The sequence below is a fragment of the Mobula hypostoma genome, chromosome 5 (genome assembly GCF_963921235.1).
Source record: "Mobula hypostoma chromosome 5, sMobHyp1.1, whole genome shotgun sequence".
Taxonomy (NCBI): domain Eukaryota; kingdom Metazoa; phylum Chordata; class Chondrichthyes; order Myliobatiformes; family Myliobatidae; genus Mobula; species Mobula hypostoma.
Window position 1 is genome coordinate 6,988,082 of NC_086101.1, and position 72,089 is coordinate 7,060,170.

Genomic DNA, 72,089 nt, shown 5'->3' on the forward strand with positions numbered 1-72,089 from the left:
ACCAGTGAGTGGTGAATCTGTGGAATGCTCTGTCACAGACTGCTGTAGAGGCCGAGAATGAAGGTATATTTAGAGCAGAAGATGATAGATTCCTGATTGGTCAGAGCATCAAGGGATATGGTAATAGGCAGGTGTATGGGGTTGAATGGGATCCTGCATCAGCCATGATAAAATGGTGGAGAGGACTAGATGGGCTGAGTGGCCTAATTCTGCTCGTATGTCTTATGGTCTTACGGTCTTAAATAAGAAGCAGGATAGACCAAGGAGAATTGGTTGATGTTGTGTACTTGGATTTTCGGAAGGCCTTCGACGAGATGCCACACTTGACGTTGCTGAACAGGCTACAAGCCCCTGGTATTACAGGAAAGGCATGAGTGTGGATAAAGCAGTGGCTGATTGGAAGGAGGCAAAGAGTGAGATCAAAGGGAGCATTTTCTGGGTGGCTACTGGTGATCATTGGTGCTCTACAGAGGTCTGTGTTGTGACAGATTCTTTTTATGTTACGCGTCAATGATTTGGATGATGGAATTGATGGCTCTGCTGCAAAGTTTACAGATGAAATGAAGATAGGTGGAGGGGGAGGTAATTTTTAGGAAGTAGGGAAGGACTCAGGCAGATTAGGAGAGTGGGTAAAGGAATGGCAGATGGAATACAGTGTTGGGAAGTGTATGATCATGCACTTTGGAAGAAGAAATGAAAGGGCTAACTATTTTCTAAATGGAGGGAAAATACAAAAAACTGAGTTGCAAAGTGACTTGAGAGTCCTTGTGCGGGCTCCTTAAAGGTTAGTTTGCAGAATGAATCTGCAGATTTACACTTACTGAGAAAGATTTTTTAAAGAAATCTTAAACTTTGTCAGGAGTACATCAAAACATTGAAGCATACAGTGAAATGTGTCAATTACACCAATGATCAACAGTCCGAGGATTGTGCTGTGGGGAGCCCTTATGCTGCCATGCGTCTGGCACCAATATCGTGTACCCACAACTTACCAACATGTCTTTTCAATATGGAAGAAACTGGACCACCTGGAGGAAACCCTCATGGTCACGGGAAGAACATGCAAACTCCTCACAGACAGTGGTGTGGAATGAACCCCGGTCACTGGCGCAGTAAAGCGTTACTCTGTCTGCCATACTACTGCACTGCCCGGCAGTAGACAATGTTTGAACACTGGCTGGAAGCACCGACAGGGCAGGACAACCCCAGACCCCAGGGACGCCGCGCGACACTGCCTTCGCTGTTTCCTCTCCTGGCGAGCCTGCAGCTTGAGGCCTCGACATCACTACAACGGAGGCCACACAGCTCCCTGCCACCTGTCTCACCAATAAGCAAGGGAAATGGACTTGCAGTGTCGTGCACTGCCAACGTCCAACAGGGTCTTGTGATCTGAAGTAAAACATCGCAGGCAATCACTTGCTGTCAGAGTACATCCTGCCTTCCTGCACTGACTCCAAAGCCTTTCTGTAGCAGACAATAACACACCAAGTCCAGCTCCTCCACCAATGAGCAGCTCACTGATGGGGTTGACGTGCAGTACCTGAAGTTCCTAATGTCCAGCTTGGCTTGCGATCATAAAAAATACATTAAAAAAGACAAGCTACCTTTGGTTGTCCCCGGAGAGGCCGCCGCACCTGGACACACCGCCATCTCACTGGAATGAAGAATAAAGGGTCGCAGCTACTGAAAGAGTGCGGTGCAAGTTAAAGATAAAATGCCGAGAATCGATCTTCTTACACAAGAGGTCCGTTCAAGAATCTGAGGACAGTGGGCTGGAAGCTGTCTTTGACCCTGGTGGGACGGGCTTTCGTATCTTCTGCCCGATGCTTCTGCAGGTCAAATCATTACAATAGTGCATTGAGGCAGGACAAGGGAAAACGATAACAGAATGCAGAATAAACATAAGAACATAAGAAATAGGATCGGGAGTAGGCCATCTGGCCCATCGAGTGCTCCGCCATTTAATAAGATCATGGCTGATCTGACCTGGGACTCATCTCCACCTTCCTGCCTTCTCCCCACAACCCACAATTCCCCCACTGTGCAAAAATCTATCCACCCTTGTCTGACATATATTTACTGAGGTAGCCTCCACTGCTTCATTGGACAGAGAACTCCACAGATTCACCACTCCTAGGTGTAGCGCTCAGCTCTATCGGCTGGTGTTTATCCAGGGGAAACCCCGTCCGCCCGCCAAACCGTGTCTCACGGTTTGCGTCGGTGCTGTGTAATGCCACCTAGTACAACCTCACACATCAATTATCAGACAGCACACAATGTACACCTTACAGTTTACACTTTATAAATCTGACTGGGACTGTTAGATAATAGAGATACAACATAAAAGAGAAAGAAAAAGGCGCCAGGCTTATCAAAGTTCAACTTCTTCGTGCACACAAGTTGGAGCTCAAATAGCGGGGTCTTCTCTTCACCCTGCGATCCTCTCCGACTCGCCGCCCGGGACCAACCACGGTGGTCGACCAGAGCGCTTCCAGCACGTCCTTCTGCTCCCCGGTCTCCTCCTGAAACCTCCCAAACACCCCAGCCTTGTGAGACACAATATCACCCACAAAAAGAATAACATGGACACCCATCTGTTCATTCTCCTCCTCCACCCCCATCAATAATATAAACAAGCTGCTAGAAAGGAACCACTGTCTCAGCTGTTAACATTACAGAGAAGCCATTTTGACTAGCCTACGCAGTCACATAAAAGGAGAAATCCCTTCCATAGGGAAAAACGTTTCCTCCTCATCTCCGTCCTAAATCTGCTCCCCTGAACCTGGAGGCGATGTCAAGTGCGGAGCAGGCAGACAATGAGGTGGAAGACCTTGATTAGGTAAACTGTGAAGTCAAGAGTTCATCAGGAGAACCATCCAACAGTCTTATAACAACAGGATTGAAGTCAAGTTAAACACAGAAAATGTTGCAGGAACTTATCAGGTCAGGCAGCATCTATGGAGGGGAATAAACAGCTGACGATTCAGGCCATGCACGTTCATCAGGACTGGAAAGGGGCAGAATCAATAAGACTTGAAACTGTCCATGAGCCTGAAGGTGTGTACTTTCAGGCTTATGTATCTTCTGCCCAAGGGAAGGGGTGGAGAAAGTGAATGTCCAGGGTGTTTTGGGTCTTCGATTATGTTCGCTTCATTACCGAGGCAGCGAGACGCCTTTCTGTGATGTGCTGAGCTGTGTCCACAACTCTCTGCAGTTTCCGGCATTCTTGGGCACAGCCGTGGCCATGCCAAGCCTTGATTCATCCAGATAGAACATGATCCCACAGATAGAGAGGACAATCTTAAGGGGCTAAATGGTTTCCTCAAATACTCTCATTTTATTTCCTGGTCTGTGTAGTTTAATGTTTGACACTTCACTGTCTGATGACGTGGAAAATAATTAGAATTTTTGCTGGTCGTCCCTCACCGAAAGAGATTTGAACTCACTTGAACTTTTACTTTTTGCGATCAGCTGGGGATGGGATTTGAATATTGTGGTCCTCTGGGCCCTATTGGCTTGGTTGACACTTAATATCAGCTTAACTTCTTCTCCCTTTGTCCTTTCCCGTTCACTTGAACCAAAAACAGCATGAAAGTGGGAAGTGTGGTCAGAGGGTATCACATTGACTCAAACGACACATTTCAATCTCTGTTTTGATGTGACAAATAAAAGCTGCTCGTATCTTCTCTGGAAACGTGGAATAAAGACAGAGAATATTTTCTAAACGGGAGGGAATTCCGAAATCAGAGGTGCAAAGGGACCTAGGAGACCGAATGCAGAATATCCTAAAGGTTAACTTGAAGGTTGAGACGGTAGTAAGGAAGGCAAATGCAATGTTGACATTCATTTCAAAGGTGTTGGAATATAAGAGCAAAGATGTACTGAAATGATGAGCCTTTATAAATCATCGGTCAGGCCACATTTGGTGTATTGGGAGCAATTTTAGGTGCCACAAACAAAAAACATTTAATCAATGTGCATAAGAAGACAAACTGTGTGACTACAAGAAGAAACAATTACTGTTAATAGATAAATATGTAATAAATAACACTGAGAACGAGTTGTCGATTTCTTGAAAGTGAGTCCCTAGGTTGTGGAATCAGTCAATTTTCAGGTGCGTGAAGTGGAAAATGAGAGGAGAGTGAAGGTTGAGTAATTACTAGAATTTGTAATTATCTACTGTAATTGCCCTGTGCATCGTCTACATAGCGGATCATCCGCAGTTGTCAGCGTCTCGTTCTCTCACTTTAGGAACCCATCATCAGCAGTTTCCTACTGACAGGCTTGACTTACTAAGGGTGCTTCGCCATTCCCGACTTCCTCTCATGCAAACCCAACACCCTCTCCTCAACCCCCAGACACAGTCAGACTCGGAGGGGGCTTCCCTTCAAGGTCGCCTCCTAGACCCGCCGCTGTCGAGCCGAATCCAACGTGATAATGTGCAGAACGGTCCCTCATCGCCCCCTTGTGGTGACTGACAGTAGCTCGGAGAGTCAAACAAACCAGATTTCAGTCCCCAGATACGGTGAAGCAAGCTTGAGAAAAATTTTGTAACCGAATGAAATCAGTAGAAGGCACTTGTGGTGCAGGGAATACGGCCAAGAAAGTGCCCAAGGGCCTCTTCCTCCTCAGGAGACCAGAGAAGTCTGGCATATCCCTTCAATTTCAAGTTCAAGTTTCATATCAGCTGATTCTACATATATAAACAAAAAAATAACATTCTTCCAGACCACGCTGCATCCACAAAACATATATCATACACAGCACATTAACCAAAATATTATATTACAATGAAGTTTATAAAATCTAATTCAAAATGCATGCAATAAACCACAGCACAGGCGAACAGCAAATGGCTTTTTGTCCCAGTGACGAGACCTTGGTGGTGGCAGGGTATTAATTAGTCTCACAGCCTGAGGGAAGTGGCTGTCACCCAGTCTGGCCGTCCTAGTCCTGATGCTCCTGTGCCTATTACTGACGGTTGTAGGTCAAAGTGTTTTAAAAACTTGCAGAAGGAACCTAAGAAGGACAGTCAGAAGGAAAAGATGAATTATGAGAGGAAGCCATCGACGAACATCAAAGAAGATACTAAAAGCTTTTTTAAAGTGTGTAAAGGGTAAAAGAAAGTCGAGAGTAGATATAGTACCAATACAAAATGACACTGGATATATTGTAATGAGAAATGCAGAGATGGCAGAGGAACTGAATGCATTTTGTTACGTACCCCGTAACTGGGTTGCCAAACCAGCAGAAATGGATCACTCAGTTGGAGTCTGGAGTACTAGAACTAAGAAAGTTTTATTAAAGAAACAAGCAACACAGTAATCGAAAGGATAATAAATGCAACAGTTCAACAATGATAACCACACATGTGCACAGAATTAAGATAACAGCATCAATCAAGCTCTATCGTTGTCTAGGGGTAAATGACCAAGTTTAAAAGTGACTCAAAGTTCAGTGCAGTTTAGTAGTTCAGTTCGCAGTAATCGTTGCCCTGGCCATGGACAACGTGGGGGGGGGGGGGGGGAAGAGAGAGATAGAACGGGAACAACTGATCATTCAGAACGGTTTCACTCACAGACCGGCGAGTTGGCTCACAAGCAGCTTTTGGGCGGGTCCTTGGTGATATCACCTGAGGTCACCGACTGTGACCCCTCCTCCAGATGCGGTCGATCCTCTGCAGTGAACCCGGCACCCAGGCAAGGGCGGACACACACCGGGTTCCCGCTGATCGTACCTTTCCACCCTGGTCGTTGTCTGCTTCTTCTCACCCACTCGTGAGAGGCGCACCGCTTCCAGGGTCTCGTTACCTCGGGTGGCGTGTGTCCTGCCTTAGCGAACCTGTCCCTTTTTATCCCCCTGCTGGGGCATCGCCTGTCCATCACTTCAAACAGTTCAAGGTTCAAAGGGGGAGCCGCTCCAGACAACTCTCTCTCCCACGTCCCTTCATTACACATCTCCAGACGCTGCTCCATTGTTCCTTATCTCTCCTTCCCCTGAGGGCAGGTGGCAGACCAACTGCTGATGCCACTGATGCTAGCCCAGGCCAGCAAACATCTTAATTTTATGTGTATTCTCGTCACAATATATTGCAACAGTCTTCACAGTGGAAGACATCTGCAGTATACCGAACGTTCAAGAGTGGCAAGGAAGTGAAGTTTGTGCAGTGAAAATTAATACTGAGAAGTTGCTCAGAAAGCTAAATGGTCTGTGGGTGAATAAATCTGGACCTGATGGAATGCACCTTCGGATTATGAAGGAAGTAGCTGGAGAGATTGCAGAGGCATTAACAATGATCTTTCAAGAATCGATAGATTCTGCCGTTGTACCCGATGACTGCAAAATTGGAAATGTTACGCCGCTATTAAAGAAGGATGGGAGGCAGCAGAAAGGAAACTAGACCTGTTAGCCTGACATCAGTGGTTGGGAAGTTGTTGGAATCGATTGTTAGGGATGAGATTATAGAGTACCTGGAGGCACATGGCGAAGTAGGCCAAAACCAGCAACATTTCCTGAAAGGAAAATCCTGCCTGACAAACCTACTGCAATTCTTTGAAGAAATTTCGGGCAGACTACTATTTAGATGTGGAGAGAATTCAAAATACCTTCTCCCATCGACCTGCAGCAGGACCATAGCCCTCCATACGCCTGCCATCCATGTACCTATCCAAACTTCTCTTAAACCTTGAAATCGAGCTTGCATGCACCACTTGCGCTGGCAGCTCGTTCCACACTCTCACAACCTGAGTGAAGAAGTGACCCCTTATGTTCCCCTTAAACTTTTCACCTTTCACCCTTACCAGTGACCTTGTTGTAATCCCACCCAACCACAGTGGAAAAAAAAACCTGCTTGCATTTACCCTATCTATACCACTCAGGCTTTTGTATACCTCTATCAAATTAACCCTCAATCTTCTACATTCCATAGAATAAAGTCTTTCAACCGATCCTTATTACCCGGCGTCTCCAGTCCCAGCGATATCCTTGTCAATTTTTTCTGTACTCTTTCAACCTTATTTACATCTTTCCTGTAGGAAAAACTGCACACAATACTCCAAATTAGACCTTGTTAAACAACTGATACAACTTCAACATAACATCCCATCTCTTGTAATCTATATTTTGGTTTATGAAGGCCAATGCGCCTAAAGCTCTCCTTATGACCCGATCAACCTGAGACACCACTTTCAATGAATGTTGGACCGTATTCCCAGATCTCTTTGTTCTACTGCACTCCTCACTCAGGTAGGTCCTACCAAAGTGCAACATCTTCCAATTGTTCACATTAAATTCCATCTGCCATCTTCCAGTCCAATTTCAGCTGGACCAGATCCCACAGCAAGCTCTGATAGTCTCCCTTGCTGTCCACTACACCCCCAATCTTGGTATCATCTGCAAATTTTCTAATCCTCAGCGATGAGCCCATTTACACGGAGCTCAGCCACAAGAAAGCAGCGACCATCATGAAGAACTCCAACCATCCACACCATGCTCTCTTCTCTCCACTCCCATCGAGCAGGACGTATAGAACCCTTAGGTCCCACACCGCCAGGTTCATGGACAGCTGTTACCCTACAACCATCAGGCTCTTGAACCGGTGTGCATAACTCACTCACCACAACTCTGAACCGATCCCACAACCCACAGACTCACCTTCAACAACTCTTTACAAGTAATGTTTTCAGTATATTTTTCTTTATTTGAACAATTTGTCTTCTTTTGCACATTGATTTGTTGTCAGTCTTTGTTTATGTACAATTTTCACAAATTCTATTGTTTTCTTTATTGCCCTGTAAATGCCGGCATGAAAAAGAATTTCGAGGTAGTACGTGGTAACAAAGAGGTACTTTGACAATGAATTTTACTGAACTTTGAGTACTGGTTTTGAGGGCAACAGAGAGCCATCCCCAATATCCTGGCCAATATTAATCACACAAACAACACCAAACAAAAGAGCTATTTTGGTTGTTTTCAGCTTGTTATGTATGAACACACAAGATTCTGCAGATACTGGAAATCCAGAGTAAAACTCACAAAATGACGGAGGAACTCAGCAGGTCAGGCAGCATCTATGGAGTCAAAGAAAGAGCCAGCTTCTCAGGTCGACACCATCCATCAGGATGCGATGATCTGAAATACTGACGAAGGATCTCGGCCCAAAATATCGATTCTTTATTCCTCTCCATAAATACAACACAGTACAGGCACTTCGGCTAATGATGCAGTGCTGACATTTTAACCTGCTCTACGATAAACATATCCCTTCCCTTCCACATAGCTCTCCACTTTACTTTCATCCACGTGCTTGTCTGAGTATCTCAAATTCCCCGAATGTATCTTCCTCTACCACCACCCTTTCAGAGCGTTTCGCGTGCCCACCAACCTCTGTGTAATAATCTACCTCTGACAACCCCCCAGACCTTCCACCATTCTCCTTAAAATTATGCCCCCTCGTATAAGCCATTGCTGCCCTGCTCAGGGAGAACAACTGCCTTCCCTCCCCGCCTCTGGACTGGGCAAGACTTCAGATTCTTGGCAATATCATCTTCCCAGAGTTTCCCCCGCTAAACTGATCGTCAAGCCACCCGACCCAGGAGTGAAGGATGAGAGACAACATGGGCCAGGCAAGGGAACCGATCATCCCTGGAGTACAACAGTAAAACACTTTGAAAAGAAACCTGTTTAGCAGCTGACTTGAAACGGGCTGTGAAAGAGTGAAGAGCAAATTTAAGTCAACAGGTTTTGAAGGAAGTCAAGTTTCAGAATGAGAAGGCAATGGGATAGAATTACAGTCGTGTGTTACCAGACTTAACCCACACAAGAAGCTGTAATGATCAGCAACCAGAATGCCAAGTTATTAGGTGAGACAGAGGACAGGAGAAAAATAGATTAGCGCTATGTGTGAGGGGGTGGGGGAGACTGGTGAGTCATATCTCTTCTGAAAGAGAGGACAGGTGAACAAGGAAGCAAAACTGAGAGCAAAAGCTGTGAACGGAAACTCTGGCAGGGGGAATTACAAACAATGGGAACGTCTCCGCAGCTGAGCAATAGAGACTGGACTCCAATTCTACTCACTGCATTTTAGGAAGACAGGATTTCCCAGTGTGGGTCAAGAATTAGAATCAGAATCAGGTTTATTGTCACTGACATATATTGTGAAATTTATTGTTCTGTGGCAGCAAGAGAGCGAAGTAAATAATTTTACTGTACATTACAATAAGAAAATAAATACGTGGTGCAGAATAGTGAGACTGTTGATGGTCCATTCAGAAATCTGATGGCACAAAGAATAAAGTGTTCTGAAAACATCAAGTGTGTCTTCAGGCTCCTGCACCTTTCCCTGACGGCATCAGCGGACTTGTCCTGGATGGCGAGGATTTTAATGATGCACTCCACACTCCTGAGGCAGCCTCATTTGACGATATCCATAATGACGGGGAGGCTAGTGCCCATGATGGAGCTGGCTGAGTTTTCAAACCTTTGTAATGGTTTCCGATCCTGTGCAATGGTACCTCCGCACAGTCAGTATGGACCCAGCCTGAATGCTCCCTACAGTACATCTGTGGAAGCTTACTTGAGTGAGGGATTCTGATTGTGCAAAAAGATTGGGGAGGATGTAAGAGGGGTGTCCTCGAAGTGAAGTAAGATCAAGTGAAGTCATGCAGAAATTATTGTGGTGTGTACAAGGCACCGAGACAGTCTGGAGACACGACAGGCTGAAGACGCTGAAATCCAGAGCAACACACGGAATGCTGGAGGAAAGGCAGCCGGCCAGGCAGTGTCTGTGGAGGGAAACAGACATAGAAACATAGAAAATAGGTGCAGGAGTAGGCCATTCGGCCCTTCGAGCCTGCACCGCCATTTATTATGATCATGGCTGATCATCCAACTCAGAACCCCGCCCCAGCCTTCCCTCCATACCCCCTGACCCCTGTAGCCACAAGGGCCATATCTAACTCCCTCTTAAACATAGCCAATGAACTGGCCTCAACTGTTTCCTGTGACAGAGAATTCCAGAGATTCACCACTCTCTGTGTGAAGAAGTTTTTCCTAATCTCGGTCCTAAAAGGCTTCCCCTCTATCCTCAAACTGTGACCCCTCGTTCTGGACTTCCCCAACATCGGGAACAATCTTCCTGCATCTAGCCTGTCCAATCCCTTTAGGATCTTATACGTTTCAATCAGATCCCCCCTCAATCTTCTAAATTCCAACGAGTACAAGCCCAGTTCATCCAGTCTTTCTTCATTGAAAGTCCTGGCATCCCAGGAATCAATCTGGTGAACCTTCTTTGTACTCCCTCTATGGCAAAGATGTCTTTCCTCAGATTAGGGGACCAAAACTGCACACAGTACTCCAGGTGTGGTCTCACCAAGGCCTTGTACAACTGCAGTAGTACCTCCCTGCTCCTGTATTCGAATCCTCTCGCTATAAATGCCAGCATACCATTCGCCTTTTTCACCGCCTGCTGTACCTGCATGCCCACTTTCAATGACTGGTGTATAATGACACCCAGGTCTCGTTGCACCTCCCCTTTTCCTAATCGGCCACCATTCAGATAATAATCTGTTTTCCTATTTTTGCCACCAAAGTGGATAACTTCACATTTATCCACATTAAATTGCATCTGCCATGAGTTTGCCCACTCACCCAACCTATCCAAGTCACCCTGCATCCTCTTAGCATCCTCCTCACTGCTAACACTGCCACCCAGCTTCGTGTCATCTGCAAACTTGGAGATGCTGCATTTAATTCCCTCATCTAAATCATTAATATGTATTGAAAACAACTGGGGTCTCAGCTCTGAGCCTTGCGGTACCCCACTAGTCACCACCTGCCATTCTGAAAAGGTCCCGTTTATTCCCACTCTTTGCTTCCTGTCTGCTAACCAATTCTCCACCCACACCAATACCTTACCCCCAATACCGTGTGCTTTAAGTTTGCACACTAATCTCCTGTGTGGGACCTTGTCAAAAGCCTTTTGAAAATCCAAATATACCACATCCACTGGTTCTCCCCTATCCACTCTACTAGTTACATCCTCAAAAAATTCTATGAGATTCGTCAGACATGATTTTCCTTTCACAAATCCATGCTGACTTTGTCCGATCATTTCTCCGCTTTCAAAATGTGCTGTTATCACATCCTTGATAACTGACTCCAGCAGTTTCCCCACCACCGATGTTAGGCTAACCGGTCTATAATTCCCCAGTTTCTCTCTCCCTCCTTTTTAAAAAGTGGGGTTACATTAGCCACCCTCCAATCCTCAGGAACTAGTCCAGAATCTAACGAGTTTTGAAAAATTATCACTAATGCATCCACTATTTCTTGGGCTACTTCCTTAAGCACTCTAGGATGCAGACCATCTGGCCCTGGGGATTTATCTGCCTTCAATCCCTTCAATTTACCTAACACCACTTCCCTACTAACATGTATTTCACTCAGTTCCTCTATCTCACTGGACCCTCTGTCCCCTACTATTTCTGGAAGATTATTTATGTCCTCCTTAGTGAAGACAGAACCAAAGTAATTATTCAATTGGTCTACCATGTCCTTGCTCCCCATAATCAATTCACCTGTTTCTGTCTGCAGGGGACCTACATTTGTCTTTACCAGTCTTTTCCTTTTTACATATCTATAAAAGCTTTTACAGTCCGTTTTTATTTTCCCCGCCAGTTATGTTCCCAGACAGTCCAGTTCTGCTCAGAGGAAGGATGTCGAGGGGAAATGATGACTGTCCATCCCCCTCCATAAATGCTGCCTGACCCCTAACCCCGGTGAGGAATGAGACACCCCACCATCTCCAGCAGCTCATGTGTTGCAATGAAAAAACCTTCAGGAGCATCACAGGCTCAGACAATGGCAGAAAACTGAAATTCTACATCAAGTATACAAAGCAGTGAAGAAAATTGGGGTTGCTAGCCCAATTTCCAACCCACCACCTTTTGCAGCTGGGTTGGGGACCGACCATAGTGGGGTAAAGTGAGATCTTGCTGTTTAAAAAATGGATCAGGGGCTGGCTGCAATTTGAGAGCACTTGGTCGACTGTTCTCGTGTTCCCATAGAAGCTACCCGACAAATGATGGCCAAATTGGTTAGTCCTGGGCTCAGAGGTCCACGACTGTGCAACAGTGCCCCAACGTCAATGTCCTGTGATCAGTGAGCCCTGAGTTGTATACCCAGAAGTCGGCGAAATCTGGAGTTGAAACCAGAGCTCAAAGTCCAAGGATTGGTAAGTCTGGTTGTGGAGGTCCAAAGGTCGAAGGCCGAAACTGTGGGGTCTGGAGATTGAAGCTCGATATCTGCGATTCTGTGAGTCCGTACAAAGGACTGTAGTCCGAAGTGTGGAGGCAGCTTTAAGTTCTAGTCTTCCAGGGCATCGGCAAAAGGGCAAACTCATGGCGGCTCAGCTTGATGGACATGGTTAATTATTCCTGTTTCAGCCGCTATATCGGACAATCACAACTGCATCCAAGGTCTGTACAGTTAATAAAGGATTTTTAATACGACTGTACAATTTATCGCTGTGTAAAACAGACGAAAATAACGCTGGCTGCGGCCACAATATCCTCTCTGGGAGGACTCCTCATTGGAAGCATGGCTGTTGCTCGGGACTACAAGTCCATTAAAAAAAACGAGGCTTTCGAATTCCAGTACCAACTGTATAGTTGACAAACGTACAGTTTCCGGTAAATAAAATTGACAATCTCAGAGCTAGGGTGCTGTATCAAAGGGACATTACGACCATCTGCGTCCTCTGCTTCACAGAGTCCTGGTTAGCCCAATCCGGTCTGTACTGGACGCAGCAATTCAGATTAACGGGTTCACTGTACATAGTCAAGATAGGGCTGTCAAGTCTCGCTAAACAGAGGTGGATGTGTTTGCTTTATGATCAACTCCTCATGGTGTACTATTGTGTGGGTAACGTCCCAATCCTACTCAGCAGAGCTGGAATATCTGGCAATCAAGTGCCGGTCAGTTTACCTGTCGCAGCAGATCTCAGCGGTCATATTGGTCACGTTGTACGTTCCACCTCAGGACAATGTCAAACAGGCTCCAGATGTTCTGAACGATGTGATCAACACGCACGAAACAGCAGAACCTCAAGCCTTCTCCAATATCTTGGGGGAGTTTGAGTAGGCCAGCTTGGAAAAGTCACTAAATAATTATCATCAACAAACTACTTGTAGTACCAGAGGAAACAACACTCTGGACCACTGCTACACGAAGATCAAGAGAGCTTACCGTGCTATTCCACACCCAACTTCGGAAAGTCTGATCACCTGGCTGTACCTCTACTCCCTGAGTACAGGCTGAAACTGAAGACTACAGCACCAGTAGTGAGGACCAGGAAGGTACAGACAAGGGAAGCACGGGAGAGCTTACACGACTGCTTTGAATCGGTGGACTGGACTGCATTCGGGGATTCATCTTCGAATCTGGATGAGTATGCCGCAGTTAGAAACATAGAAAGATAGAAAATAGGTGCAGGAGTAGGCCATTCGGCCCTTCGATCTGCACCGCCATTCTGTATGTTCATGGCTGATCATCCAACTCAGAACCCTGTACCTGCCTTCTCCACATACCCACGATCCCTTTAGCCACAAGGGCCATATCTAACTCCCTCTTAAATATCGCCAATGAACTGGCCTCAACTGTTTCCTGTGGCAGAGAATTCCACAGATTCACCACTCTCTGTGTGAAGAGCTTTTTCCTAATCTCGGTCCTAAAAGGTTTCCCCTTTATCCTCAAACTATGACCCCGCGTTCTGGACTTCCCCAACATCGGGAACAATCTTCCTGCATCTAGCCTGTTCAATCCCTTTAGGATTTTATACGTTTCAATCAGATCCCCCCTCAATCTTCTAAATTCCAATCAGTATAAGCCTAGTTCATCCAGTCTTTCAGCATATGAAAGTCCCGCCATCCCAGGAATCAATCTGGTGAACCTTCTTTGTATTCCCTCTATGGCAAGAATGTCTTTCCTCAGATTAGGGGACCAAAACTGCACACAATACTCCAGGTGTGGTCTCACCAAGGCCTTGTACAACTGCAGTAGTACCTCCCTGCTCCTGTACTCGAATCCTCTTGCTATGAATGGCAGCATACCATTCGCCTTTTTCACCGCCTGCTGTACCTGCATGCCCACTTTCAATGACTGGTGTACAATGACACCCAGGTCTCGTTGCACCTCCCCTTTTCCTAATCGGCCACCATTCAGATAATAATCTATTTTCCTATTTTTTCCACCAAAGTGGATAACCTCACATTTAAGGAGGGCATAAATAACCTTCCAGAAATAGTAGGGGACAGAGGGTCCAGTGAGATGGAGGAAATGAGCGAAATACATGTTAGTAGGGAAGTGATGTTAGGTAAATTGAAGGGATTGAAGGCAGATAAATCCCCAGGACCAGATGGTCTGCATCCTAGAGTGCTTAAGGAAGTAGCCCAAGAAATAGTGGATGCATTGGTGATAATTTTTCAAAACTCTTTAGATTCTGGACGAGTTCCTGAGGATTGGAGGGTGGCTAATGTAACCCCACTTTTTAAAAAAGGAGGGAGAGAGATACCGGGGAATTATAGACCGGTTAGCCTAACGTCGGTGGTGGGGAAACTGCTGGAGTTAGTTATCAAGGATGTGATAATAGCACATTTGGAAAGCAGTGAAATCATCGGACAAAGTCAGCATGGATTTGTGAAAGGAAAATCATGTCTGACGAATCTCATAGAATTTTTTGAGGATGTAACTAGTAGAGTGGATAGGGGAGAACCAGTGGCTGTGGTACATTTGGATTTTCAAAAGGCTTTTGACAAGGTCCCACACAGGAGATTAGTGTGCAAACTTAAAGCACACGGTATTGGGGGTAAGGTATTGGTGTGGGTGGAGAATTGGTTAGCAGACAGGAAGCAAAGAGTGGAAATAAACGTGACCTTTTCAGAATGGCAGGCGGTGACTAGTGGGGTACTGCAAGGCTCAGTGCTGGGACCCCAGTTGTTTACAATATATATTAATGACTTGGATGAGGGAATTAAATGCAGCATCTCCAAGTTTGCAGATGACACGAAGCTGGGTGGCAGTGTTAGCTGTGAGGAGGATGCAAAGAGGATGCAGGGTGACTTGGATAGGTTGGGTGAGTGGGCAAATTCATGGCAGATGCAATTTAATGTGGATAAATGTGAAGTTATCCACTTTGGTGGCAAAAATAGGAAAACAGATTATTATATGAATGGTGGCCGATTAGGAAAAGGGGAGGTGCAACGAGACCTGGGTGTCATTATACACCAGTCATTGAAAGTGGGCATGCAGGTACAGCAGGCGGTGAAAAAGGCGAATGGTATGCTGGCATTTATAGCGAGAGGATTCGAGTACAGGAGCAGGGAGGTACTACTGCAGTTGTACAAGGCCTTGGTGAGACCACACCTGGAGTATTGTGTGCAGTTTTGGTCCCCTAATCTGAGGAAAGACATCCTTGCCATAGAAGGAGTACAAAGAAGGTTCACCAGATTGATTCCTGGGATGGCAGGTCTTTCATATGAAGAAAGACTGGATGAACTGGGCTTGTACTCGTTGGAATTTAGAAGATTGAGGGGGGATCTGATTGAAACGTATAAAATCCTAAAGGGATTGGACAGGCTAGATGCAGGAAGATTGTTCCAGATGTTGGGGGAAGTCCAGAACGAGGGGCCACAGTTTGAGGATAGAGGGGAAGCCTATTAGGACCGAGATTAGGAAAAACTTCTTCACACAGAGAGTGGTGAATCTGTGGAATTCTCTGCCACAGGAAACAGTTGAGGCCAGTTCATTGGCTATATTTAAGAGCGAGTTAGATATGGCCCTTGTGGCTACGGGGTTCAGAGGGAATGGAGGGAAGGCTGGGGTGGGGTTCTGAGTTGAATGATCAGCCATGATCATAATAAATGGCGGTGCAGGCTCGAAGGGCCGAATGGCCTACTCCTGCACCTATTTTCTATGTTTCTATATCTCCTCCACACTGAGGATCAACACTGATGCAGCTCAGGGATGTGTGCTTAGCCCACTGCTCTACTGTTCTATACCAATGACAGAGTGACAAGAGATAGCTCAAACAGCATTTATAAATTTGCTGATGATACAACCATTGTTTGTAGAATCTCAGATGGAGTCGAGAAGGCGTACAGGAACAAGATATACCATCTAGTGGAGTGGTGTCGCAACAACCTTGCACTCAACGTCACTCAGTCAGATGAAAGAGCTGATTGTGGACTTCAGTAGGGGTAAGACGAAGTAACACGTAGCAATCCTCATGGAGGCATCAGAATTGGAGACAGGGAGCAATTTCAAGTTCCTGGGTGTCAAGATCTCTGAGGACCTAGCTGGTGCCAAGATATCGATGCAGCTAAAAGGAAGGCAAGACAGTGGCTATACTTCATTAGGGGTTTGAAGAGATTTCGTATGTCAACAAATACACTCAAATACTTCTATAGATGTACCATGGAGAGCATTCTGACAGGCTGCATCACTCTCTGGTATGGGGTGGGGGGGGGGTGCTACTGCACAGGACCAAAAGAAGCTGCAGAGGGTCGTAAATATAGTCGGCTTCATCTTGGGTACTAGCCTACAGAGTACCTAGGCCATCTTCAAGGAGCGGTGTCTCAGAAAGGCAGCCTCCATTATCAAGGACGGCCAGCACCCAGGGCATGCCTTTTTCTCACTGTTACCATCAGGCAGGAGGCACAGACTCAGCGATTCAGAAACAGCTTCGTCCCCTCTGCTATCCGATTCCTAAATGGACATTGACCCCGTGAACAGTACCTCACGTTTTTAATATAATTGTTTTTGCACGATTGTTCATCTATTCAATATACATATACTGCAATTGTTTTACTTATTCACTTACTTATTAGTTCTTGTTCTTCTATATTATGTATTGCATTGAACTGCTGCTGCTAAGCTGATACAAGCTGATTTGATTCTGATTGTGTTTCTGCTCTTCCTGCACCGTGAAACTTTAACAAGAAAATATGCAGATGCTGTAAATAGTTAATCTCTCCCTCTCCCACTGTAGAGTACGGTAGATTAGATTCAACTTTATTGTCATTGTGCCGAGTACAGATACAAAGCCAATGAAATGCATTTAGCATCTGTCTAGAAATGCAAAGAATAATATTATTTACAACATAACTGTGAATAAAAAGTAAGTGCTACAGTACACAGATATAAAAGTACTGAGACAGTACAATACAGATGCAATACTGCTTAGCGCTGTGATGAGAAGTTCAGCAGGGCCACAGCCTCAGGGAAGAAGCTCTTCCTGTGCCTGCTGGTGCGGGAGCGGAGGCTCCTGTAGCGCCTACCGGATGGGAGGAGAGTAAAAAGTCTATGGTCAGGGTGAGATGCATCCCTGATAATGCTTTTCGCCCTGCCCATGCAGCGTTTATGGTAGATGTTCTCAATGGTGGGCAATTGGGTGCCGATAATCCGCTGGGCAGTTTTCACCAAATGCTGGAGTGCTTTGCGGTCCGATACGGGACTATTGCCATACCAACTGAGATACATTTGGTGAGCATGCTCTCAATGGTACAGCGGTAAAAGTCCTTCAGTATCCTGGGACAATGGTGAGGTTTCTTCATGCTCCGCAGGAAATAAAGGCGCTGTTGTGCCTTTTTGATCAGGATGCAGCAGTTCAGGGACTAGGTGAGATCAGAAAGGTGGACACCAAGGAATTTGAAGCTTGATACACGCTCCACTACAGTTCCGTTGATGTAGATGGGGACGTGAGTATGACCCCTGGCATGCCTGAAGTCCACAATGATCTCCTTGGCCTCCTGGGTGTTAAGGGCCAGACTGATGTTGGCACACCATGCAGCCAGGTGCTGGATCTCATCCTTGTAGGCCATCTCGTCATAGAAAACATAGAAAATAGGTGCAGGAGTAGGCCATTCGGCCCTTCCAGCCTGCACCACCATTTATTATGATCATGGCTGATCATCCAACTCAGAACCCTGCACCACCCTTCCCTCCATACCCTATGATCCCCCTAGGCACAAGGGCCATATCTAACTCCCTCTTAAATATAGCCAATGAACTGGCCTCAACTGTTTCCTGTGGCAGAGAATTCCACAGATTCACCACTCTCTGTGTGAAGAAGTTTTTCCAAATCTCAGTCCTAAAAGGCTTCGCCTTTATCCTCAAACCGTGACCCCTCGTTCTGGACTTCCCCAACATCGGGAACAATCTTCCTGCATCTAGCCTGTCCAATCCCTTTAGGATTTTATACGTTTCAATCAGATGCCCCCTCAATCTTCTAAATTCCAACGAGTACAATCCTAGTTCGTCCAGTCTTTCTTCATATGAAAGTCCTGCCATCCGAGGAATCAATCTGGTGAACCTTCTTTGCACTCCTTCTATGGCAAGGATGTCTTTCCTCAGATTAGGGGACCAAAACTGCACACAATACTCCATGTGTGGTCTCACCAAGGCCTTGTACAACTGCAGTAGTACCTCCCTGCTCCTGTACTCGAATCCTCTTGCTATAAATGCCAGCATACCATTCGCCTTTTTCACTGCCTGCTGTACCTGCATGCTCACTTTCAATGACTGGTGTATAATGACACCCAGGTCTCATTGCACCTCCCCTTTTCCTAATCGGCCACCATTCAGATAATAATCTGTTTTCCTATTTTTGCCACCAAAGTGGATAACTTCACATTTATCCACATTAAATTGCATCTGCCATGATTTTTCCCACTCACCCAACCTATCCAACTCACCCTGTGAGCATCCTCCTCACAGCTAACACTGCCGCCCAGCTTCGTGTCATCCACAAACTTGGAGATGCTGCATTTAATTCCCTCATCCAAGTCATTAATATATATTGTAAACAACTGGGGTCCCAGCACTGAGCCTTGCGGTACCCCACTAGTCACTGACTGCCATTCTGAAAAGGTCCCGTTTATTCCCACTCTTTGCTTCCTGTCTGCTAACCAATTGTCTATCCACATCAATACCTTACCCCCAATACCGTGTGCTTTAAGTTTGCACACTAATCTCCTGTGTCGGACCTTGTCAAAAGCCTTTTGAAAATCCAAATATACCACATCCACTGGTTCTCCTCTATCCACTCTACTAGTTACATCCTCAAAAAATTCTATGAGATTCGTCAGACATGATGTTCCTTTCCAGAACGAGGGGTCACAGTTTGAGGATAGAGGGGAAGCCTTTTAGGACCGAGATTAGGAAAAACTTCTTCATACAGAGAGTGGTGAATCTGTGGAATTCTCTGCCACAGGAAACAGTTGAGGCCAGTTCATTGGCTATATTTAAGAGGGAGTTAGATATGGCCCTTGTGGCTACGGGGGTCAGGGGGTATGGAGGGAAGGCTGGGGCAGGGTTCTGAGTTGGATGATCAGCCATGATCATAATAAATGGCGGTGCAGGCTCGAAGGGCCGAATGGCCTACACCTGCACCTATTTTCTATGTTTCTATGTTTCACAAATCCATGCTGACTTTGTCCGATGATTTCACCGCTTTCCAAATGTGCTGTTATCACATCTTTGATAACTGACTCGAGCAGTTTCCCCACCACCGACGTTAGGCTAACCAGTCTATAATTCCCCGGTTTCTCTCTCCCTCCTTTTTTAAAAAGTGGGGTTACATTAGCCACCCTCCAATCCTCAGGAACTAGTCCAGAATCTAACGAGTTTTGAAAAATTATCACTAATGCATCCACTATTTCTTGGGCTACTTCCTTAAGCACTCTGGGATGCAGACCATCTGGCCCTGGGGATTTATCTGCCTTAAATCCCTTCAATTTAACTAACACCACTCCTCTACTAACATGTATTTTGCTCAGTTCCTCCATCTCACTGGACCCTCTGTCCCCTACTATTTCTGGAAGATTATTTATGTCCTCCTTCGTGAAGACAGAACCAAAGTAGTTACTCAATTGGTCTGCCATGTCCTTGCTCCCCATAATCAATTCACCTGTTTCTGTCTGTAGGGGACCTACATTTGTCTTTACCAGTCTTTTCCTTTTTACATATCTATAAAAGCTTTTACAGTCAGTTTTTATGTTCCCTGCCAGTTTTCTCTCATAATCTTTTTTCTCCTTCCTAATTAAGCCCTTTGTCCTCCTCTGCTGAACTCTGAATTTCTCCCAGTCCTCAGGTGAGCCACTTTTTCTGGCTAATTTGTATGCTTCTTCTTTGGAATTGATACTATCCCTAATTTCTCTTGTCAGCCAAGGGTGCACTATCTTCCTTGATTTATTCTTTTGCCAAACTGGGATGATCCCCTCTGATCAGACCAACCACCGTGGTGTTGTCTGCGAACTTGATAATGGAGTTAGAACCATGTACAGGAGTGCAGTCATAGATGAAAAGGGAGTATAGAAGAGGGCTCAGCACACAGCCTTGAGGTACTCCGGTGTTCAGGGTGAGAGTGGAGGAGAAGAGGTTGTCTAACTAAACTTATCGGAGTCTGTTAGTCAGAAAAGTCAATGAAGAACATTCTGACGTAAGAGTTGGGGCTGTCCAGGTGGGTCAGGGCAGAGTGAAGTGCCATGGAGGTGGAGTCCTCTGTTGACCTGTTGGTGCGATAGGCAAATAGATGGGCTCCAGGGTAGAGGGCAGACAGGATTTCAGATGTGATAGAACTGTACTGCACCTTCCTGCTTCAAATTATCCTCCATTGTCCCTGTACCAAACAAGACCAAGGTAACATGCCTGAACAACTGACATCCTGTTGCACTCACCTCAATAATAAGCAATTGCTTTGAGAGTTTGGTCAAGGATTACATCAGCAGCATCCACACTAGACCCCCTACAATTTGCCTACTGACACATCCGCTCAACAGGCGATGCACTTAATAGCCACTGCTCTACATACCGTCCTTACATTTCTGGAGAAGTGGGATGCTTATGTGAGAATACTATTCTTGGACTACAGCATTCAACACCATAATTCCCTCCAGGCTCAACAGGAAGCTCGAGACCTCGGGCCTTGACCCTGCCTTGTGCAGCTGGATCCTGGACTTCCTGTCAGATTGTCAGCAGGTGTTAAGAGTGGGCTTCCTCACCTCCACCCCTCTGACTCTCAATACACGAGCTCCTCAGGGCTGTGTCGCCACCCACAGCTCTAATCTGCTAATTAAATTTGCTGACGACACTACATTGAGGTGGCCTACAGGGAAAAAGTCATCTCTCTGACATAGTGGTGTCAAGAAAACAACGGCTTACTCAATGTCGCAAAAACAAAAGAGCTGGTTGTAGATTACTGGAGGAATGGAGACGGGCTAACCCCTATTGACATCAATGGATCTGGGTTGAGAGGGTAAACAACTTCAAGTTCTTCGGCATCCATATCACCGAGCACCTCACGTGGTCTGTACACACCAACTGTGTGGTGAAGAAGGCACAACAGCACCTCTTCCACCTCAGACAGTTGAGGAAGTTCGGTATGGGTCCCCAGATCCTAAGTACTTTCTATAGGGCACAATTGAGAGCATCCTGACCGGTATGGGGACTGTACCTCCCTTAATCGCAGGATTCTGCAGAGAGTGGTGCCGACAGCCCAGCACATTTGTACTTGTGAACTTCCAATGATTCCGGACATTTACAAAGACAGGTGTGTAAAAAGGGCCCGTAGGCTCATTGGGGACCCAAGACACCCCAACCACAATCTATTCCAGCTGCTACCATCCGGGAAATGGTACCGCAGCATAAAAGCCAGGACCAACAGACTCCGGGACAGCTTCTTCCACCAGGCCATCAGACTGATTAACTCACACTGATCTGAGTGTACTTCTATGTGACACTGACTGTTCTATTTATTATAAATTACTATGATTGCACATTTAGATGGAGAGGTAATATAAAGATTTTTACTCCTCATGTACCTGAAGGATGTAAGAAATAAAGTCAATTCAATTCAATCCAAGCAACACACACAAAATGCTGGAGGAACTCAGCAGGGCAGGCAGCATCTATGAGAAAAGTACAGTCGTTTTTCAGGCCAAAGCTCTTCAGCAGGACTAGAGAAAAAAGATGAGGAATCACAGTTGAAAGGTCGGGGGGGGGGGGGAGCGCGGAGAAACACGAAGTGATCGGTGAAACCGGAAGCTGGGAAGTTGATTGGGTGAAAGAGATCCAGGACAGGGGAAGGGTGAGTCCTACAGGAGAGAACAGAAGGCCATGGAAGAAAAGTGGGAGGAGCACCAGAGGGAGGCGATGGGCAGGCAAGGAGATAAAGTGAGAGAGGGAAAAGGGCACGGGGAATGGTGAAGGAGGGGTGGCCATTACTGGAAGTTCAATAAATCGACATTCATGCCATCAGGTTGGATGCTACCCAGATGGAATATAAGATATCGCTCCTCCAACTGAGTGTGGCCTCATTGTGGCAGTAGAGGAGACCCTCGATGGACATATGGGAATAGGCAGTGGAATTAAAATGGGTGGCTACTGGGATCCAGCTTTTTCTGGTGCTTGGTGAAGCAGACTCCCAATCTATGTCGGGTCTCACCGATATACAGGAGGCCACACCAGGAGCACCAAACACAGTCTATGACCCCACCTGACACACAGGTGAAGTGTCGCCTCACCTGGAAGTGCCAGGAGGGAGTTCAGTGGGATGGAACGAATGGATAAGGGAGTCGTGTAGGGAGTGATCCCCGCTGAAAGCAGGAAGTGGGGGAGAGGGAAAGATGTGCTTGCTGGTGGGATCCTGTTGGAGATGGTGGAAATTACAGAAATTATTGAGAGTGAGGAGAAGTTCCGCTAGGTGGAGGAGAGTGGTTGTGGAAGGGAAATGGTTGGGACAGGTGTCCAGAAAGAAACCGAGAGCTTTGAGGCCTTCCTGCTGTTGGATGGAGGTGCACAGGGACTGGACATCCATAGTGAAAATAAGATGATCGGGGCCAGGGAACTTGAAATCATTGAAAAGATCCGGAGCGTGTGAAGTCACTGATGGTTCACTCCACCCTGAGACAGTGACCCCTGACCCTCAGACAGGGGAAACGTCCTCCCTGCATCCTGTCTGTTGAGCCCTGAAAGAGTTTTGTGTTTCCCTGAGATCTCCTCTCATTCTTCTAAACGGGGAACAGAGAACAGTACACTGCAGGAACAGGCACAGAAACTGAAATTGGTCATGTGTTGGGCAGTGAAGTTTGTCTAAAGTTACAACAGGACCTCAATCAACTGGGAATCTGGGCAAAGGAATGGCAGAAAGAATTCAACACAGAAATGTGCCAAGTGACACATTTCAGGAAGTTAAAACCAGGACAGAATGTACACAGTGAATGTCAGGGCCCTGGGGAGTGTTGTAGAATAGAAATACCCAGGGGAACAAGTACATCATTCCTGAGAGTAGAGACACAGGTAGACAGTGTAGTGAAGAAGGTGTATGGTACGCTGGCCTTCATCGATCGGGGCATTAAGTACATGAGATGGTTTGTCACGTTACAGTTGTACAAGACATTGGTGAGACCACACTCAGAGTACTGGGTGCAGTTCTGGTCGTCGAGCTGTAGAAAGGATGATATTCAGCTGGAATATGTGCAGACAAGATTCACAGGAATGTTACCGGGGCTCAAGGGCTTCAGGAGAATCTGGATCAACCTTTGTATCCAAAACTCTATCCATGTCTCTCTTCAACATAGTTGATGTGTAAATGTGCAGAGCCCTGTTAGATTATGAGCTGGGTAAATACGTTTATTCACCTCTGAATGGTCGTCCCCTCACTGTGCCTCCTCATCCTGACACCCCCGTTACCAGAAACATCATCCCTGCATCTACCTGGGGAGCCTGGAGCAAGTCGCAGACTCTCTCTCTGTCTCCACCACACACACAAATACACACAGGGGGCTTCACCATTTACATTTCTCCATTGCGTCAATGACCAACACAATCTGCCCAAGGATTGTGCTGGGATCAGCCTGCATGTGTTGCCACCCTTCTGGCTCCAAAATATCATGTCCACGTCTCTCTACCCTTCACCGTACCTCTCCGGGTAGTTCCAACCTGAGCATCGATTTCTCTAATGGTCCACTCCCCTCTCCAAGCACATTCCTTCTTCTATATCCCCCTTCCGGACGAAATTACACTGCACACACATTTTTTTCTTGAATCAGATGCTGGAATAACTAAAACAAAACAGAAAATTATTTGAAACCCGCAACAGAGCAGGCAGTGTTTGAATCAATTCCGGGAGAGGTCACCGACGTGGAACATGAAGCCTGTTCGTCTCTCCATAGATCCTGACCAACCTGCTGTGTTTTTCCTGCATTTCCTGAGTGTGAACTGGGTCCCAAAATGAACATCTGATTTAACGTAGAGATCCCGGCTCTATTTGTCTCATAAATTATAGGAACAGCTGCCCATGTCCCGTCAGGGTGATCGTCAACCTGACAGCATCAACATTGAATTCTCAAACTTCTGGTCGTCACTCCCTGTCAATTTTACTATGTAAATGTCTCTCTCCTCCTGATCCATCAGCCCCATCACCCGACCACCTTAACCCCTCCTGCCCACCCTCTCCATCTGCCCATCACCCACACACTCCTCCCCACCTCCCTCCCTTTACTCCAGTCTCCACTTTCCCCTCCTGTCAGATTCCAAAATCTTCAGCCCTTTGTCACTGACCCCTCTCACCTCCCATTTCTGACACATTTCCATCCCTCCCTCATCTATTACCCCTCACCTGGATCCACCCATCACCTGTCCATTTCCCTCCACAGATGTTACCTGACACACTGGGAGATCCCGCCGCTTCGTGTGCTACCGACAGTACATGTCCCGTGTTACCAAGATTCACCCTGACCTCCCTCTCCCAGTCAGCACCACCACCACTTGTCCCAGTTACCCGGTCAGTCCCGGTGGACTTTTGCACCCGGGGGAGCCGGGGAGCTCAGGACCCGCCGCCCGCGGCTACTGCTGAATCCGCGGTGCTTCTGTTCCGTTGACGGATGCGGTGAACGAGTTAAAATTAATGGATCGATAATTCTCACATCGTGTTTATTTCACTCTCCGCACATTTATATTTACACTGACTTACTCCTGACGCCGGTCCCGGACCCGACCCGTTTACAGACCCGGAGAGGATCCGGAGCAGATTCTCAGCCACTCGTTTGGATATACAGTCACGAAGTAAGGATAAAGTTTCTCCGTGAATTTATTCCCAGTGAAGGTGTGGAGATGGGACTTGGTCTCCGCGTTGTAAAATGAAACTGTCCCGGACTGGTAACGGAGATAAACTCCCACCCTCCCGGGGAAGGGACCGGCAGGGAGACGGGACTCAGGGGAGGTGAGAACCCACATCTCGTCATTAACCCGCCCGATGATCCAGAATCCGGTCCCCGGACTCCGTGTGACCCGTCCCTTCCTCTCCACAGACTCTGCGGCGACTCCCAGACCCCAGCGCCGATTCCCCGTCACCTCCACCTCCCAGTAATGTCTCCCCGATGTGAATCCCTCCGATCCCAGCACACAACGCCAGACTGTGAACCTCTTCCCGGTGTCAGGGAGATCCCTCCGGGTCCCGGTCCGTCTCACACTCTTCCGATCCTCAGACACCTCGAGCCACGGACTCGCCGTTTCCACATCCAGGGTGACAGAGACTGTGGGGAGAAGCAGAGAATTAGAGAGTCCCGGGGATCGGGGGGAGACTCGGGCAGCGCGGCCCCGGGACCGGACCGGGGACAGAACCCTTTCCCGGGGTTTAACCCAAACACAGCGGATGGAAAACCAGCATCTTCCCAAGGTTTTTCCCCGACATGGAGAGCGGATTTTTCCCGATCAACACACAAGATTCTGGAGGATCTCAGCGGGTCAAGCAGCATGTGTTAAGGGAGATTTCAAGCCGAGACCTTTCCTCAAGATTGGAAAGAAAGACGGGAGATAACAGTGGAAACGGGTATGAGGAAGGGGTGGAGCAACAACTGGATCCAGATGAGGATAGGGTGAGTAAACACTGGAGGCATTTAAAGAGGAGGTCAAGCAGAATTCATTCATGTCGACCAACTCACTTTAATGAACTAGTTCCATTTGCCTGTATTTGGTGAGCGCAGCAGGTCAGGCAGCATCTCTAGGAAGAGGTGCAGTCGACTTTTCAGGCCGAGACCTTTCGTCAGGACTAAGTGAAGGAAGAGTTAGTAAGAGATTTGGGAGGGGGAGGGGGAGGAGGAAGTCCAAAATGATAGGAGAAGACAGGAGGGGGCGGGATGGAGCCAAGAGCTGGACAGGTGATTGGCAAAGTGGATACGAGAGGATCATGGGACAGGAGGTCCAGGGAGAAGGAAAAGTGGGGCGGGGGGGAACGCAGAGGATGGGCAAGGGGTATAGTCAGAGGGACAGAGGGAGAAAAAGGAGAGAGAGAGAAAGAATGTGTGTATATAAGTAACAGATGGGGTACGAGGGGGAGGTGGGGCATTAGCGGAAGTTAGAGAAGTCAATGTTCATGCCATCAGGTTGGAGGCTACCTAGACGGAATATAAGGTGTTGTTCCTCCAACCTGAGTGTGGCTTCATCTTTACAGTAGAGGAGGCTGTGGATAAACATGTCAGAATGGGAATGGGATGTGGAACTAAAATGTGTGGCCACTGGGAGATCCTGCTTTCTCTGGCGGACAGAGCGTAGGTGTTCAGCAAAATGATCTCCCAGTCTGCGTCGGGTCTCACCAATATATAAAAAGGCCACATCGGGAGCACCAGACACAGTATATCACCCCAGCTGACTCACAGGTGAAGTGTCACCTCACCTGGAAGGACTGTCTGGGGCCCTGAATGGTGGTAAGGGAGGAAGTGTAAGGGCATGTGTAGCACTTTTTCTGTTTACAAGGATAAGTGCCAGGAGGGAGATCAGTGGGGAGGGATGGGAGGGACGAATGGACAAGGGAGTCGCGTAGGGAGCGATCCCTGCAGAAAGCCGGGGGGGTGGGGGAGGGAAAGATGTGCTTAGTGGTGGGATCCCGTTGGAGGTGGCAGAAGTTACGGAGAATAATATATTGGACCCGGAGGCTGGTGGGGTGGTAGGTGAGGACCAGGGGAACCCTATTCCTAGTGGGGTGGCGGGAGGATGGAGTGAGAGCAGATGTGCGTGAAATGGGGGAGATGCGTTTGAGAGCAGAGTTGATGGTGGAGGAAGGGAAGCCCCTTTCTTTAAAAAAGGAGGACATCTCCCTCGAACTGGAATGAAAAGCCTCATCCCGAGAGCAGATGCGGCGGAGATGGAGGAATTGCGAGAAGGGGATGGCATTTTTGCAAGAGACAGGGTGAGAAGAGGAATAGTCCAGATAGCTATGAGAGTCAGTAGGCTTATAGTAGACATCAGTAGATAAGTTGTCTCCAGAGATTGAGACAGAAAGATGTAAAAAGGGAAGGGAGGTGTCGGAAATGGACCAGGTAATCTTGATGGCAGGGTGAAAGTTGGAGGCAAAGTTCACCAGCAACTTTGATGTGTGTTGCTTGAGTTTCCAGCATCTGCAGAATTCCTTGTGTTTGCCTGTATTTGCCCATTATTTCTTTAACCCTTTCCCACCCATGTACCCGTCCAGATGTCTTTTAAATCATTGTAACTGTACCCACCTCTACAGTTTCCTTTGGCAGCCTCCTGAGCTCCAGGAAAATGACCCAGAATATCCAGCCTCTCCTTATAACCCAAACACTCCAGTCCCAGTAATATCCTTGTAAATCTGTTTCATACCCTCTCAGTTTAATGACATTCTTCCTGGAGAAACATCACCAGCACTGGACAGGGTGATCCTAATCATAAAGACAAGAAAATCTGCAGATTCTGGAAATCCAGAGCAACACACACAAAACCTTGACCCAAAACATCAACTGTTTATTCATATCCATAGCTGCTGCCTGAGCTGCTGATTTCCTCCAACAGTTTGTGTGTGTTACTCTGCTCCATATGTGGCCTTCCCAATGTCTTGGACACTCATAACGTGACGTCCCAGCTCTTGTACTCAGTATTCTGACTGATGAAGGCAATCACCTCCTGGTCTCTCTGTTCCACAACACCCTCCAGGGCCCCACCGATTGCTGTGTAAATCCTGTCCCGGTTTCCCTTCCAAAATGCAACACCCTCATCTCTGAATTAAAATGAATTTCCATCCAATGGGCCAGTGACCCAATTAATCAAGATCTCATTGTAATCTTGGATAAACCATGAGCAACAGGGTTATGTAGCAGAAAACACAATACTATGCCACCTTGGGGCATTCTGGAGTTCAGAGATCAATTCCGACACCATCTGGAAGGAATTTGTACGTTCTCCCCATTACCTTGTGCTCCCGATTCATCCCTCAGATTGGGGGAGTGGACAGCAGGGAAAACCATCTTTACTTGCAGTGAGATCTGGAGCAGTTGGGAAAAATGAGCTGAAAAGTGGCAGCTAGAATTTAATGCAGACAAGTGTGAGCTGTTGCACTTCTGTAGGACCCCAGTGTAGGTCTTACACAGTGAATGGTCGGGCACTGAGGACTCTGTTCTGCAGCAGATCTGGGAACACAGGTCCATAATTCATTGGAAGTAGTGCTACAGGTCAATAGGGAAAAAGAAGTATTTGTCACATTGGCCTTCATAAATCAAAGCAATGAATACAGGAGATGGGATGTTACGTTGAGACCTGGTGAGGCCTAATTTGGGGTATTGTGTACAGTTTCAGTCACCTACCCACAGGAAAGATGTAAACAAGATTGAAAATTTACAGGGATGCTGCTGGGACTGGAGGACCTGAGTCATAAGGAAAGATTGAACAGTTTTGTACTTTATTCCTGTAACATAGAAGACTGAGGAGAGATTTTCATAGAGGCATACAAAATTATGTGGGCTATAGATAGGGTAAATGCAAGCAGGCTTTTTCCATGGAGGTTGGGTAGGATTACAACCAGAGGTCATGGGTTAAAGGTGAAAGATGAAAAGTTTAAGGGAAACATGCTGGGAAACGGCTTCATTCAGAGGGTTGTTAGAGTGTGGAACGAGCTGCCAGTGCAAGTGGTACATGCAAGCTCGATTTAAACATTTAAGAGAAGTTTGGACAGGTACATGGAAGGTAGGAGTTGGAGGACGGTGGTCCTGATGCACGTCGATGGGAGCAAGTAGTTTAAATGTTTCAGTACAGACCAGGTGGGCTGAAGGGCCTGTGCTGTTCGTTTCTATCACTCTGTGACGCTTGTACAAAGACATAACGGTTTGTCAGTTAAATGGTCATTGTCTATTGCCCCATGATTAGGCTAGTTTTAAATAGCTGGGGTGCTGATTGGAGCAGGTTATTGGTCTGGGACGGCCTGTTTCATGCTGTATCTAAATAAATAAATAACCTCTTCACTGTCCAACCTGATGGCATGAATATTGACTTCTCTAACTTCCATAAATGCCCCTCCTCCACTTCACAACCCATCCCTTATTTATTTATTTAATATTTTTTTGTTTCTCCCCCACTTTTTTCTCTCTCTCTTATCCCAGTTTGGCAAAAGAATAAATCAAGGAAGGTAGTGCACCCGTGGCTGACAAGAGAAATTAGGGATAGTATCAATTCCAAAGAAGTAGCATACAAATTAGCCAGAGAAAGTGGCTCACCTGAGGACTGGGAGAAATTCAGAGTTCAGCAGAGGAGGACAAAGGGCTTAATTAGGAAGGGGAAAAAAGATTATGAGAGAAAACTGGTAGGGAACATAAAAACGGACTGTAAAAGCTTTTATAGATATGTAAAAAGGAAAAGACTGGTAAAGACAAATATAGGGCCCCTGCAGACAGAAACAGGTGAATTGATTATGGGGAGCAAGGACATGGCAGACCAATTGAATAATTACTTTGGTTCTGTCTTCACTAAGGAGGACATAAATAATCTTCCAGAAATAGTAAGGGACAGAGGGTCCAGTGAGATGGAGGAACTGAGTGAAATACATGTTAGTAGGGAAGTGGTGTTAGGTAAATTGAAGGGATTGAAGGCAGATAAATCCCCAGGGCCAGATGGTCTGCATCCCAGAGTGCTTAAGGAAGAAGCCCAAGAAATAGTGGATGCATTAGTGATAATTTTTCAAAACTCGTTAGATTCTGGACTAGTTCCTGAGGATTGGAGGGTGGCTAATGTAACCCCACTTTTTAAAAAAGGAGGGAGAGAGAAACCGGGGAATTATAGACCGGTTAGCCTAATGTCGGTGGTGGGGAAACTGCTCGAGTCAGTTATCAAGGATGTGATAACAGCACATTTGGAAAGCGGAGAAATGATTGGACAAAGTCAGCATGGATTTGTGAAAGGAAAATCATGTCTGACGAATCTCATAGAATTTTTTGAGGATGTAACTAGTAGAGTGGATAGGGGAGAACCAGTGGATGTGGTATATTTGGATTTTCAAAAGGCTTTTGACAAGGTCCCACACAGGAGATTAGTGTGCAAACTTCAAGCACACGGTATTGGGGGTAAGGTATTGGTGTGGGTGGAGAATTGCTTAGCAGACAGGAAGCAAAGAGTGGGAATAAACGGGACCTTTTCAGAATGGCAGGCGGTGACTAGTGGGGTACCACAAGGCTCAGTGCTGGGACCCCAGTTGTTTACAATATATATTAATGACTTGGATGAGGGAATTAAATGCAGCATCTCCAAGTTTGCAGATGACACGAAGCTGGGTGGCAGTGTTAGCAGTGAGGAGGATGCTAAGAGGATGCAGGGTAACTTGGATAGGTTGGGTGAGTGGGCAAACTCATGGCAGATGCAATTTAATGTGGATAAATGTGAAGTTATCCACTTTGGTGGCAAAAATAGGAAAACAGATTATTATCTGAATGGTGGCTGATTAGGAAAAGGGGAGGTGCAACGAGACCTGGGTGTCGTTATACACCAGTCATTGAAAGTGGGCATGCAGGTACAGCAGGCGGTGAAAAAGGCGAATGGTATGCTGGCATTTATAGCGAGAGGATTTGAGTACAGGAGCAGGGAGGTACTACTGCAGTTGTACAAGGCCTTGGTGAGACCACACCTGGAGTATTGTGTGCAGTTTTGGTCCCCTAATCTGAGGAAAGACATCTTTGCCATAGAGGGAGTACAAAGAAGGTTCACCAGATTGATTCCTGGGATGGCAGGACTTTCATATGAAGAAAGACTGGATGAACTGGGCTTGTACTCGTTGGAATTTAGAAGATTGAGGGGGGATCTGATTGAAACATATAAGATCCTAAAGGGATTGGACAGGCTAGATGCAGGAAGATTGTTCCCGATGTTGGGGAAGTCCAGAACGAGGGGTCACAGTTTGAGGATAGAGGGGAAGCCTTTTAGGACCGAGATTAGGAAAAACTTCTTCACACAGAGAGTGGTGAATCTGTGGAATTCTCTGCCACAGGAAACTGTTGAGGCCAGTTCATTGGCTATGTTTAAGAGGGAGTTAGATATGGCCCTTGTGGCTACAAGGGTCAGGGGGTATGGAGGGAAGGCTGGGGCGGGGTTCTGAGTTGGATGATCAGCCATGATCATAATAAATGGCGGTGCAGGCTCGAAGGGCTGAATGGCCTACTCCTGCACCTATTTTCTATGTTTCTATGTTTCTATGTTTCTATATTTCTCCCTCTGCCCCTCTCACTAAAAATCCTTGCCTGCTGTCCACCCTCCGGGCTCCCCTCCCCACTTCTGTCTCTCCCCAGACTTCCCGTCCCATGATCCTCTCCCTTCTCCAGTCTGGTATCCCTTTTGCCAATCAACTTTCCAGCTCTGAGATTCACCCCTCCCCTCCTGTCTTCTCCTATCATTTTGGATCTCCCCCTCTCCCCCCTACTTTCAAATCTCTCACAATCTCTTCTTCCAGTTAGTCCTGACGAAGGGTCTTGGCCCAAAACGTTGACTGTACCTCTTCCTAGAGAGGCTGCCTGGCCTGCTGCGTTCACCAGCATTTTTTGCGTGTGTTGCTTGAATGTCCAGCATCTGCAGACTTCTTTGTGTTTGCGTTTTAAACACGTCACCTACATTCTCTCCAAATCATTCATATGAATGATGAAAAACAGTGGACCCAGCACCGATCCCTGCAGCACAACCGCTGGTCACAGGACTCCACCCAGACAATTCTGTATCCTATTCCAGATCGTACTGTATCCCATGTGATCTAACTCTCTGCTACCTTGTCAAATCCCTCGCTAAACTCCATGGAGACGATGTCTACTGCACTTTCATCACCTGTTATTTATTTATTGAGATACAGCACGGAATAGGCCTTTCCAGTCCTTTGACCCCCACCACCCAGAAACCCCTGATTTAATCCGAGCCTGACCATGGGACAAGTTACAATGACCCCCACCACCCAGAAACCCCTGATTTAATCCGAGCCTGACCATGGGACAAGTTACAATGACCCCCACCACCCAGAAACCCCTGATTTAATCCGAGCCTGACCATGGGACAAGTTACAATGACCAACCTGCCAACCGGTACGGGTTTGGATTGTGAAACTGGAGCACCTGGAAGAAACTCACGTGGTCATGGGGAACGTACAAACTCCTTACAGGCAGTGACGGGACATAAACCCGGGTTGCTGGTACTGTAAAGTGTGGTGCTAACCACTATGCTACCGTACCGTCCATGCAGAGAACCAAGCTGGGTATCTCTGATTAGTCCTTGTCTTTCCAAATGAATGTAGATCCTGTCTCTCAGAATCCCCTCCATTAATGTACCCTCCACCGACATTAGGCTCACCGGTCTGTACTTCCCCGGCTTTTCCCTCCAGCCGATCTTCAATAGATGTTCAACACTGGTCTCCCTCCAGTCTTCTGACCCCTCACCCACAGCTATTGGTGACACACATGTCTCCAAAATGGGCTCCATACTTTCCTCCTGAGCTTCCCACATTGTCCTGGGATACACTCGATCAGGACCTGGGGATTTATAGACCATTATGCATTTTAGGACCTGCAGCACATTTGCTTCTGTAATGTGGTAGAAAATGAGGTCGATCATTTTCTGTAACACGGGGGAATTGAGGGCCCTGTGGAACTGGTGCAGAAGAGGAGTTGAGAAATAGTGACAGGGAAGATTTATCAGGATACAGGCAAAATGCAGGTAAATGGACTGGGTGGGGGGGGGGCTGATCTGACAGAAACATGTAAGGTTAGGAGGGGTGTAGATAGAGCAGATGGTTGAAATCTTCTTCCCACAGGAGGGGGATCAAATACAAGAGGTCACAGGTCTGAGGAGGGAGGAAGGAGTTTAAAGGTGAGTTTATTTGAACAGTGAGTGGTTGATGTTGGAACTTGCTGCAGAGGAGCTGATGGAATCAAATACAAACGCTGTGTTTACCAGGCACTCAGAAGACGACACTTCAATAGACAAGGCACAGAAGGAGACTGGTCTAATACTGGCCAATGAGGTGAGTGTAGATGGGTAAATAGGTCAGAACAGAGGTGACGGGCCGAAGGGCCCATTTCAATACTGTACAACGATGACTCTGTGACTTTAAATGAACTGAATGACTGAGACCCCACAGCCTCCGGTGCAGAGAATTCCAGACACACCATCCTCTGAGGGTCCACCCCATCCTGAGACAGTGACCCCTGACCCTCGACTCCTCAGACAGGGGAAACATCCTCCCTGCATCCTGCCTGCTGCATTTGGAAAGACAAGGACAGATCAGGGACAGTCAGCACGGTGTTGTGCATGGAAAATCACGTCTCACAAATTCCAGTTTGTTGAAGAGGTGACAGAGAGGATTGACCAGGACAGGGTGGGAGACATTATCCACATAATCTTCAGTAAGGCCTTTGATGGTGATGATAGACCACACTTGGGAGTATTGTGTGCATTTCCGGTTCCCCAACTATGGGAAGATGTCATTACACTTGTCAGAAACTTCAGAAGGCTGTAACAATGGCTGGAGGGCCTGGGAGAGACTGGATAAGCTGGGGCTATTTCCCTGGAGCGATGGATGTTGAGGGGTGACCCCATTTCGAGGTATATAAAATCATAAGGGGCAGATGTAAGGTGTAGGCTCACGGTCTTTTTGCCATAAACGGGGAGTCCAAAACCAGAGGGCAGAGAGGGAAGGTGAGAGGGGAAAGTTTTTTAAGGGAGCTGCAGGGCAACCAGTGACCAATCGGCATCTGGGATTGATTAGGAAGAGCAAATTAAAGGAAGACAGCAGCCATCGTCTGAGTGGACATCGTCAGAGTGGTGATCTTGAGGCTTCAGCTCTTTGAGGCTTCCACAGAGAGAAAAAAAATAAAAGGCATCTAAAAATGTAAACACAAGGAATTCTGCAGATGCTGGAAATTCAAGCAACACACATCAAAGTTGCTGGTGAATGCAGCAGGCCAGGCAGCATCTCTAGGAAGAGGTACAGTTGACGTTTCAGGCCAAGACCCTTTGTCAGGACTAACTGAAGGAAGAGTTAGTAAGAGATTTAAAAGTGGGAGGGGGAGGAGAAGATCCAAAATGATAGGAGAAGACAGGAGGGGGAGGGATGGAGCCAAGAGCTGAACAGGTGATTGGCAAAAGGGATATGAGAGGATCATGGGACAGGAGGCCCAAGGAGAAGGAAAAGTGGGAGAGGGGGGAAAACCCAGAGGATGGGAAAGGGGTATAGTCAGAGGGACAGAAGGAGAAAAAGGAGAGTGAGAGAAAGAATGTGTGTATATGAATAAATAACGGATGGGGTACGAGGCAGAGGTGGGGCATGAGCGGAAGTTCGAGAAGTCAATGTCCATGCTATCAGGTTGGAGGCTTCCCAGACGGAATATAAGGTGTTGTACCTCCAACCTGAGTGTGGCTTTATATTTACAGTAGAGGAGGCCGTGGATAGACATATCAGAATAGGAATGGGACGTGGAATTAAAATGTGTGGCCACTGGGAGATCCTTCTTTCTCTGGCGGACAGAGCATAGGTGTTCAGTGAAACGATCTCCCAGTCTGCGTCGGGTCTCGCCAATATATAGAAGGCCACATCGGGAGCACCGGATGCAGTATATCACCCCGGCTGACTCACAGGTGAAGTGTCGCCTCACCTGGAAGGACTGTCTGGGGCTTACACCTTACACTTCCTCCCTTACCACCATTCAGGGCCCCAGACAGTCCTTCCAGCACCCCTGTGGCCATCCCCCTCAACAACAGGTATATCACTCTGGATACTGTCCAGGGGGGATGACCTAACAGAGGCAAGTCACAGTGGTCGGGTCCCGGGTACTGAGTCTGCCTCTGTGACTCAGAAGGGAAGGGAGAGAAGAGGGATGCTGTGGTGACAGGGGATTTGTTAGTTGGGGAAAAGGTCAGGAGGCTCTGTGGGTGAGAACGAGATTCCCAGATGGGATGTTGCCTCCCGGGTGTCAGGCTCTGGGATATCTCGGATTGAGTCCTCAGCATTCTTAAGTGTGAGGGTGAACAGCCAGAAGTCATGCTCCATATTGATACCAAAGATATGGGTAGGATGAGTGACGAGGTTCTGCAAAGGGAGTTCAAGGCGTTAGGTGCTGAGTTAAAGGGCAGGACCTCCAGGGTTGTGATCTCAGGATTGGTCTCCGTGCCAAGTGCTGGTGAGGCCGGAACAAGCAAGATTATACAGTTTAATATGTGACTAAGGAGTTGGTGTAGGAGGGAGGGCATAAGAATTTTGGATCATTGGGCTCCTTCCAGGGAAGGTGGGTACTGTACAGAAGGGAGAGTTTGCACCTGAACTGGAGGGGACTAATATCCTGGTGGGAAGGTTTGTTAATGCTGCACGGTGGAGTTTAAACTGGAGTTGTAGGGGGGTGGGAACCAGAGTGCCAGAATAGTTAGTTGAGAGGTTGTGGAAATAAGTCCTCAGACAAAGTTAGGAATCAAAAGGTTGAGCATGGTGCAACTAGTGTCCTGAGCTGCGTATATTTCAATGCAAGAAGTATCGTAGAAAAGGTGGATAATAGTGTTGAAGATGAGGTAACTGGTTTACAACCAGGCAGTGTGTCGTGAGGAGAGGCTGTTGATAGGGCAAAATTGTATTCAACAGAATGATTTGCAACGTAAAAGGCGGACAAAATTGGAAAAGGTCTGAAGGTGTTGTATCTGAATGCACGCAGTATACGGAACAAAGTAGCTGAACTTGTAGTTCATCTACTTGTAGTTGTGGACGGGTCGTATTCCGCATGGAGGTCGGGGACCAGTGCTGTGCCTCAGGGATCTGTTCTGGGACCCCTACTTTTTGTGATTTTTATAAATGACCTGGGTAAGGAAGTGGAGGGATGGGTTAGTAAATTTGCTGATGACATAAAGGATAGGGTGTTGTAGATAGTGTGGAGGCCTGTCAGAGGTTACAGCAGGACATTGATAGGATGCAGAACTGGGCTGAGAAGTGGCAGATGGAGTTCAACTCAGATAAGAGTAAAGTGGCTCATTTTGGCAAGTCAAATATGACGACAGAATACAGTATTAATGGTAAGACTCTTGGCAGTGCGGAGGATCAGAGGGATCTTGGTGTCTGAGTCCATAGGACACTCAAAGCTGCTGCGCAGTTTGACTCTGTGGTTAAGAACGCATACAGTGCATTGGCCTTCATCAATGGTGGGATTGAGTGTAGGAGCCGAAAGATAATGTTGCAGCTGTATAGGACCCTGGTCAGACCCCACTTGGAGTATTGTGCTCAATTCTGGTCGCCTCACTACAGGAAGTTCGTGGAAATCATCGAAAGGGTGCAGAGGAGATTTACAAGGATGTTGCCTGGATTGGGGACTATGCCTTATGAGAACAGATGGAGTGAACTCGGCCTTTTCTCCTTGGAGCAACGGAGGATGAGAGGTGATCTGATAGAGGTGTACAATATAATGAGAGGATCATATGGATAGTCAGAGGCTTTTTCCCAGGGCTGAAATGGCTCATACCAGAGGGCCTAGTTTTAAGGTGCTTGGAAGGAGATGCAGAGGAGATGACGGGTTGGTTTTTCATACGCAGAGAGCGGTGAGTGCACGGAATGGGCTGCTGGCGGCGTGGTGGAGGTGGAAACAATAGGGTCTTTTTAGAGACTCCTGGTTGGATACATGGAGTTTCGAAATATAGAGGGCTATGGGTAAGCCTAGGTAGTTCTAAGGTAAGGACATGTTCGGCACAGCTTTGTGGGCCGAAGGGCCTGTATCGTGCTGTAGGTTTTCTATGTCTTTTTGTTTCTACATCCCACAGAAGTATTCTAAAGGCAATATGTGGCTAACAAGAGAAGTCAAAGCCAACATAAAAGCCAAAGAGAGGGCATAAAAGAGAGCAAAAAGTAGTGGGAAGTTAGAGGATTAGGGAGCTTTTTAAAGGCAGCTAAAAAAGTCATTAAGAAGGTAAAGAGGGAATAGAAAATTAAGTTAGCCAATAATATTAAAAAGGATAACTCACCCTCTCCCCCTTCTTTTCGGAGATGGATGGCTGATATGACCTCAGTCATACAGATGGAGAAACTTAGGTTCTTGAAAACCAATTCAATTAAAAAAATTTTGGCTATCTGGGGTCCATTCCTTGCCTACCTGAACCATTTCCCCCCAGCTGATTTCTCACAGCTCTCATTTGAGATTTAATGTTTTGTATTTTTGAGCACTTTGTACAATACAATAAGCTTCCCTCTAATGTAATATCCCTTTTTTTTTGCTTATTTCATTTTCACAGTTGTTTGAGCTGGTATGTTCTTGTTGATTTCTTTGTTTTTTTTTGAAAATTTTGAAAATACAGTATAAAAAAAGGATAACAAAAGTTTCTTCAGATATAGAAAGTTTAAAAGACCATAAGATATAGGAGCAAAATTAAGCCATCTGCCCATCAACTCTGCTCCGCCATTCAATCGTGGCTGATCCTTTTTTTATCTCCTCCTCAACCCCAGTTTCCATCCTTCTCCCCGTAACCTTTGAAACCATGTCCTTTCAAGTACCTATCAGTCTCTGCCTTAAATACACCCAACGACCTGGCCTCCACAGCTGCATGTGGCAAAAAATTTAACAAACTCACCACCCTTTGGCTAAAGAAATTTCTCCACATCTCTGTTTTGAAAGGGCTCCCCTCTATCCTGAGGCTGTGCCCACTTGTCCTGGACTCTCCCACTATGGGAAACATCCTTTCCACATCCACTCTGTCTAGGCGTTTCCACATTCGAAAGGTTTCAATGAGATCCCCCCCTCATCCTTCTGAATTTCAGCGAGTGCAGGCCCAGAGCCGTGAAATGTTCCTTGTATGATAATCCTTTCATTCCTGGAATCATCTTGTGAACCTCCTCTGGAACCTTTCCAATGCCAGCACATCTTCCTCAGATGAGGTGCCCAAAACTGTTCACAATATTCAAGGTGAGGCCTCACCAGTGACTTATAAAGTCTCAGCATCACATCCCTGCTCTTGTATTCTAGACCTCTTGAAATGAATGCTAAAATGGCATTTGCCTTCCTCACCACTGGCTCAACCTGCAAGTTAACCTTTACGGTGTTCTGCACAAGGACTCCAAAGTCCTTGTGCATCTCAGATTTTTGGATTTTCTCCTCATTTAGAAAATAGTCTGCGCATTTATTTCTACCACCAATGTGCATGACCATGCATTTTCCAGCATTGTACTTCATTTGCTCCTTTCTTGCCCTTACTCCTAATCTGCCCAAGTCCTTCTGCATCCTACCTGTTTCCTCAACACTACCTGCCCATCCACCAATCTTTTTATCATCTGCAAACTTGACAAAAAGCCATCTATTCCATCATCTAAATCATTTATACACAGCATAAAAACAAGTGGTCCCAACACCGACCCCTGCAGAACACCACTAGTCACTGGCAGCCAACCAAAAAAGGATCCTTTTATTCCCACTCACTGCCTCCTACAAATCAGCCAATGCCCTAACCATGTTAGTGACTTTCCTGTAATACCACAGGCTCTTAACTTGGGAAGCAGCCTCATGTGTGGCACCTTGTCAAAGGCCTTCTGAAAGTCCAAATATACAACATCCACTGCAGACCCATTGTCTATCCTACTTGTAATCTCCTCAAAGAATTCCAGCAGGTTTGTCAGGCAGGATTTTCCCTGAAGGAAACCATGCTGACTTTATACTATCTTTTCTTGTGTCACCACGTACTCCAACACCTTATCCTTAACAATTGACTCAAACATCTTCCCAACCACTGAGGTCAGCCTAACTGGTCTATAGTTTCCTTTCTGATTCCTTCCTCCTTTTTTAAAGAGTGGAGTGACGTTTGCAATTTTCCAGTCCTCTGGCACTATGCCAGAGTCCAATGATTTTTGAAATGCCACCATAATCTCTAATGCTGCCTCTTTCAGAACCCTAAGGTGCAGTTCCTCTGGTCCGGGTGACTAATGAACCTTTAGGTCTTTCAGCTTTTTGAGCACCTTCTCTCTTGTAATAGTAACTGCACTCACTTCTCTTCCTTCACACCCTACAACATCAGGCACACTGCTAGTGTCTTCCACGGTGAAGACTGATGCAAAATACTCATTTAATTCATCAGCCATCTCCTTCTCCCCTGTTATTATTTCTCCTGCCTCATTTTCTAGTGGTCCTATATCCACTCTCATTTCTCTTTTATTTTTAACATACTTGAAAAAAATTTTACCATCCACTTTGGTATTATTTGCCTGCTTGCTTTCATATTTCATTTTTTTCCCTTCCAATGATTTTTTAGTTGCTCACTGTAAGTTTTTAAAAACTTCCCAATCTGCTATCATCCCACTAATTTTTTGTTTGTTGTCTGCTCTTTCTTTTGCTTTTACAATAGCTTTGACCTCCCTTGTCAGCCATGGTTGTACGATTTTACCATTTGAGTATTAAGGGAGAGGAGGTGTTCGAGTTGTTAAAATACATTAGGACGGATAAGTCCCCGGGGCCTGACGGAATATTCCCCAGGCTGCTCCACAAGGCGAGGGAAGAGATTGCTGAGCGGAGCCTCTGGCTAGGATCTTTATGTCCTCGTTGTCCACGGGAATGGTTAGTTGAGATAGTCTGGGTAATTATAGACCAGTGAGCCTTATGTCTGTGGTGGGAAAGCTGTTGGAAAAGATTCTTAGGGATAGGATTTATGGGCATTTAGAGAATCATGCTCTGATCAGAGACAGTCAGCATGGCTTTGTGAAAGGCAGATCGTGTCTAACAAGCCTGATAGAGTTCTTTGAGGTGGTGAATAGGCATATAGATGAGGGTAGTGCAGTGGATGTGATCGATTTTGACAAGGTTCCACATGGTAGGCTTATTCAGAAAGTCAGAAGGCATGGGATCCAAGGAAGTCTGGCCAGGTGGATTCAGAATTGGCTTGCCTGCAGAAGGCAGACGGTCGTGGTGGAGGGAGTACATTCAGATTGGAGGGTTGTGATTAGTGGTGTCCCACGAGGATCGGTTCTGGGACCTCTACTTTTCGTGATTTTTATTAACGACCTGGATGTGAGGGTAGAAAGGTGGGTTGGCAAGTTTGCAGACGACACAAAGGTTGGTGGTGTTGTAGATAGTGTAGAGGATTGCCAAAGATTGCAGAGAGACACTGATAGGATGCAGAAGTAGGCTGAGAAGTGGCAGATGGAGTTCAACCCGGAGAAGTGTGAGGTGGTACACTTTGGAAGGACAAACTCCAAGGCAGAGTACAAAGTAAATGGCAGGATACTTGGTAGTGTGGAGGAGCAGAGGGATCTGGGGGTAGATGTCCACAGATCCCTGAAAGTTGCCTCACAGGTGGATAGGGTAGTTAAGAAAGCTTATGGGGTGTTAGCTTTCATAAGTCGAGGGACAGAGTTCAAGAATCGCGAGGTAATGATTTAATCAATTTCCCCCTGGGATCAATAAAATATGACTATGACTAGCTCTATAAAACTCTGGTTAGGCCACACTTGGAGTACTGGTCGCCTCACTATAGGAAGGATGTGGAAGCATTGGAAAGGGTACAGAGGAGATTTACCAGGATGCTGCCTGGTTCAGAGAGTATGGATTATGATCAGAGATTAAGGGAGCTAGGGCTTTACTCTTTGGAGAGAAGGAGGATGACAGGAGACATGATAGAGGTCTACAAGATAATAAGAGGAATAGATAGAGTGGATAGCCAGCGCCTCTTCCCCAGGGCACCACTGCTCAATACAACAGGACGTGGCTTTAAGGTAAGGGGTGGGAAGTTGAAGGGAGATATTAGAGGAAGGTTTTTTACTCAGAGAGTGGTTGGTTCGTGGAATGCACTGCCTGAGTCAGTGGTGGAGGCAGATACACTAGTGAAGTTTAAGAGACTACTAGACAGGTATATGGAGGAATTTAAGGTGGGGGCTTATACGGGAGGCAGGTTTTGAGGGTCGGCACAACATTGTGGTCCGAAGGGCCTGTATTGTGCTGTACTATTCTATGTCTCTGTCTATGTCTATCTTACCCGGCAATTTGTAATCGTGCAACAAGATCATCCACTTTATTTCTTATACTATGTGCATTTAGGTGCAACACCTTGAGGACTGTATTTGCTATTCTTTCTGATTCTGCATCCCTGATGTTTTGATACTCAGCCTGTTGGCTGCAACTGAGTCCCATCACCTGCCTGCCCTTCCTGACAGTCTGACTGCACGCTGTCTTTACATTTTTACCATCCATCCTATCCTGAGTCCCTTCACTCTGGCCCCCTCCCCCCACTACCAAATTAGTTTAAACCCTCCCCTACAAACCTGCCCACGAGAATATTGGTCCCCCTCGGGTTCAGATGCAACCCATCACTTTTGAGCAGGTCATACCTCCCCCAGGAGGATCCCAATGACCCAAGAACCTGAAACCCTGTCCCTGCACCAGCTTCTCAGCCACACATTTATCTGCCAAATCATCCTGTTTCTACCCTCACTGGCGCGTGGCACAGGTAGCAATCCAGAAATTAGTACCCGGGAGATGCTAATTTCTGGATTAGAGAGAGGCAAGAGTGGATATCGGACTGCTGGAAAATAATGCTGGAGGGGTAGTAATGGGGGACAACGAAAGTGTGGATGAACTGAAGACGTATTTTGCATCAGTCTTCACTGTGGAAGAGACTAGCAGTATGGTGGAAGTTACAGGTGTTAGGCGGCATGCTGTGCGTGAAGTTAGCATTACTAGAGAACAGGTTCTTGGGAAACTGAAAGATATTAAGGTAGCTGTCACCTGGACTAGATGGTGTACATGCCAGAGTTCTGAAAGAGGTGGCTGAAGAGATCGTGGAGGCATTAGTAATGATCCTTCAAGAATCAGTGGACTCTGGAGTGGTTCTGGAAGACTGGAAAGTTGCAAATGTCACTCCACTGTTCAAGAAGAGAGAGGCAGAATAAAGGAAACTCTGGGCCAGTTAGTCTGACCTCATTGGCTGGGAAGATGTTGAAGTTGATTATTAAGGAGGAGTTGTCAGGGTACTTGGAGGCAAATGATAAAATAGGCCATAGTAAGCATGGTTTCCTCAAGGGAAGATCTTGCCTGACAAATCAGCTGGAATTCTTTGAAGAAATAACAAGCCAGATAAACAAAGTAGAATCAGTTGATGTTGTGTACTTGGATTTTCAGAAGGCCTTTGACAAGGTGCCACACAAGCTCCGAGCCCACGGTATTACAGGAAAGATCCTAGCCGAGACAAAGCAGTGGCTGATTGGCAAGAGGCAAAGAGTGGGAATAAGGGGAGCCTTTTCTGGCTGGTTGCCGGTGGCTAGTGGTGTTCCACAGGGGTCTGTGTTGGGACTGATTCTTTTCACATTGTATGTCAATTATTTGGATGAGAAAATTAATGGCTTTGTTAAAAAGTTTGCAGACGATATGTAGATAGATGGAAGGGCAGGTACTATTGAGGAAGTAGAGAAGCTGCAGAAGGACTTAGTTTTGGAGAATGGGCAAAGAAATGGCAGATGGAATACAGTGTCAGGAAGTGTATGGTTATGCACTTTGGTAGAAGAAATGTAAGGCTTGACTATTTTCTAAATGGAGAGAAAATATAAAAAAACTGAGGTGCGAAGGGACTTGGGAGTCCTTGTGCAGGATTGCCTAAATGTTGATTTGCAGATTGAGTCTGTGGTGAGGAAGGTAAATGTGATTTTAGGATTCATTTCAAGAAGACTAGAACATTAAAGCAAGGATGTAATGTTGAAACTTTATAAAGCACTGGTGAGGCCTCACTTGGGGTATTGTGAGCAGGTTTGGGCCCTTTATCTTGGAGAGGATGAGCTAAAACTGGAGAGTGTTCAAAGGAGGTTCATGAAAATGATTCCAGGGTTGAATGGCTTGTCATATGAGCGGCGTTTGATGGCTCTGGGCCTGTATTCACTGGAATTCAGAAGAATGAGGGCTGATCTCATTGAAACCTATCGAATGGTTAAAGGCTTTGATAGAGTGGATATGGAGAGGATGTTTCCTATGGTGAGAGAGTCTAAGACCAGAGGACACTGTCTCAAAATGGGGAAGCATTCTTTTAGGACGTAGATGTGGAGGAATTTCTGTAGCCAGAGAGTGGTGAATCTGTGGAATTCTTTGCCACAAACTGCTGTGGAGGCCAAGTCGTTATGTATATTTAAGGCAGAGGTTGATAGATTCTTGATTGGTCAGGGCATGAAGGGATATGGGGAGATGGCAGGAGATTGGGGTCGAGAGGAAAATTGGATCAGCTATGCTGAAATGGCGGAGCAGATTCGATGGGCCAAATGGCCTAATTCTGCTCCTATATCTTAGTCTTATAGTCTATGGTTTAATTAAAATATTTTAAAATAAATTTAGACAGGTACACGGATAAGAAATGGTTAGAGGGATATGGGACAAACACACGGAAATGGGGCTTACTCAAGAAGACATCTTAGCCCGGATGGATGAGTTGGGCCATGGGTTCAACATCTACCAAACCCCTTCCCAGATCATCCTCCTGAGGAATCTCACCCTGGAGTCTGACTGTGAACTGTTGGTGTGACGTCAGTTCAGAGGGCAGTTCAGTGCCACAAAAACAGGCAGATTGGATAAAGGTGGCAGATTTCATTCTTAAACGTAAATTTGTGTCTACGTCTCTGACGATGTGTCCCAGTCTGCTGGTGCATCTGGGTATTTATCACTGTTGTTGTTGTGTGTGTGTGTGTGTGTGTGTGTGAGTGTGTGTGTGTAATGCTGTGCAATGCTGAGGCTCTGACTACAATCCATCAATTGTGCTTGCGCATGTGTGTGAGGGAGATTTGCCAGGTGGTTACATGATCTTCTCCCATCGTTCACCGAGGTCAATGCTGATCGGTGTGTCCGGGCTCAGTCTGACGATGCTTCAATGTGGTGACAACAGGAGTTCTGCAGATGCTAGAAAAAGCAGGCCAGGCAGCATCATCTCTAGGAAGAGGTACAGTCGACATTTCAGGCCGAGACCCTTTGTCAGTACTAACTGAAGGAAGAGTTAGTAAGAGATTTGAAAGTGGCGGGGGGAGGGGAGATCCAAAATGATAGGAGAAGACAGGAGGGGAAGGGATAGAGCCAAGAGCTGGACAGGTGATTGGCGAAGGGGATATAAGAGGATCATGGGACAGGAGGTCCGGGGGGGGTGCGGGAACCAGAGGATGGGCAAGGGGTATAGTCAGAGGGACAGAGGGAGAAAAAGGAGAGAGAGAGAGAAAGAATGTGTGTATAAAAATAAAAAACGGATGGGGTATGCGGGAGAGGTGGGGCATTAGCAGAAGTTAGAGAAGTCGATGTTCATGCCATCAGGTTGGAGGCTACCCAGACAGAATATAAGGTGATGTTCCTCCATCCTGAGTGTGGCTTCATCTTTACACAATGTGGTGGTTTGATAACAACAGTGAGACTCGCGAGTCCAGCAGGGGGCAGAGCTGAGTCAATCAGACTGCGGTCACGGACAGGTCAGACACGGTGAGTGGCACGAAGGACTGGTGTATTTTTCTGACAATCCCTGTCACCACAGTGATACCAGATTTTATCCCCTTTAATATCATTCATTGAATGTTAATTCCAGAGCTACTGTGTTGGGATTCAAACTCATGCATTGGCGTATTTGTCCAGTGTGAATGGGATCAGGATGCAGTGGTTCACATAACAGTGCCGTGTATTGGTTGTATGTTGCCCCTGTGTCAGTCTGTTCAGGGATTTGACATCTCCAGCTGACCATGTGACAGTGATGCTTCCCAACAGGTGGAGTTGGTGCCGGAATTATCTTCAATTCCGACAACCCAATCAGAGGCATGAGCAGGCCACAGTGACGAGGTTTCCAGCAGGTTTGCGACACTTATTTAAAAGTACAGAAGGGACAAGTGGAGCGGCCACTGTCGGGGCGACCATTGTTGGGATTAGGTCAGTGGTGAGAGTAGGAGTGTCAGGCTTTGGCTCAAAGGAGGCTTCATCGTTAAAAGAGGCATTTCTCTGGGTAAGCTTCTGTTACAGTTCCCTTTTTTTTCTCTTACTGTACCTCATGTAGTAAATGGCTGTTGTGTGTTCTTCATGCTGGATGTTGGAGTCCTGGGAGACCAGAGTCTCCCAGTGAACACCATCTGTGTGAAGTGCATCCGGTTCCAGCTCCCTGAAGACTATATTAGGGATCTGGAGCAGCAGCTGGATGACCTTCGGATTGTAGAGGAGAGTGAGGAGATAATTGATCTGAATTACTGGAAAGTAGTCACCACAAAGTTGCAGGAGGTGAGTAGCTGGGAGTCTGTCATGAGAAATGGAAATGTAAATAGGCAGTTAGCGCAGTGAAAAGAGGTCCTGGAAAGAGAACTTAGAGAGCTAGGTAGAAAGTTGAGAAGTAATTTCTCGATTGCTGCCTGTACCACGCACCAGTGAGGGTAGAAACAGGATGATTTGGCAAATTAATGCATGGCTGAGAAACTGGAGGAGGGGGCAGTGCTTCAGGTTCTTGGATCATTGGGATCTCTTCTGGGGGAGGTATAACCTGTTCAAAAGTGACAAGGTGCACCTGGACCTGAGGGGAATCAATATTCTCGCAGGCAGGTTTGTGAGAGCTGTTGGGGAGGGTTTAAACTAATTTGGCAGGGGAGTGGGAAATGGAGTGAGGGGTCTCAGGGTAGGATGGACGGTAAAAAAGCAAAGATAGCCTGCAGTCAGACTGTCAGGAAGGGCAGGCAGATGACAGGTCATAATTGCAACCAGCAGGGTGAGTATCAGTGCATTAGGGATGAAAAATCAAAAAGGGTAGCAAATGCAGTACTCAAAGTGTTATATTTCAATGCATGGAGGATAAGAAATAAGGTGGATGATCTTGTTGCACGATTACAGATTGCCAGGTATGATGTTGTGGCCATCACTGAATCGTGGCTGAAGGATGGTTGTAGTTGGGAGCTGAATGTCCAAGGTTACACATTACATCAGACTGACAGGAAGGTAGGCAGAGGGGGTGGCATGTCTCTGCTGGCAAAGAATGGCATCAAATCAGTAGAAAGATCTGACATAGGAATGTAAGATGTTGAATCCTTGTGGGCTGAGTTAAGAAAATGCAAGGGTATATACAGGCCTCCCAATAGTAGCTGGGATGTGGAACACAGATTACAAGAGAATAGGAGAGAATTCAAAATGCAGAGAATCAAAGGGACTTGGGAGTCCTTGTGCAAGATACCCTAAAGGTTAACCTCCAGGTTGAGTCGGTTGTGAAGAAGGCGAATGCAATATTGGCATTCATTTCTAGAGGTATAGAATATAAGAGCAGGGACGTGATTTTGAGGCGCTATAAGGCATTCGTGAGACCACACTTGGAATATAGTGTGCAATTTTGTGCTCCTTCTTTTAGAAAGGATATATTTAGAAAGGATTCAGAGAAGATTCAGGAGAATGATTCCAGGAATGAAAGGGTTAGCGTATTTGAAACATCTGGCAGCTCTTGGGCTGTATTCCCTGGAGTTCAGGAGAGTGAGGGAGGATCTCATAGAAACATTCTGAATGTTAAAAGGCCTGAACAGATTAGATGTGGCAAAGTTATTTCCCATGGTAGGGGTTTCTAGGACAAGAGGGCACGACTTCAGGATTGAAGGACGTCCTTTTATAACTGAGATGCGGGGCTGGCTGGTGGTACAATGACATCGGTGCTGGACCCGGGAGCGGAGGTTCCCGGGTTCGAAACCAGTCGGGTCCGCTCCCGAGTACGCCTTCCATCTGTGCCATGTTGAGTGTCGAGATCGCAACTCGACCTCGTAAAATAAAAGGAAAAATATTGTGAATATGTCTGTGTGAGGAGTGACACGCCACACAGTCTCCCTCTCGCTCCGCGCCTTGTAAAAAGCCATGAAAAAGACATCATCATGGATGCACGCACACACGCAGACGCGCATGCACGCACACGCACAGAAAAAAGAACTGAGATGCGGAGAAATTACTTTCATGAGAAGGCGGTAAATCTGTGGAATTTCTTGCTACGAGTGGCTATGGAGGCCAAGTCATTGGGTGTGTTTAGGGCAGAGATAGATAGGTTCTTGATTAGCCAGGGCATCAAAGGGTATGGGGTGAAGGCAGGGGAGTGGGGATGACTGGAAGAATTGGATCAGCCCATGATTGAATGGCGGAGCAGACTCGATGGCCCAAATGGCCTACTTCTGCTCCTTTATCTTATAGTCTAATATGGAAAAGGCATGTCAGAAGGGCAATGTTATGATCGTCATGGGAGATTTTAATATGCAGGTCCATTGGGAAAATCAGATTGGAAATGGATCTCAAGAGAGGGAGTTTGTTCAATGCTTAAGAGGTGGCTTTTTAGAGCAGTTTGTCGTTGAGCCTACTAGGGGATCAGCTCTACTGGATTTGGTGTTATGTAATGAACCGGAAGCGATTACTGAGCAGGCAGTGATTACAAAATGATTGAGTTCAACTTGTAATTTGATAGGGAGAAAGTAAAGTCCGACATAGAAGTATTACAGTGGAGTAAAGGAAATTACAGTGGTATGAGAAATCTGTTGACCAAAGTAATTTGGAAGGATTTGGTGGCAGGGATGACAGCAGAGCAGCAATGGAGTGAGTTTCTGGGAAAAATGAAAAGTGCAGGATGGATGTATTTCAAAAACAAAGAAATACTCAAATGGTAAAATAGAACAAGGGAATCAAAACTAATGTAAAACCAAAAGAGAGGGCATACAACAAAGCAAAAAGAGTGGGAAAAGATAACTGAGAAGCTTTTAAAACCCTGCAGAGAGCAACTGAAAGAATCATTAGGAGGGAAAAGATGAAATATGAAAGCAAGCCAGCAAACAATATCAAATTGGACAGTAAAAGCTATTTCAAGTATGTAAAAATAATAGAGAATGGATGTAGGATTGCTAGAAAATGATGCCGGAGAAGTAATAACGGGGGACAAGGAGGTGGCAGAAGAACTAAGTGAGTGCAGTTAATTTTACAAGGTAGAAGGTGCCCACAAAGCTGAAAGACCTAAGGGTACATAAATGACCCAGACCAGATGAACTGCACACTTGGGGTCTGCAAGAGGTAGTGGTACAGATTGTGGAGCCATTAGTAATGGACTTTCAAAAATCATTTGACTCTGCTATGGTCCCAGATGACTGGAATATTGCAAAAGTCACTCCACTCTTTAAGAAAGGAGGAAGGCAGCAGAAAGGGAATTATGACCAGTTAGCCTGACTTCAGTGCCTTGGAAGATGTTGCAGTCAATTGTTAAGGATGAGGTGATGGAGTACTTGGTGACGCAGGACAAGATGGGACAAATGCAGCATGGTTCCTTAAGGAAAAATCTTGACCGACAAACCTGTTGGAATTCATTGAGGAGATTCCGCATAGGATAGATAAAGGGGATGTTGTATATATGGATTTTCAGCAGGCCTTTGACAAGTTGCCAGATGAAGCTACTTACCAAGTTAAGAGCCCATGGTATTACAGGAAAGTTACTGGCATGTTTAGAGCATTGGCTGATTGGTAGGAGGGCGCGAGTGGGAATAAAATTATCACATCCTAGTTGGTTGCCTGTTGGTGTTCACAGGGGTCGGTGTTGGGACCACTTCCACTTATGCTGTGTATAAATGACTTACGAGGGGTGATTGATAAGTTCATGGCCTAACATAGAAGGAGATGGGTTATACAGCTCTCGTTACATTCACGTGCAGTTCAACTCTTTGAGTGATTATGCAGAAAGTTTGAAGTTAATAACTTTTGTGGTATTTCTGTTTCAGATAATTGAAAATTGCAAGTAAGCACTGTCTGAGAAAATGGACCTTACGCCACGAAATTATCAACACCCTCGTAGATGATGGGATGGATGGCTTTTTTGCTATGTTTTCAGCTGATGGTGGAAGGGCAGGTCGTGTTGAGGAAACAGATAGGCTGCAGAAGGACTTAGGCAGATGAGGAGTATGGGCAAGAAAGTGGCAAATGAAACACCATGTTGGAAAATGATGCTCATGCACTTTGGTAGTAGAAATAAATCTGCAGACTATATTCTAAGTGGGGAGAAAATCCAAAAATCTGAGATGCAAAGGGACTTGGGTGTCCTTGTGCAGAACACCCTAAATGGTTATCATACGAGGAACGTTTGACATTTCTGTACTCACTGGCATTTAGAAGGATGAGGGGGATGTCACTAAAACCTTTCGAATGCTGAAATGCCTAGACAGAGTAGATTTAGAAAGGATGTTCCCCATGGTGGGGAATCTAGGGCAAGAGGGCACAGCCTCAGGATAGAGGGAGATCCATTTAAACAGAGATGCGGAGAAATTTCTTTAGCCAGAGGGTGGTGAATTTAATGAATTTATTACCACAGGCAGCAGTGGAGGCCAGGTCATTGGGTGTACTTAAAGCAGAGCTCGACAGATTCTTGATTGGACATGGACATGGGCATTGGACATTGGACGTGGCATCAAAGGTTACAGGAAGAAGGCCGGGGAGAGGGGCTGAGGAGGGGAAGAAAGGATCAGCCATGATTAAATGGCACAGCAAACTCAATGGGCCAAAGAGACTAATTCTGCTCCGATGTCTTATTGTCTATAGTTTCCCATCAGCCTATAATTACAGCCATATTTTGTGTCTAATTATAACTTAGTTGTATCTCATAAACAAGAACAAATGAATCTTATGTTTTACCTTGTTTAATGCTGTCAATCACTTCTTCCGACACTATGTCAAGCAAATAGGGGTGATCGAATTTTTCAACCAGTAGGGCACCACCTCTCACTGACAATGCCCGGCTATTGTCACTGATCCTGTAAAAATTATACAGATGCTTATAAACTAAGCATCAGTAATATTTGAACTATTTTATAAATTCAGAGTGTTTCATTAAAGACCATGTCCTACCTTCTCTTCCGACGAGCTTCCTCCTGAAATAAATAAAACACAGATCTCAATTGATTGAGATGGACCATCGGCATCCCGACAGCAGGAATCTGAGCCAAGTTACTACAAGCTGCTGAAAATTCCCACTAAACTCATTCCCACTGACACGAATGGAAAAAGAGGGTCATTGAACCATGGGGGAAAGTACAAGGAATGTTTATGAGAATTATACCATAACTGAGAGAAGGAACTTACATGGTTGTGTATTTTTATCTGGATATGATGTCAGGGAGGATCAAAGGGAGGAATTTAAGATTCTGAATGGATTTGATAGAAAATATTTCTGCTTGGGCAGAGACAAAAAGTCAAAGATAAAACATCAGTTAGTCGTTAATAAATTCCACAAGAAACGTGGTGAAGAGAACGTGGAACTCACTGCCACAGGAGTGGTTGGAGTGGAACAGCAGAGTTTAAATATAATAAGGAAGCTGCATAGACACATGACGGACCATGGAGTTGGGGTCACTGTTACTGGGTGTGGTGAGTAGGTGGGAGGAGGCTTGTGAAGCAGGGAAGCTGATAGGAGAGAATGGACTGAAAGACCTGTCTATGATGGAAAATGGGATAGAATCTGATGAAGAATATTTCTGAAAAACAAAAGACAGTGCAAAATTCTCCAAAACACCAAACCTGATACAAACCAGATATAGATGGTAAATCTCACAACACGCTGGGGGAACTCAGCAGGTTGGGCAGCATCCGTGAAAACGATCAGTCAACGTTTCGGGCCGGAACCCTTCGTCAGGACTGAAGAGGGAAGGGGCAGAGGCCCCATAAAGAACGTGGGGGGAGGGTGGGAAGGAGAAGGCTGGTAGGTTCCAGGTGAAAAACCAGTAAGAGGAAAGATAAAGGGGTGGGGAGGTGGAGCAGGGAGGGGATAAGCAGGAAAGGTGAAGAAAGAATAGGGGAAAAGACAATGGGTAGTAGAAGGAGGCAGAACTACGAGGGAGGTGATAGGTGGCTGGGGGAGGGGGCAGAGTGAAACTGGGATGGGGGGGTGGGAGGAGGAGGGAATTACCGGAAGTTGGAGAATTCAATGTTCATACCGAGGGGCTGGAGACCACTCCTTCCCTCTTCAGTCCTGACGAAAGGTTCCGGCCCGAAACGTCGACCGATCTTTTCCATGGATGCTGCCCGACCTGCTGAGTTCCTCCAGCGTGTTGTGAGTGTTGTTTTGGCCCCAGCATCTGCAGAGTATTTTGTGTTTAGATGGTAAATCTGATGTGAGGGTCACATGTTGGAATTCAACCTCAGTTCCCACTGATGAACAGTGGTTAATGGTGGTAAATAACAGTGGTTATTTCTTCAGCGGTTTGAATGGGACATGACTGTGCAAACCTGTGTAGGTCGGCCAGTGAGAACAGCAGGAAGAGTTTAAAAGCGAGCAGAGTTGAAAAGGTGACGGTTATCTCTTCAGTGGTTTCAATGGGGCACGACTGTGCAAACATGTGGGGGTCGGCCAGTGAGAACAGCGGGAAGAGTTTAAAAGGAAGACATATTTACAGAGCGGGTGACGGAGTAGTGGGAGACAGAGTGGGAAGGCTTTGGCTCAACGGGGCTTCGGCAATAAAGGGTTGTAGTTATCTGTTTAAAATAAGGACAGAAAGTATGTGTGTGATGCGGTTTTCTGTGCTCGGTGTCAGATGTGGGAGGTCCTGGAGACTCCAGGCCTCCCAGACGGCCACATCTGCTTCAGGTGGGTTGAGCATCAGCTCCTTAGGGACCGCGTCAGGGAACTGGAGCTGCAGCTCGATGACCTCCGCCTGGTGAGGCAGAGTGAGGAGGTGATAGAGAGACGCTATAGGCAGGTAGTCACCCCGGGACCACAGGAGACAGAGAAGTGGGTCACAACACGCCAGAGGAACTCAGCAGGTCGGGGATCATCCGTGGAAAAGATCGGTCGACGTTTCGGGCCGGAACCCTTCGCCAGGACTCGGCCCGAAACGTCGACTGATCTTTTCCACGGATGCTGCCCGACCTGCTGAGATCCTCCAGCGTGTTGTGAGTGTTGCTTTGACCCCAGCATCTGCAGATTATTTTGTGCTTACAGAGAAGTGGGTAACAGTCAGGAAATGCAAGGGCAAGAAGCAGGTACTAGAGAGTGCTCCAGTGGCTGTCCCCCTCAACAATAAGTACTCCTGCTTGAGTAATGTTGGGGGAGGCAGCCTACCTGGGGGAAGCAACAGTGGTCGTGTCACTGGCACGGAGTCTGGCCCTGTGGCTCAGAAGGGTAGGAAAAGGAAGAGGATGGCAGCAGTGATAGGGGACTCTGTAGTTAGAGGGTCAGACAGGCGATTCTGTGGACGCAGGAAAGAAATGCGGATGGTAGTTTGCCTCTCAGGTGCCAGGGTCTGGTCGCGTCCATAATATCCTGAAGTGGGAAGGAGAACAGCCAGAGGCTGTGGTACAGATTGGTACCAACGACATAGGTAGGAAAAGGGAGGAGGTCCTGAAAACAGACTATAGGGAGTAAGGAAAGAAGTTGAGAAACAGGACCTCAAAGGTAGTAATCTCGGGATTACTGCCTGTGCCACGTGACAGTGAGTATAGGAATAGAATGAGGTGGAGGATAAATGTGCGGTTGATGGATTGGAGCATGGGGCAGGATTTAAGATTTCTGGATCATTGGGACCTCTTTGGGGGCAGGTGTGACCTGTACAAAACGGACAGGTTGCACTTGAATCCCAGGGGGACCAATATCCTGGCGGAAGGTTTGCTAAGGCTATGGGGGAGAGTTTAAACTAGGATTGCTGGGGGGTGGGCACCGAACTGAAGTGACGGAGGAAAGGGAGGTTGGCTCAGAAACAGAGAAAGCTTGGAGACAGTGCGAAAGCGAGGAGAGGCAGGTGATAGAGAAGGGATGCGCTCAGTCCAATGGTTTGAGATGTGTCTATTTTAATGCGAGGAGTAGCATGGATAAAGCAGATGAACTTAGAGCGTGGATCAGCACTTGAAGCAATGATGTTGTGTCCGTTACAGAGACTTGGATTGTGCAAGGGCAGGAATGGCTACTTCAAGTGCCAGGCTTTAGATGTTTCAGAAAGGATAGAGAGGGCGGCAAAAGAGGTGGGACCATGGCACTGTTGATCAAGGATATTGTCACGGCTGCAGAAAAGGAGGAAGTCATGGAGGGGTTGTCTACGGAATCCCTGTTAGTGGAAGTTAGGAAAAGCAAGGGATCATTAACTCTACTGGGTGTTTTTTATAGACCACCCAATAGTAACAGAGACAACGAGGAGCAGATAGGGAAAGGAGTAATAATAACAGGATTGTCGTGGTGGGAGATTTTAATTTCCCAAATATTCATTGGCATCTCCCTAGAGTGAGGGTTTAGATGGGGTAGAATTTGTTAGGTGTGTTCCGGAATCTTTCTTGACGCAATATGTAGATAAGCCTACAAGAGGAGATGCTGTACTTGATCTGGTATTGGGAAATGAACTTGGTCAGATGTCAGGTCTCTTGGTGGGAGAGCACTTTGGAGATAGATATCACAATTCTATCTTCTTTACCATCGTATTGGAGAGGGATAGGAACAGACAAGTTAGGGAAACGTTTAATTGGAGTAAATTGGAGTAAGGGGAAATATGAGGCTATCAAGCATGAACTTGGAAGCATAAGTTGCAAACAGATGTTCTCAGGGAAACATTTGGAAGAAATGTGGCAAATGTTCAGGGGATATTTGCGTAGGGTTCTGTGTAGGTACATTCCGATGAGGCATGGAAAGAATGGTGGGGTACAAGATCCATGATGTACAAAGGCTGTTGTAAATGTAGTCAAGGAGAAAAGAAGAGCTTATGAAAGGTTCAAAAAACTAGGTAATGATTGGAACCTAGAAGATTATAAGGCTAGCAGGATGGAGTTTAAGAATGAAATTAGGAGAGCAAGAAGGGGCCATCAGAAGGCATTGCCAGACAGGATTAAGGAAAACCCCAAGATATTCTACAAGTATGTGAAGAGCAAGACAATAAGGTGTGAGAGAATAGGACCAATCAAGTGTGAGAGTGGAAAAGTGTGTATGGAACCAGAGGAGATAGCAGAAGTACTTTATGAATACTTTGCTTCAGTGTTCACTGTGGAAAAGGATCTTGGCGATTGTAGGGATGGCTTGCAGTGGACTAAAAAGCTTGAGAATGTAGATATTAAGGAAGAGGATGTGCTGGAGTTTTGGAAAGCAACAAGTTGGATAAGTCACCAGGACTGGATGGGATGTATCCCAGGCTGTTGTGGGAAGTGCGGGAGGAGATTGCTGAGCCTCTGGCAATGATCTTTGTATCATAAATGAGGACGGGAGAGGTTCCGTAGGATTGGAGGGTTGCGGATGCTGTTCCTTTATTCAAGAAAGGAAGTAGGGAGAGCCCAGGAAATTATAGGCCAGTGAGTCTCACTTCAGTGGTTGGTAAGTTGATGGAGAAGATCCTAAGAGGCAGGATTTATGAACATCTGGAGATGCCTGACATGATTAGGAATAGCCAGCATGGCTTTGTCAAAGGCAGGTCGTGCCTTACGAGCCTGATTGAATTGTTTGATGATGTGACTAAACATATTTATGAAGGTAGAGCCATAGATGTAGTGTTTTTGGATTTTAGCAAAGCATTTGCTAAGGTACCCCATGCAAGGCTTATAGAGGAAGTAAGGAGGAATGGGATCCAAGGGGACATTGCTTTCTGGATCCAGAACTGGCTTGCCCACAGAAGGCAAAGAGTGGTTGTAGACGGGTCATATTCTGCATGGAGGCTGGTGACAAGCGGTGTGCCTCAGGGATCTGTTCTGGGACCCCTACTCTTCGTGATTTTTATAAATGACCTGGTTGAGGAACTGGAGGGATGGGTTAGTTAATTTGCTGATGACACAAAGGTTGGGGTTGTTGTGGATAGTGTGGAGGGGCGTTGTGGATAGTGTGGTGGGCTGTGAGAGGTTACAACAGGACATTGATAGGATGCAAAACTGGGCTGAGAAGTGGCAGATGGAGTTCAACCCAGATAAGTGTGATATGGTTCATTTTGGTAGGTCAAATATGATGGCAGAATATAGCATTAATGGTAAGACTCTTGGCAGTGTGGAGGATCAGAGGGATCTTGGGGTCCAGATCCATAGGACACTCAAAGCTGCTACACAGATTGACTCTGTGATTAAGAAGGCATACGGAGCATTGGCCTTCATGAAAATTAAGTTTAAGAGCCAAGAGGTAATGTTGCAGCTATATTAGACCCTGGTCAGACCCCACTTGGTCACCTGACTACAGGAAAGACATGGAAAGCATAGAAAGGGTGCAGAGGAGATTTACAAGGATGTTGCCTGGATTGGGGAGCATGCCTTATGAGTATAGGTGAGTGAACTCAGCCTTTTCTCCCTGGAGTGACAGAGGATGAGAGGTGACCTGATAGAGGTGTACAAGATAATGAGAGGCACTGATCGTGTGGACAGTCAGAGTCTTTTCCACAGGGCTGAAATGGTTAGCATGAGAGGGCATAGTTTTAAGGTGATTGGAAGTAGGTACAGAGGAGATGACAGAGGTAAGTTTTTTTATACAGAGTGGTGAGTGCGTGGAATGGACTGCTGGCAGCGGTGGTGGAGGTGGAAACGATAGGGTCTTTTAAGAGACTGCTGGATGGCTACATGGAGCTTTGAAAAATAGAGGGCTGTGGGTAAAGCCTAGGTAGTTCTAAGGTAGGGACATGTTCAGCACAGTTTTGGGGGCTGAAGGGCCTGTATTGTGGTGTATGTTTTTCTATGTTTCTAACAGAGAGACCCTCACACCAGACACACTCACAGTCTGTGTCTGTCATGGGATGTTATTCTGTGTCTCGGGATATTATACATGGGGAATCACAGAACCGATCACTGGCTCAGGGCTACGATCAGAGTGAACTCTCCCCAGAAGGTTGCAGCCCATCCTGTGATGTACAGATGTTATGGGAGGCTGGTTTGGGAACAACAACAATTCGGAACAGTCAAAACATCTGTCTGGTTTAAATCAGTTTACAACTACAATATTTGTAAATCCCACACTGAGTTAAAATACATCATTTTGTGACTGTGCAGTCTTACAGAAACAAACTGAAATCTCTCACCATGAGGAATATGATATTGTCTTGTTGATCCATCTGTTCCTGTAACTTTGAGATTTCTTCCTGGATGGAATTTAAATTCTCTTGAATTACTTGAAGATTTTTCTCCATTGGATTTAGAATCCTCTCCTCTTCTTCCCTGAGATCTCGGAGCGCGTGCTGCTCTTTCTCGGTGATAATCCGGCGCGGTTCAGCAAACTGGGATGTGATGTGAGACTGAACGCTTTGTGACTGTTCCTGTCAAATGAAAGGAGAGTCTAGTTTATTATTTGGCCCTGATGTATTTCCTTATGATATGGAAGGTCTATCCAGCCCATTATCATCCAAGAGGACCACAATCTTGCCGTTGGGTTTGGAGGCTTGTGTGCCTCAGTGACCCAAAGAACTCTGTTGGCTGGAATGTGGGCTTTATGCTTTGACTCTTGGTAGGGTCACCCATGCCAAACAGGTCAAAGGCTAGAGGCCAGAGTAAGAGTGGTCTACTGGTCCTCCAGGTTGATGGGTTCAGCTCAGGGCTAACAATACTGACTGGTGAAACAAAATTGTTACGGAAACAGTGAAAAGTCTTTCTACATCTGAGTGTCATGTTATTCCTGAGTCTCCACTCAGGACCTGCATGACTGACAGTAGTGAAAACCGAGAAGTAGCTGCCGACATGTTCAATGATGACGTGAACACTGCCAGAGATGGAGGACTGTCATTGCCGTCCTAAACACCAGGGGCATAACAGGCAGTAAGTAAGTGGCTCTCAGATCTTCGATCACATTTCCCTGAAACCCAGTCTTCCTCACTGACCCATTAACTCCCACCTAATTCACACACAACCCCCCTTCAACGGGGTTAATTACTGTAGAAAATTAATCACTCATCCATGATTTCTTGGCAGTGTTGGCCCCTTGTGATCACCCAGAGAACGTGCAAACTCCACGCAGACAGCACCAGAGGTTTGGATCGAACCCCGGGCACTGGAGCTGCGATACTCTGCTATTCTGCATTAAAGGGGGGAAAAAAACTACACAACGATATTGAAAATTCTGGTTGGAAGCCTCACCCGAACTCCAGCAATCTTCTCTTTCTGTTCCTGCTTCATTTCCTGAAAGTCTGATTTCTTTTTTGTGAGAGAGTCTAAGGAAGATTTAACCCGATCCTGGGAATTAAAGAATGAATGGATTAGACAAAAAAAAAGACAACATTAACAAACGATCGAAAGCGGGTTATTTTTACCTTGTAAATTTTAACGGCTTCTTTAATCGGCATGAAGTTGTGAGACTTGTGTTCCAGTGCATCTCTACAGATCAGACAGATCAGTGTCTTGTCCGTCTCACAGAACAGCTTCAGTTCTTCCTCATGTTCCTCGCAGCGAAGTTTACTTTCCTTCTCTTTCGGATTCAGGTTTAGTTTTCGAACTTTCTCAGACAGATTTGCTAAAACCCGATTGACCGTGAGGCTGCGGTCTGCAAACTCCTCTCTACATTCCGGGCAGAAGTTTCTCTCCTCCCTTTCCCAACACCGTGTGATACAGGAGCGGCAGAAGTAGTGACCACACTCCAGTGACACCGGCTCGGTGAAGAAATCCAGGCAGATGGGACAAATTACCTCCTCGGTTAAACTCTCGACCTGTTCTTTCGAAGCCATGTTAACTCTCGGGACTTCCTGGTTCAGGATCCTTTCACTTTCCGGAGCTGCTGAACCCCTGCAGTACTGCGATTGTCCACTAGATGCGCTGCAGTCCCGGGAATGAACATAACGTTGCTACAAGTGTTCTCGGGGAAGGAATCACGGCAATTTCCACGTCACGGTGGGATCAGAAACACATTAAAGAGGTCTGAATATAAATGAACCCGGAGCCCGGAGGCAGAAATGAAAGGGACAATTCCTGAAAAGCGAGATAGACATTTGGCCTATATCCCTGCCTGCTCCAGCCCCACTGAACTCGTGTCCTCATACATTGACTCCATTCTAACCCCTTCAATTCAATCCCTTCCAACCTACATCCGCGACACTTCTCATACCCTCAATCTCCAAAGCAATTTTCAATTCCCTGGCACTGACCACCTCATCTTCACCATGGATGTCGAGTTATAACTTCTATCCCCCATCAAGAAGGCCTTAGAGCTCCACATTTCTTTCTCAATAAAAGAACAAACCAGTTCCCCTCCATCTGGAAGGATTGGTCTTCATACTCAACAATTTTCCTTCTACTCCTCCCACATTCTCCAGACTCGAGGGCTATCAACGGGTATCTGCATGTGTCCCAGAAATGCCTGTCTCTTTGTTGGCTACATAGAACAGTCAATGTTCTAGGCCTTCCCCAGTAACGCTCCCCAAATCTTCCTCAGAAACGTTAATGATTGCATTGGTGCTGCTTCACGCACCCATGCTGAGTTTGTCAATTCCATCAACTTTACCACTAACTTCCACCCTGCACTTGAATTCACTCGGTCCATTTCAAACACCTCCCTCTCCTTTGCCCATCTCTCTGCCTCCATCTCTAGAAACAAACTGTCAACTGACATACTCTATAAACCTACTGATTCCCACAGGTATCTTGACTATACCTCTTCCCACCCTGTCTCCTGTAACTTTTCAAAATTCCTTCATTCCCAAGATATCTGTTCCCAGAATGCAGTTTCCCCTTTCAGAACATCAGGTACATCCTCCTCTGCAAACGACAGGGTTTCCTTTCCTCTACTACTGATGTTGCCCTTACCTACATCTCCTCCATTTCCCGAACATCTGTGCTCACCCCATCTTCCCTCTGCTTCAACAGTGATAGAGTTCCTCTCATCCTAACCTACCAGCACATAAGTGTCTGCATCCAACACATCATCCTCCAAAACCTCCAGCACATCAGAATCACAATCAGAATCAGGTTTATTATCACCAGTATGTGTCGTTAAATTTGTTAACTTAGCAGCAGTTCAATGCAATACATAATATAGAAGTACTATATATATATATATATATAATAAATAAGTAGATCAATTACAGTATATGTATATTGAATAGATTAAGAATTGGGGAAAAACAGAAATAATATATATATATGAAAAACTAGTGGTAGTGTTCATGAATTCAATATGCCCATTTAAGAATTGGTTGGCAGAGGGGAAGAAGCTGTTCCTGAATCGCTGAGTGTGTGCCTTCATGCTTCTGTACCTCCTACCTGATGGTAACAGTGAGGAAAGGGCATGCCCTGGGTGCTGGGGGTCCTTAATAAAGGACACGGCCTTTCAGACGTTTTGGATACTTTGTAGACTAGTACCCAAAATGGAGCCAACTAAATTTACGACCCTCTACAGCTTCTTTCGGTCTTGTGCAGTAGCCCTTCCATACCAGACAGTGATGGAGCCTGTCAGAATGCTCTCTGCGTTACATCTATAGAAGTTTTTGAGTGTATTTGTTGACATACCAAATCTCTTCAAACTCCAAATGAAGTATAATCACTGTCTTGCCTTCTTTATATAACTACATTGATATGTTGGGACCAGGTTAAATCCTCAGAGATCTTAACACCCAGGAACTTGAAACCGCTCACTCTCTCCACTTCTGATGGCTATATGAGGATTGGTTTGTGTTCCTTCGTCTTACCCTTCCTGAAGTCCACAATCAGCTCTTTCGTCTTCCTGACATTGTGTGCAAGGTTGTTGCTGTGACACCACTCCACTAGTTGGTATATCTCACTCCTGTACGCCCTCTCATCACCATCTGAGATTCTGCCAACAATGGTTGTATCATCAGCCAATTTATAGATGGTATTTGAGCTATGCCTACCCACACAGTCATGGTAACCTACTACCAAACATATCTTTACCTCCTCCCTTCTCTACTTTCTGCAGGGATCACTCCCTCCATGACTCCCTTGTCCATTCACCCTCCCTACTAATCTCACTCCTGACACTTACCCCTGCAAGCAGCCAAAATACCTATTCACCTCCTCCCTCCCCTCCATTCAAGGACCCAAAAAGTCCTTCCAGCTGAGGCAACACTTCATCTGCTAGGGTCATTTATTTGATCTGCTGCTCCCAATGCAGCCTCCTCTACATTGGTGAGACCTGTTGTAAATTGGGGTTCTGCTTCATCAAGCACCACTACTCCATCTGCCAAAGATGGAATTTCCTGGTGGCCAAACATTTTAATTCCAATTCTCATTCCCATTCCGACCCGTCAGTCCATGGTCTTCTCTTGTGCCATGATGAAGCCACCCCCAGCGCGAAGGAAAAACACCGTATAGTATGTCTGGGTAGCCTTCAGACAGATGGCATGAATATTGATTTCTCCTTCCAGAAAAAAAAATCCCTCCCTCTCCCCTCTTCTTCTATCCCCCACTCTGGCCTCTTACCTTCAGCTACCTGACTATCATCTCCCTCTGCGTCCCCTCCTCCTTCCCTTTCTCCTATAGTCCATTCTGCTCTCGAATCAGATTTCTTATTTTCCAACCCTTTATCTTTCCAACCTACCTGGCTTCACCTATCACTTTCCAGCTATCCTCCTTTCCATTCCTCCCCCCCCCCCCCCGCCACTTTTCTATTCTGGGAATTTCCCACTTGCTTTCCAGTTCTGAAGAAGGATCTCGGCACGAAATGTCATTTCCATAGATGCTGTCTGACCTGTTCCTCCAGCATAGAGCATAGAAACACAACATAGAAAATCCACAACACATTACAGGCCCTTCAGCCCACAATGTTGTGCCAACCTGTATCCAGCTCCAGAAGCTGCCTAGAATTTCCCAACCACACAGCCTCCTATATTTCTAAGCTCCATGTACATATCTAAGAGTCTCTTAAAAGACTTTATTGTATCCAGCTCCACCACCTTCGCTTCACATTCAATGCACCCACCACTCATTGTGTGAAAAATTTACCTCTGACATCCCCTTGTACCTCCTTCCAAGCAACTTTAATCTATGGCCCCTCGTGTTAGCCATTTCAGGCCTGAAAAAAGCCTCTGGCATCCACACGAACAATGCCTCTCATCATCTTATACACCTCTATCAGGTCACCTCTCATCCTCTTTCACATCAAGACCAAGTTTACTCAACTTTTCTCATAAGGTACTCCCTGCAATCCAGGCAACATCTTTGTAAATCTCCCTATAGTATCCACAATATTCCTGTAATGAGGTGACCAGAACTGAACACAGTACTCCAGGTGGGGTCCAACAAAGGTGTTATGTAGCTGCAAACACGAGGAAATCTGCAGATGCTGGAATTTCAAGCAACACACATAAAAGTTGCTGGTGAACGCAGCAGGCCAGGCAGCATCTGTAGGAAGAGGTACAGTCGACGTTTTGGGCTGAGACCCTTCGTCAGGACTAACTGAAAGAGGAGCTAGTAAGAGATATGAAAGTGGGAGGGGGATGGGGAGATCTGAAATGATAGGAGAAGACAGAAGGAGGAGGGATGGGGCTAAGAGCTGGAAAGTTGATTGGCAAAAGGGATATGAGAGGATCATGGGACAGGAGGCCGAGGGAGAAAGAAAAGGGGGCGGGGGGAAGCCCAGGGGATGGGCAAGGGGTATAGTGAGGGATACAGAGGGAGAAAACAGAGAGAGAGGAAAAGAATGTGTGTATATAAATAAATAACGGATGGGGTATGAGGGGTGGTGGGGCATTAGCGGAAGTTTGAGAAGTCAATGCTCATGCCATCAGGTTGGAGGCTACCCAGACGGAATATAAGGTGTTGTTCCTCCAACCTGAATGTGGCTTCATCTTTACAGTAGAGGAGGCCGTGGAAAGACATATCAGAATTAGAATGGGACGTGGAATTAAAATCGATCGGACGGCTCAGCCCGCTCACGGATTGACTTCCTCTTTCTCTTATTGTCCCTCATGGTCAGATCCACTGACGTCAAGCCAGTGTTCTGCTCTGACCACTGTCTTCTACGAGCCACCTCTCACTTACCTGAGGACCAGAAAGCAGGTAGGGGGACGTGGAAGCTGAACGTTAAGCTGCTGACCAGATAGCAGATGTGGCGGAGACAGAGGAATTGCGAGAAGGGGATGGCATTTTTGCAAGAGACAGGGTGAGAAGAGGAATAGTCCCTCCCCACCGATCTCCCTCCTGGCACTTATCCTTGTAAGCGGAACAAGTGCTACACATGCCCTTACACTTCCTCCCTCACAACCATTCATACAGTCCTTCCAGGTGAGGCAGACACTTCAACTGTGAATCGGCTGGGGTGATATACTACGCCCGGTGCTCCCGATGCGGCCTTCTATATATTGGCGAGACCCAACGCAGACTGGGAAATCGTTTCACTGAACACCTACGCTCTGTCCACCAGAGAAAGCAGGATCTCCCAGTGGCCACACATTTTAATTCCACGTCCCATTCCCATTCTGATATGTCTATCCACGGCCTCCTCTAATGTAAAGATGAAGCCACACTCAGGTTGGAGGAACAACACCTTATATTCCGTCTGGGTAGCCTCCAACCTGATGGCATGAACATTGACTTCTCAAACTTCCGCTCGAACCCTATCCGTTATTTACTTATATGCACATATTCTTTTTCTCTCTCTCTGTTTTCTCCCTCTGTCCCTCTCACTATACCCCTTACCCATCCTCTGGGCTTCCCCCCTCCCCCTTTTCTTTCTCCCTATGCCTCCTGTCCCATGATCCTCTCATATCTCTTTTGCCAATCAACTGTCCAGCTCTTGGCTCCATCCCTTCCCCTGCTGACTTCTCCTATCATTTTGGATCTCCCCTTCCCCCTCCCACTTTCAAATCTCTTACTAGCTCTTCTTTCAGTTAGTCCTGACGAAAGGTCTCGGCCCGAAACGTCAACTGTACCTATTCCTAGAGATGCTGCCTGGTCTGCTGTGTTCACCAGCAACTTTTATGTGTGTTATATAGCTGTAACATTACCTCACATCTCTTGAACTCAATCTCACTGATGAAGGCCAACACACCATACGCCTTCTTAAACATACTGTCCACCTGCGCAGCAGCTTTGAGTGTCCTATGGACAGGATCTAGCTGACCCTCCGCACTGTCAAGATTCTTACCATAAATATTATATTCTGTCTTGAAATTTGACCTACCAAAATGAACCACCTCACACTTATCTCAGTTGAAGTCCATCTGCCACTCCTCAGCCCAGTTCTGCATCCTATCGATGTCCCGCTGTAACCTCTGGCAACCCTCCAGACTATTCACAATATCCCCAACCTTTGTGTCATCAGCAAACTTATTAACCCACCCTTCTACTTCTTCATCCAGGTCATTTATAAAATTCACAAAGAGGAGGGGCCCCGTAACAGATTCCCATGAAACACCACTGTTCACTGACCTCCATACAGAATACGAACCATTTACAACCACCCTTTGTCTTCAGTGGGCAAGCCAGTCCTGGATCCAAAGCAAGGTCTCCTTGGATCCCGTGCCTCCTTACTTTCTGAAGGAGCCTTCCATGGGGAACCTTATCAATTGCCTTACTAAAATCCAGATACACTACATCCATTGCTCTACCTTCATCCATGTGCTTTGCTAATTCCTCAAATAATTCAATCAGGCTCATCAGGCATGACCTGCTCTTGACAAGACGATGCTGATTATCCCTAATTGGGTTACGTCTCTCCAAATGCTCATAAACCCTGCCCCTCAGAATCTTCAACAACTTTCCCAGCACTGAAGTCAGGCTCACTGGTCAATAATTTCTTGGGTTATAGACTCCATTTCTTGAACAAGGGAACGACATTTGCAACTCACCAATCCTCCGGTTCTTCTCCCGTCCCAATTGATGACACAAAAATCATCGCAAGGTGCTCAGCAATCTCCTCCCTCGCTTCCCACAGTAGCCTGGGGTATATCACATCCGGTCCCGGTGACAATGTTTTTCAAAAGCTCCAGCACATCCTATTTCTCGATGTATATATGCTCAAGCATTTCAGTCCACTGCAAGTAATCCCCAACAATTGTCAAGGTCTTTTTCCTTAGTGAATACTGAAAAGTATACATTAATACCTCTGCTGCCTTCTCCGACCCCATGCACACATTTCCACTATCTCACCTGATTGGTCCTATTTTCACAGGGCTCATTCTCTTGCTCTTCACATACTTGTAGAATGCCTTGGGGATTTCCTTAATCGTGCTCACCAAGGCCTTCTCGTGGCCCCTTCTGGCTCTCCTAATTCCATTCTTAAGCTCCTTCCTAGCAAATTTGTAATTTCCAAGAGCTCTAGCAGTACCTAGTTTCTTGAACTTTTCAAAAGCTTTTCTTTTCTCCTTAACAAGATCTTCTGCATCCTTTGTACACCATGGTTCTTTAATCCTACGATCCTTTCCCTGCCTTAATGGAACATACCTATGCAGATCTCCATGCAAATGTTCCCTGACACATTTCTGCCGTTCATTTCCCTGAGAACATCTGCTCCCAATGTATGCTCCCAAGTTTCTGCCTAATAGCATCATATTTCTCCCTGCACCAATTAAATGTTTTCCGAAATTGTCTGTTCTTATCCCTCTCCAGCGCTGTGGTGAAGGAGATATAGTTGTGGTCACTACCTCCAAAATGCTGTCCAAGAGATCTGACATCTGACCAGGTTCTTTTCCCAACACCAGATCAAGTACAGCCTCTGTTCACAGACTCCCTACAAGCTGTCTCTCCTTGTGCTCCAACCTCCCCATCCTCTGCCTCTGCACTTCAGTTCCCACCCCCCTGCAAATCTAGTTTAAACCCTCCCCAATAGCATCAGCAAACCTCCCCGTCCAGATATTGGTCCTCCGCGGATTCAAGTGCCACCTGTCCTTTTTGTGCAGGTCACTCCTGCCCCAGGAGAGGTCCCAATGATCCAAAAATCTGAATCCCTGCTCCCTGCTCCAAACCTTCGGCCAAGCATTTATTGAAGGCATGTCCTTTCAATTACAAGTTTACTGTCTTCTAAATATACATGTATACAAGCAAACGAAACAACCTTCCTCCAGACCACGGCGCACACATCTATCATACACAACATATAAACAAATTATACGCTTAAAAGGATTATGAAATATAATTAAAAATACACGCATTAAAACACAGGACAGGTGAAGAGTAAACAGCTTCCTGTCTCAGTGATGAGACCATGGTGGTGACAGGGTTTTCATAGTCTCACAGCCTGAGGGAAGAAGCTGTTATCCAGGCAGACAATCCTAGTCCTGAAGCTTTTGTACCTCCTTCCTGACAGTCGTGGTCAAAGAGATTGTGGGATGGGTGGTAGGGATGCTCAGCGATGAGCACATTTACATGGAGCACTGCCACAAGACAGCAGCATCCATCATCAAGGACACCTACCATCAGGATATGCTCGCTTCTTGCTTCTACCAGAGGTCCCATATCACCAGGTTCAGGGACACATATTACCCGACAAACATCAGGCTCCTGAACCAGCGTGGATAACTCACTCACCACAACTCTGAACTGCTCCTACAACTTACAAACTCAGTTTCAACTACTCTTTGCAAGCAATGTTCTCAGGATATTTTTATTTATTTGAACAATTTATCTTCTTTTGCACATTGATTAGTTGTCAGTCTTGATTGTTTTTCCTGTAAATGCCAGCATGAAAATGAATCTCAAGGTAGTACATGGTACATGGAAAATAAATTTTCCTGAACCTCGAGTACTGGTATTGAGAACAACACCCATCACCAACATCCTGGCCAATGATAATCACACAAACAACACCAAACATAAGAAGAATTGAGGTTGTTTTCAGCTTGTTATTCATGCATACACGAGATTCTGCAGATACTGGAAATGCAGAGTAACACTCACAAAATGCTGGAGGGAATCAACAGGTCAGGCAGCATCCAAGGCGACAAATAAAAGGGTTGACTTTTTGGACTGAACCTCTTCGTCAGGGCGAGATATTCAAGATCCAGATGAAGGGTCTCAGCCCAAAACATTGTATCAGAATCAGAATTGTGTTTATTATCACTGGCGTATGACATGAGATTTGTTAAAGTAGCAGCAGCAGTTCAATGCAATACATAATCTATCAGAGAGAAAAAAATAAAATTAATAATAAGTAAACAAGTAAATCAATTACAATATACATATATTGAATAGATATTTCAAATATGTGCAAAAACAGTAATACTGTATATTAAAAAAGTGAGCTAGTGTCCAAAGATTCAATGTCCATTTAGGAATCCGATGTCAGAGGGGAAGAAGCTGTTCCTGAATCGTTGAGTGTGTGCCTTCAGGCTTCTGTACCTACTTCCTGATGGTAACAAGGAGAAGAGGCATGTCCTGTGTGCTGGAGGTCCTTAATAATGGAAGCTGCCTTTCCAAGACATGGCTCCCTGAAGATGTCCTGGGTACTTTGTAGGCTAGTACTCAAGATGGAGCTGACTAGATTTACAACCTTCTGCAACTTCCTTCGGTCCTTTGCAATAGCCTCTCCATACCAGACAGTGATGCAGCCTGTCAGAATACTCTCCACAGTACAACTATAGAAGTTTTTGAGTGTATTTGTTGACATGCCAAATCTCTTCAAACTCCTAATAATGTATAGCGGCTGTCTTGCCTTCTTTATAGCAACATCAATATGTTGGGACTAGGTTAGATCCTCAGAGATCTTGACAGTCAGGAACTTGAAACTGCTCACTCTCTACACTTCTGATCCCTCTACAAGGATTGGTATGTGTTCCTTCGTCTTACCCTTCCTGAAGTCCACAATCAGTTCTTTCGTCTTACCTACATTGAGTGCTAGGTTGTTGCTGTGGCACCACTCCACTAGTTGGCATATCTCACTCCTGTACTTCCTCTCGTCACCACCTGAGATTCTACCAACAATGATTGTATTGTCAGCAAATTTATAGATGGTATTTGAGCTATGCCTAGCCACGTATTCATGTGTATATAGAGAGTAGAGCAGTGGGCTAAGCACACACCCCTGAGGTGCGCCAATGTTGATCGTCAGTGCGGAGGATATGTTGTCACCAATCCACACAGATTGGGGTCTTCTGGTTAAGAAGTTGAGGATCCAATTGCAGAATGAGGTACAGAGGCCCAGGTCCTGCAACTTCTCAATCAGGATTGTGGAAATGATGGCATTAAATGCTGAGCTATAGTCGATGAACAGCATCCTGACGTAGGTGTTTGTCTGGTCCAGGTGGTCTAAAGCCATGTGGAGAGCCATTGAGATTGCGTCTGCCATTGACCTGTTGTGGCGATAGACAAATTGCAATGGATCCAGGTCCTTGCTGAGGTGAGAGTTTAGTCTAGTCATGACCAACCTCTCAAAGCATTTCAACATTGTTAATGTGAGTGCTACCAGGCGATAGTCATTAAGGCAATCCATATTATTCTTCTTAGGCACTGGTATAATTGTTGCCTTCTTGAAGCAAGTGTGAACTTCTGCCCGTAGCAGTGAGAGGTTGAAATGTCCTTGAATACTCCCGCTAGTTGGCTGGCACAAGTTTTCAGAGCCTTACCATATACTCCATCGGGACCTTCTGCCTTGCGAGGGTTCACTCTCTTTAAAGACAGCCTCACATTGGCCTCTGAAGTCAGGGATCATGGGGTCATCATGTGCAGCAGGGATCTTCACAGCTGTAATTGTGTTCTTCCTTTCAAAGCATGCAGAGAAGGCATTGAATTCATCTGGTAGTGAAGCATCAGTGCAATTCATGCTATTGGGTTTCGCTTTGTGGGAAGTAATGTCTTGCTGACCCTGTTACCGTGCATCAGATGTTGCCTCCAATCTCGTTCAAAATTGTCTCTTCATCCTTGAAATAGCCTTCCAAATCACACCTGGTTTTCTAGTACAGCCCTGAGTTGCCAGACTTGAATGCCACAGATCTGGCCTTCAGCAGATGACGTACCTCCTGGTTCATTCACAGCTTTTGGTTTGGGAATGGACAGTAAGCCTTTGTGGGCACACACTCATCCACACAAGTTTTGATGAAGTCGGTAACAACAGCAGCATACTCATCCAGGTTCGAAGATGAATCCCTGAATAGAGCCCAGTCCACCGATTCAAAGCAGTCCTGTAGGCTCTCCTGTGTCTCCCTTGTCCAAACCTTCTTGCTTCTCACTGTTGGAGCTGCAGTTTCCGTCTCTGCCTGTACTGAGGGAGTAGAAGTACAGCCAAGTGATCAGACTTCCCAAAGTGAGGGCATGGAATAGCACGGCAGACATCCTTGATGGTGCTGTAGCAATGGGCCAGTGTGTTGTTTCCTCTGGTATTGCAAATGATCTATAGATAGTGGTTGCTTCGTGATTTTTTTCAGACTGACCTGGTTAAAATCTCCCAAAACGATGGTGAATGCATTTGGCTGCACTGTTTCGTGCATGTTGATCCCATTGCTCAGATCATCTAAAGCCTGCTTGACGTTGGCCTGAGGTGGAATTTATACTGCTACAAAAATGACCCCAGAGAACTCCCATGGCAGGTAAAACAAAGACAGTACTTTACTGCTAGATATTCCAGGTCTTGTGAGCAGAATTGGGACAGCACTGATACATTTGTGCACAAGAAAAGTTGATCATGAAGCAAACTCCTCCACCTCTGCTTCTGAGAGACTCTATAGATCTATCCTGATGATGTATAGTAAACCCGTCGATCTGAATCGCTGCATCAGGTATGGAAGGGGTTAACCAGGATTCCATGAAACACAGGACACACCCTCTGATTCAGCACCCTAGCTCTGAGATCATTGATTTTATATACCAGAGCCTGCACGTTCACCAGCAAGATAGTCGGTATAGGCAGTTTAAAATCCCCTTTCCTTAAATGCACTTGCAACCCTGCTCTGCACCTGCGCTTTCTCCAAGGTGTCCTACGTGGGTGCTTCCGACCACAATCGGGGTTGTTTCTTACACTTTATTCCTCACCAACGATGTTGCCTCACATTGTTATGTGTGCATGGGTTTGTTGTCGCATGGCAACAGAGGGTGGTATCTCTCTGGCTGTTGGGTGTCGTGTCATCAGCAAACAAAGTCCAAGGATCTGGTATAACTCTGTGACAGGTGCGCTGAGTCATATGTCATACAGCACAGAAACAGGCCCTTTGGCCCAGTTCATCCATGCTGACCACAGTGCCAATCTATAATGTCCCATTTACCAGAGTGTGAACCATATCCATGATCGTGTCCAAATGTCTGTTAACTTGAACACTCAACACACAACACAATAGTACACGACAGTACTGGTGCTTTGGCCAATGACATTTTGCTGACCTTTTTAATCTGCTCTAAGATCAATCTAACCCTTCTCTTCCACGTAGCTCTCCTTTTTTGTTTGTCAATGTGCCTCTGAATATCTTAAGTGCTCCTAATAAATTTCCCTCTATCACCACCCTTGCAGAATATTCCATGCACCCATCAGCCATGCTCGGTGTAAAAAAAAACCTACTTCTGACATCCCCCCTATACATAAAGGGCATACAAAGTAGCAAAAGTGAATGGGAAGTTGGATGATAGGGAAGATTTTAAAACCCAACAAAAGATAACTAAAAAGCTATAAGAAGGGGAAAAAATGAAATATGAAGGCAGACTAGCCAATATTATAAAGCAGGATACCAAAAGTTTTTTCAGTTATATAAAGAGTGAAAGAGAGTTGAGAGTTGATATTGGAGTACTGGAAAATGATACTGGTGAGGTAGTAATGAGGGACAAAGAAATGACAGATAAACTTAATGGGTACTTTGCATCTGTCTTCACTGTTGAAGACTAGCAGTGCACCAGAGTTCCATGAGTGTCAGATGCAGGAGTGAGTGCCATTGCTATTACAAAGGAAAGAGTGCCAGGCAAATTCAAAGGTCTTAAGGTGGATAAGTTACCTGGGCCAGATGGACTACATCCTACAGTCCTGAGAGAGGTTGCAGAAGAGGTAACGGATGTATTGGTTATGATCTTTGAAGAATCACTTGATTCTAGCATGGTCGCAGAAGACTGGAAGATTGCAAGTGTCATTCCACTCTTTAAGAAGGGAGGAAAGCAAATAAAGGAAATTATAGGCCAGTTAGTCGAGCCTCAAAGATTGGAAAAGTGTTGGGGCCTATTATTAAAGATGGGATAAGGTTTCAAGGTACTTAGAGACAAATGATACAATAAGTCAAAGTCAGCAGGTAAAGGGAAATCTGTAAAGGGAAATCTTGCCTGACAAATCTGTTAGAGTTCCTCGAGGAGGGAGTTATTTCCTGGCATAATTGACATATTACTATTTAATTATTTATGATTTTATTACTATTTAATTATTTATGGTTTTACTACTATTTAATTATTTATGGTGCAACTGTAACAAAATCCAATTTCCCTCGGGATCAATAAAGTATGACTATGACTATGACTATGACTATGAGGAAGTAACAAGCAGGCTGAACAATGGAGAGGCAGCGGATATCATTTCCTTGGATTTTCAGAAGGCATTTGATAAGGTGCCACACATGAGGCTGCTGAACAAGATAAAATCCTATGGCGTTACGGGAAATATACTAAGTTAGATAGTGGAATAGCTGACAGGCAGGAGGCAGTGAGTGGAAATAAAAGGGTTTTTTCTGTTTGGCTTCCAGTGACTAGTCGTGTTCCTCAGGGATCAGTATTGAGACCACTGCTTTTCTCATTGTTTGTCAGTGATTTGGATGATGGAATTGATGGCTTTGTGGTAAAGTTTGTGGATGATACGAAGATAGGTGGAGGGGTAGGTAGTGCTGAGGAAGCAGGACTTAGAACTAGATGGGGTGGATGTGGACAGGATATTTCCTATGGCTGGGGCATCCGGCACTGGAGGGCACAGCCTCAAAATTGAGGGGCAACCCTTTAAAACAGAGGTAAGAAGGATTCTCTTTAGCCAGAGATGAGTAAATCTGTGGAATGCTCTGCCACAGATTGTGATGGACGTCAAGTTCGTGCGTATGTTTAAGGCGAAGCTTGATCATTTCCTGATAGGTCAGGGCATTAAGGGATATGCAAGAAGGCAGGTGTCTGGGGTTGAGTGGGATCCGGGATTAGCCATGATGGAATGGCAGAGCAGACTTGATGGGCTGAATGGCCTTATTCCGCTCCATGTCTTATGGTCTTATGTTCTTAAAAGAGAGCATTGAGGTAGTATGACTGTTACAGAATGCAGAAAACATTGTTCCAGTTACAGATAAAGTGCAGTGCAGGCAGACAATAAGGTGCAAGGCCATGATCAGGTAGCTTATGAAGTCAACAGTCCATCTTGATGTACCAGGGGACATTTCAATAGTTTTCTATCAGTGGGATAGGAGTTGCCTGCGCCTGGTTAAACATGCTTTTAGATGCCTGTTTCAACTACCGAAGGGAGGGGGAGAAGAGAGAATGTCTGGGATGGGTGGAGTTTTTAATTATGTTGCCTGCTTTACCAGGGCAGTGAGAAGTGTGGACAGAGTCCATGACAGGAGGTTGGTTTCTGTGATGTATTGAGCTGTCTCCACAAATTTCTGCAGTTTCTTGCAGTTTCTGGCAAAACAAGTGCATCTTTAAAATTGATGAGGGTCAAAGGGGAAATGCCCAATTACTTTACCCTCCTGAGGAAGTGGAAGCACTGGTTCGCTTTCACAGTCAAGGTGCCTACGTAGTTGGAGCAGGACAAGGTTATTTTGATATTCATTCCAGCAACTTGGAGCTCTCAACCCTCTCAACCTCAACATCATTGATGTTGACAGGAACTCAGCAAACGCTCTTTACACATGCCGACCGCATGTCCCAGTACAGTTACATCTTGGGTAAGATACAGAGTAAATCTACCTCTGTACCGTCCTAGGGCAGAGACAGTAAGGGTTAGAAAGAGGAAAGTCCCCTCTAAACACACCTCCCAGGACAAATAGCACAGAGGTCGGTCACAGTGGAAATCTTCCCCTGCACCGCTCCATCAAAGAATCCCAGAGCAGAGACAACACA

General features: G+C 46.0%; 1 protein-coding gene across 3 annotated transcripts; it reads right to left on the reverse strand.

The window, feature by feature from the left end:
* Positions 1-24,889: 24,889 nt before the first annotated feature.
* Positions 24,890-57,907, reverse strand: LOC134346087 (nuclear factor 7, brain-like). 3 transcript variants are annotated; one of them, XM_063047389.1, is made up of 8 exons: positions 57,461-57,878; positions 57,288-57,383; positions 56,240-56,473; positions 51,215-51,355; positions 50,130-50,152; positions 49,917-50,035; positions 32,653-32,831; positions 25,372-25,586 (listed from the first exon to the last, which is right to left on the reverse strand). In XM_063047389.1, exons 1-8 carry the CDS (start codon positions 57,869-57,871, stop codon positions 25,518-25,520), a joined length of 1,272 nt encoding a protein of 423 aa, XP_062903459.1. In that variant the 5' UTR covers positions 57,872-57,878; the 3' UTR covers positions 25,372-25,517. The 3 variants fall into 3 exon arrangements, with proteins under 3 accessions (XP_062903460.1, XP_062903461.1, XP_062903459.1); XM_063047390.1 differs by lacking the exon at positions 32,653-32,831 and having other exon boundaries at positions 24,890-25,586; positions 57,461-57,907; XM_063047391.1 differs by lacking the exons at positions 32,653-32,831; positions 51,215-51,355 and having other exon boundaries at positions 24,926-25,586; positions 57,461-57,907.
* Between the last annotated feature and the right edge of the window lie 14,182 nt (positions 57,908-72,089).

What these genes read in the sequence shown, in the direction of transcription:
- LOC134346087 (XM_063047390.1), bottom strand. Translation starts at nt 57,871, where the DNA reads ATGGCTTCGAAAGAACAGGTCGAGAGTTTAACCGAGGAGGTAATTTGT. An exon ending in ACAATATCATATTCCTCATG is followed by an intron (nt 51,356 to 56,239) that starts GTGAGAGATTTC and finishes AATACTCTGCAG; the next exon opens with ATGCTGGGGCCAAAACAACA. An exon ending in GAGTGGTCTCCAGCCCCTCG is followed by an intron (nt 50,153 to 51,214) that starts GTATGAACATTG and finishes TATTTATTTCAG; the next exon opens with GAGGAAGCTCGTCGGAAGAG.